We start from the raw sequence: 64887 nt of genomic DNA on the forward strand, positions 1-64887 counted from the left end.
CTTATTATCATCTCTTCTAGTTGATTGTTTATTATTGAATGTTTCACTATTGGAGAGAGCACAGTTGACCGAGTCAAATTCCTCGTGTGTACAACATACACTTGGTGAATAAAGATGATTCTGATTCTGATTCTGATTCTGATCAGCTCTTACAGTGGTGCTCAAACAAAGACATTGCAGATAATTTGATTACTTTTTTTCTCAGAGGTGGGAACAAGTCATGTCACTAAAGTTCAAGTCAAGTCTCGAGTCTAGGCCGTTCAAGTCAAAAACAAGTGAAGAGTCCTCAATTTTGATTTACAAGTTTGAACAAGTCATGAATACATAATGTTCCACAGCTAGTGCCGTTTCACAGTTTTATTAAACTGTTGGCCTAGCATCACATGTGCATGCAACACTAATTTTTACGGCTAGCCTGATATACCAATTTGTTTAAGAGATGCACAATATTGGATTTTTGATCGATATCTGATATTTTACAACTCATTTGGCCTACAACTGATGTTGATACAATTATCATTCTCTGCATGTCCTGCACATACTGTAGGATTGACAATAAAGCTGACTTTGCTACCTGTAATCACATGACCGGGTGGGTCATTAAGGCTAGGCTATTAGGCTAATGTTGGACGAATATAACAAATGCTGAGATCTGAAACTTGGTGGTCGTCCTGTCAAGTCTTTATATACAAAAGACAGAACACCAACTCCAGGTTTTGAGAAGACACTTTCTTCAAGCAATGGAACAGAAAAAGTCTGTATCTTTCAAGTAGACCCTGTTTTTCTGTGAAGGACAAACATTCATCACATGTATCAAAGTGGCTTTGCTAGTAAAGGCCTAAGAGATTAGAGCAGGGGTCACCAACACGGTGCCCACAGGCACCAGGTAGCCCACATGGACCATGTGAGGGGCCCTCAGGAGCTCTAGCCACCAATGAGCTCCATCTAAAATCTGATTTACTTTCCAGGATTCAAACTCAGAAAGATAAATACAGTACATATGACAGATGTTGATAGTACTTGGTAGAGTGAAATACTGCTGATAAAGTTTTGGTATTAAATCAACCATTTTTAAATATTTATTTTCACTGAAACATTGTGACAAATTGCGTTATATACAGCATCTTTTTTTTTTTTAAAGAAAGGTGGATTTTCTATCAAATTTAATGAAAATAAAACAATTGCATAAAAGAGGGAAAATAGTTTTTCATGTTGAAAACTCATCATTTGCTACCTTTGATATGTTAAGGTTTCAACTATTGTTTATCAGGAAAATTACCTTGATCTCCTGACATGTTACGACTGTCCTTTTCATATTGCTTTGATGTTTGCTTGAATTTCACATAATAATTCCAGAAAGTTATTTATGTTTTCTTTTTGAATATGTTTTAATTTATTCCGACAACTGTTTTTCAAGAAGTTTACTTTGATCTCCTGACATGTTTTGACTGTCAGGTGTCAGTCCTCTTCAGATGCGCCTGCAAATTGCTTTGATGTTTCCTTGACTTGCGCATAATAATTCCAGCAAATTATTTTTAGTTTTTTTAAAAAAAATATGTTAGTCTAATTTAATGAGAGAACTGATTTTCAAGAAGTTTACTTTGATCTCCTGACATGTTTCAACTGTCAACTGAAAGTCCTTATCATTATTCAAAAGGAAGACAATAAGAACTTGGTGGAATTATTTCCTACTTTTTTAAGTTACTCTAGCCTTCTTTATTCCCTTACCTTCTAATTAAAGTGAAACCATGAAAACGCGGTATATTAGTGCTTTTCTAACTGGTATTCCTTCGGACTATGCAATACCTATGAAGCTCAGTATCAGAAAGGTTGGTGACCCCTGGATTCAAGAATATCAACATTGCCTTCCTCATTGTGCACACAAAGACAACCACCTAATAAAGCCAAAACTGCAGTATTCATTTACATAATCAGGGTTGACATCTTTTTCACATTTGGGCTTGATTGAGCAATGTAATCATACACTAGTAAAAATCATCAAAAACACAACTTGCCAGTGTATGATAATGGTTTATAAGATGACAAGGAAAATAAACTATAAAGTTATTGAACCAAAAAAAGTTTTTTCAATGATAGGAATGACTGAAGTGAATTTATTTACCGAAACAGCCACTGAATAAAACTCTGACACTGAAATCAAGCAACCATTATTTTTTATTATGGTGCGATCTCTTAATAGATTACAGATATTTGCACTTTATACACTGAACTCATTTAGTTTGGCTCAAAGAGGGATGAATAGATAAAAACATTCTCACCATTTGTTAAATTTGTGGTCATCCAAATAATATCCCCAACATTAGACGGATCCAGATGGAAAGCACACACACACATTCATCCAGACACTTCAAGGACCTGTGGCTGACTCAGTCACTTCAGGAGTGGTTCTCGACAACCACAAAGCCCCTTCATAAGCTCTGACATCTCCAGTCGAGCAAATGTTTTGATATTTAAACATTTTATCCATTACAGCTGCAGAAAGGACAATGTTAAATACGGTAAACATTGTCGTATTTCTTCTAAGAGCTTCCTTTATGCTGGTTGTTACTGAAGACCCACAGTAAAAATCTTTGTTCTCCGTCACAGTTCAGTGAGTTCCCATTTGGCAAATAAAAGTAATGAGAAAACAAAAAGCAAACCTATGATGTCATTAAATTATTCCATAGCTAAAGGGTGGTACACTGATGGTTAGAAATAGAATGACACATAACCCAATACAATGTTTGCAAACCCAGAAGTTAAATACTCTATGCTACTGTTTGGCTCTCATAATAGAAAGATTATATGCGATGAAAGGGCAAACCAAAAAATATAAATACTGATCTTCAGACAGTTTGCAGAATCAAAAAACTTCAATTTTAGATGTTTGGAATAAATGATTTTAGAAAGTTGGTCCTTTCCCAACCGATGTGCTGCTCTCTCTCTCATAACAAAACTGTGATTTAACAGTTTATTACTTTTGTTTAAAGAAGTCTTCATTTTCCACCAAAATGTTGAGTGAAGATCAAACGTTTATGGCTGAGGATTCATCAAAATGTCTTATTCATTCCCAAGCCTCCAGAAACCATCTTCACAGTTCATCTTTAATGTTGTCTTTACCAAAGTTCAAACATCCTTCTTATTGGCCAATTCAGGGGTCTTTAGGCGAAGAACACGACAAAGATGATGAAGAAGACAACAAGGACAAGAAAGATTTTGATCATCAGCCAGCGGTTAGAGGAGACCGACTGGAAGTATTTCAGGATCTCTGTGTGGGCGCCCTCCACGTTCAGCTGGGTGTCCTCCACGTTCGCATCAATCCTGTGAAGCGAGCAACAAAACAGGATTCCCATTAAATCACTTAATTCTCCTTTCCTCTCAGATCTAATTATTGGACATTTTCAGATTCAGAATACTTTATTTTGCTTTCTTCAACTAATATTGAAGAAAATGTTGGACGTATTATTTCTGTGTCACTCTCACCTTTGGACGGTCTCTTCTTGCTCTTTGACCATGTGTGCCAACTGCTGGAATATAGAGCCCAGCTCCACTATGGTGCTCTCGATGTTTTGCATGGTGTCAGCCCGGCTCTGGATGTACGAGTCCTGTAGCAAGCAAGGTTTTGGATGGTGAATCAGCGGATCACTAACCTCTTAAGCCCCAACCACCTATAACAACTAACATTTTTCTAAGCTTCCACATGACATTCATGGCTAACAACTGTGCCACAACTGTGCCAAAGTTTAGTTTGTAACTGTAATATATCAGTCAAATTGATTCCAATCATTTTTATTCTTATGTTTGACAACTAGATGTTGCAATTTGACTTGAAATAAACATACATTTTTAGTCAGATCTCTGCGGTGCCATGCACAATGCTATTTGTGGTTCCACATTTTGATGCTGTTGCGCATGGCTGTTATTGAGCAATGCTTTGATCAATCTGAATTCTCACACTGCGTTGTAAAGCTCAGGGCTTGTAGAAATTGGTGACATCAAACACTATGGGATTGGCTTTAGCCCTGGCCAATCAGAGCTGGATAAAGGAGGAACTGGCCATTGAACGCACGAGCACCAATCGCTCATTGGACAGATTCCTCGGCTGAGAAGTGCTCAGATGTGTGTAGTGGCGGTATCTGTCCGACAACACAATTTGGATTTATGAAATTATGGAGTTTTATGCACTTTGGAGGAACTTTTTATAAGAAACAACAAATCAGATCCAATTTGTTGTCATTGCTGATTTTTTTTCCTTGGTGTATTTTCTAATTTTGTGGCGGTGGTTTGGTACATAACATACTCGACTTGTATATCAGTTGATTCAGCTCAGTCTGTAGTTTTAAGTAAGCTGGTGTTATAGAGCTCTGCGTTTATTTTGTGACTCACAGCAGGGGAAAAAGTTTGCGTTTTCGGAATTATCAAGTTTTCCCTCTTTGAACATAATGGCCTGGTGTGTGTGCTGTGGTCTTTAGTTCTGAATGTGGGTTGGATACAGTAATAGCTGAGTTTCTTAGGATTATGGAGAGGTATAGAATGTGTAATTTAATTCCTTCTTGACAAAATTAAGACCTGCGAGAGTCACGGAAGCTTGTGCTGCCCTGGCCGGCATGTCTGTTGGGGTTGAAGAGGTAGCAGTAAAACCACAAAGTGCTCATTGTCATTTTGAAACACGGTGAAACAGTTTACCTGTTCATCAATGAGCTGGAGCTGCAAAGGATTAGTCTGAGAGTCCATGCTGATGGCCACGTCACTTATGCTGCGGGACTCATCCTGCATGAGGACCGAGCTTCCTGTGGAGAGACAGCACACAGAACAAAACAGGAGCTCAGAGACAGAAGTCCTTCATGCAAAAAGTACAGCGGGGACATACAGGTGCTGGTTATACCTGCTGGGAGAGTCAAACGTTCCAGGGAAATACCTTTTAAATTTGTGGTTGTAAAGCCCTGGTAGTCATTGCGTGGCTCACGAGCTGCATGCGGCTCCTGGGCCCCTTTTTTTCGGCTCCCTAAAATATTTTTTGTATTTGTATTATAGACGACCAAATACAATAATAATCATTCACAAGGAATTCGAGCAGTTCCTTAAGAAATCGGTTTGTGTTTTAAAGGTACAAAGCCAGTCAATGTTTGTCCTCAGCCTGTGGCATCAATAATAACTCAAGCAGTCAAACAAAAAGCCAAATGCAGTACCTAAAAACTGGAGAACACTAGAGGATGGATGGGATTAAGTGATTAAAATGGATTATCTAATACCTTTTCACCATAAATACAAGCAGTAATAATTAAATAAAAACAAGTTATAAAATAAACTCAAAGAAAGTTTTATCCACAAGTATTTTTGAGCTGTCTAGAAATAACGGAACATGGAGTTTTCTTAATGCTCGTAAATGTTATTGAAATCCGTGAAAATTTTAAAGCACACTTTTAATTTGAAATGCCTTCGTTGATAAACAATGTAAGGTTGATTTGATCAGATTACTGCAGTGTGAGGATCGGACACATTTTTCTATCTGAGCCACATACAAAATCTGTCTTTTTCCCCTCATATTAACGCCAGATTAACATTTGTGTGAAAAGCCTGATTTTATTAATTTCTTCCATTCCTGCATCCAGAAACGATCAGCGCGCATTAGTCATCATCATCTGTCATCAATACTTCACTTATTTACTCCTGTAGTGGATCAAACTGTAGATTTACGTTATACACAGTGTTAAAATCGTTGAGCATCAGTCTGACGTCTGTCAGAGTTTCATTGTAACGAGCTGCAGCAGCCGACGCGTACACCGCGTCACACACACAGCTGAGCTGATCAGCTCAATGAAGCTGCTCTCACTGCCTCCCAAAAAAGGAGTGGACGACACGGGTAAAATATAATTAAATGTAACATTTTGTCCCGTCTCGAACTGGCAAATGTGAACTTATTAGAAATGCTGATTGTCAATCTTTTGGCGTGCTTGTGTGACTCCACCCACCACAGTGACAGTGTCGGTTTGGATAGATTCTTTCTGGGAGTCTCTTCTGCAATATTAAGAGTCCGTGTGGCTTAAATTGTAACCAAGTCCATATTTATAGTGCAATATAATGTTTCACCTAATCGGGGCGCTGCACTTATTCCAGGTTCAAAAGTGCGTAAAAGGAAAAAAACTTAAGCAGATGGGAGAATGCTCTCAAGGCCAGATTTGCATGTGAACGCCCACAATTCAGGGACACTCCAACCAGAGTGCGTAACTGGGATGGAGGTGCGCCAGCAACAAACTTAAGTACAGGGGGAGAATAACACGCAGCCAAAAACAGTGCAGCTGCGTGGCTTTTTTTTTTTTTTTTTTTTAAACTTACACACACGGAATCTCTTTATCATGAGTCCTGGGAGCACTTAGGTCCAAGTACAGTTATGGGCCACAGTGGTTTCGAACCACCAACCCTCCGGTCACAAGTCCGCTTCCGTAACCACTAGGCTAACACTTGACATTGGTAATACTGTGTTAGGGTTGTCACAATACTAGAAGTTCAAACTCGATACATAAAAAAAAACTTGATTCTCGATACCACGGTAGGGACTTTTTTTAAATAACTCTTTTCAAGCTATATCACGATGTACAAAATATATCTCGATATTTTGCCCTTACCTTGAGATGATGCTTTGACGCATACAATAGGACCAGAATGGCAATACTCCATATATATATTAATGTTTTCTCTGTGATGTAATTGGGGTTTCCCCTAACTATTATAGCGTAACGTACCTGTTAGTTTCTTTTTTCAGAGATAAGCCCTTAAAATAAGGTAAGTCAGTTAAAGCCACATGCCAAATGTCACACAGGGACATTTATTAACACATGTAGAGAACAACATCATAATTTATAAAACAAATTATGTGCATTTGTGCACATTTTTAAAACGTCAGCCAAACCAAAATGCTGTACAGTTTTTTTTTTTTTTAAACATCATAACGATCAATTATTTTTTTATTACTGACAATTGTGAATTTATCAGATACAAAATATATAAACAGTTGCCACTATTAACACGCGCACACACAGACGCATTGTAATGATCACCTTCTGAGGACTGTCCCTTTAAGGGAGCCATTTTAACCATGGCAACGTGAGGTCAGAGTTCAGTCATCCTGCCTTCTTCCTGATTTAATGTTACTTTTGGAGGGACTGTACATGTGTCTGTAGCAGTGAATAAAGTTGTGTCAATTGAAATAGGAGAGGGATAAAAAAACGAGATAAATCATAGATATTAAGAAATGAACACGGCGCTGTTAGTATGACATTCGCTACTCACCTTTTGGTATCGATACTTTATTCAGTATCGAGTTTTTTTACAACACTATACTGTATTAAAATCACTGATGATGATGTAGTAAAACTCTGTCAAAGGCTTCAAACTAGAAGCTTTGTACCTTCTGCCTTTATCTGTTCACAAACAGATCATTGTTGTTAAAGCAGAGGAGATGATTATCACCACTACTTATGCAACATAAACAAATATGCTTTGTTTTTTGTGCCAGATGCACCTGGACTTTTGAGAAAATCAGTAAATATGCACACAAGTGGTGAAGAATGGAAGAGTGTGTGCTTGCATAATAGTGACATCACTGACAGAAGTGCACTTTAATATTAACACTACTATACATTATTAAAGTGAGGCTTAAGACCGGTCCTGGAGAGCACCTTTTCTGCATGTTTTAGTTGTCTCCATGCTCATTCATAGAAAATAGTCACAATGTTTCAGTGGAAATAAACATTTAAAGATGGTTAATTTAATACAAGAAAATGTGGTAACACTTTACTTCAAGTTTTATGCATAAGGCTGACAATACGCTGTCATCATGTAAACCCATGTAAATCTGCGATGGTAAAACAGGGGACGGGACCCGGATAAGCAAACTGCTTCTCTCGTCTCCTTTTTCGGCATGTACAAAAAATGAAAAAAAAAAAAAAAAAAAAAAAGTGAATGTAACCATGTCGGAAATAAACTGAATAAATAAATAATAAAATAAATAAATAAAATTATGACATGACATCTGTCATTAGCATGAATAAGGTGTCATGAAGGCTGTTAAGTGTCTTTCATTACCCTAACTAACCCTGAACCCAAACCCCACTAGATCCCTCCACCAAACCCAAAAAATGCCAACATATCTCCAAAGGTGTCATACTTTAGCAAATGACACTTAATGACAATGACCCAAAAAGCCGTTTTTAAACTTACTAAAAGCACTGACATCTATTATCTATATTTATCTGAGTTTGAACCTAAAGTCTGACAGATTGTAAATGGAGCTCATTGCTGACTCATGGTCCTGTTACAACAGGCCTGAGGGCACCACTTCTGGTCCATGTGGGCTACCTGGTGCCAGCAGGCCACATATTGGTCACACCTGATCTAAAACATGGTGGATAGGAGCTCACCAGGACGCAACTAAGGACATCTAAAAGCGAGCTCTTATTTTGGAATACATATACATATATATACACTGTATATCTCAATATAGGCGATATTGTTATTTTCCATTTCGCTAAAATAGAAAACTTGATATATCTTGAATCTGGATATATTGTCCAGCTATGCCACACACTATGCAGACAAGGGATGAACTCCAGTGCTCCGCAACCCTGTTTAGGATAAGCAATTACATAATCCAGTGGTGAGTGTGTGTCCACGTGTGCGTGTGTATTTGTACAGGTGATTCTGATTATAAAACTATTTTTTGAGAACACTGTAGTCGTTGTTAGCAATGCAAAGTGGCTGAGGCAGGCTGTCATGAACAAACAAATAAGGTCACAGCAAAAAGTGTTCAATGTTTTTGTACATTTAGAATGTTTCCATTTCAGAGAAAGAGGGTCTCGTGTTTGCAAAAGCAAGACAAAAAAAACAGATTCATTAACATTACTGAAAATAACAATAGACCATAGCCAAGTTTAGATCAGCTCACCAAATATCATTTAAATTAGGGTTGGGCGATATATCGAATATACTCGATATATCACAGCTTGTAGTCTGTGCGGTGTTGAAAATGACCATACCGTTAAACTCGCGGACTTTTTTTTTTTTTTATTAAAATATCTTAGTGGCATTATGCACAAAAGGTGCACTTAAATTTTGTGTTTTGAAATGCCATGTGAGTTGCATCCTGCACTAATGTCTTGTTTTGAAATGTCTCTGTGACAATTTTGCACAGAACATGTTGACAATTTTATGTTTGAGCAACTCACTGTTTAATAAATACAGTTATGTCAACTTTGACTTAGTTGTGATATCCCCTTTTTTGCATGAAAGTTTAAAATTGGCATATATTAATGCAGTATGATCAAGAATGTTTTAATGTAGACATATAGAATCATCATACTGGTGTGATTTTGTGCATCAAAGTGTTAATTCAAGGGTAATGCAAAATATCGAGATATATATCGTGTATCGTGACATGGCCTAAAAATATCGCGGTATTTATAAAAGGCCATATCGCCCAGCCCTAATTTAAATCTGATCAGAACTTATTCTGCTAACAAACATCGACATTCACAGACATAGACAAACGCAGGTGAAAACATGACTTCAGTGTTAAAACCTCAAACCGTTATTAAAAACAGGGGTTCTCAACCTTGGGCTCACGGGACACTGGAGGTACCCAGATGCCTTCAATAAACTAACAATTTTCATATACAATTTGAGCTGATTTTGGTTATTTTTACCTTTTTTCTGCAACTACACCAAACTTGGCACATTTTAAAGCATTTTTGCCACATTAATCCCATTTCTACCACTTCATCAAATTTTAATTCCTTTTCTGCACATTTTTTCCACCTTTAAGACATTTTCAGCAGTTATAAAACCCTTTCTAGCACTTTTCCCACCTAATGTCACATATGTTGACCCATTATTGTCACCTTTAACCTCTTTTCACCATATTTCATGCTTTTTTTGACAATTTAACCACATTCACCATTTGTCATGCCCATTATTTGATTAAACTAATTGTTCCAATATTGACACTGAACCCCTTTTTACGTCCATTTTTTGGCCACTCTAATTAGCAAATTTTAACCAATTTCTGTGGTTTTTAAAATCCCATTTCACCCCATTTTCCACCATTTTGGTCACTTTTAACCCATTGTATTCCTGATTAAAATACAGATTTACATCTTTAAGATGACTATATACTAAGGCGCAAATAATGAACTTCCTGGATAACAGTGGATAATATTCAGATAAATAAATAAATGTTATCACAGATTCATAGAACAATGGACCATCATTTTGCTGACTTTATGGATGGGTCCCAAAAATCTGTCTTTTATTCCCTCTTATAGATGGTCCTGTCTCCACATGACTGTTCTTCAATGTTCATGTCTGTGTTCAGCCACCTTCAGTTACAGTGGGGGTCCCCGGTCTCTGGAACCTTTATTTTGGTTGGGTCACGGACTGAAAACGTTGAGAACCACTGATTTAACAGATTGACCAGGTTTCTTCTTAACTTCAACTGACCCATGTGTAACCGTACAGCCAATCACAGATTGAGCATCTGAGGCACCGAAAATTAAATACTTTGGATACTGCGTAGTACTGAAGAATTTCAGTACTATTAATGTGTAATATGAACAAACACACACACACACAAAACTGACTTACGGCAAACTGAATCTACCCACTGTTACAAATAAAGTTGACTTGAAAGTATTAAAGAGTAAAATGTTTAGTTTGTTCTTCCAGTTTAAAGGCATCTACAGTGAGCAGTTTGCTTTGGCTTCATGTTGCAACACTACAGGCTGTTAGTGAACATTGTACAAGCAATGCAGACTCTTAAATGAAGCCTCTTCTTAGGGTCTCTGTTTAGCATTGAAGCAAAAGATGAACCGAGTAAAATATGGAACATTGAGCCTCTGCCTGAAAACCAAAAGGCGTGTTCACTCTACAGCACTTTAGAGACTTTGTTACGTATGTTTTTTATTTGTACAAATGCAGAATTCAGATGTGTAGTTAGTTTACAAAGCCAATGTGAGTCCAGTTACTGCCTTTGTCATGTTTAAGTTTCCAGATGAATTCCACACAGCTGTGGTAGCTAAGACCAGATTAAGCTTGTTCACATTTGGCTTTTTGCTGACGCAGCGGTTTCTGGGTTGCATCGAGTGAACAGGCCATTACAAAACTTAGACATCTTAGATTACACCTGTTTGTTCCTTTAGTGTTACACATGATATCTGCAAACATTACATGATCAGATGGAAGGTTAAAGGTAAGTTGAAGACAGACTCACTGAAGTTGTTGGCCATGAGAGGAGAAGATGCCACAGGAGGCTGTGAGAACTGCTCCCTCCTGCTGCGCTGCTGCTTCAGGTTCTGCAAGACGGAGTTACAAACATTCACAATCGTCACATCCTTTCAAACGTTTCACTCACTCTGGGCAGGAATGCATACCTCTGTTCTGACCTCCAGGACCGACTTGAAGTCGTTAGACATTGTAGCCAGTTTGGACTGAGAATGGAAAAAAGAAACCGTGAATAAAATTGAACAGACATAATCTGAGGCAGAATTGGCGTCAATTTTAAGACTAATTGCATAATTAATTACAATTATGATGTAATTATCATCGGAATTGGAAAAATTTGTTGCTGTTGTAATCGTAATTGCACTGTAATTGAGTTCAGATAATTTATTTTGTAATTGTAAGTGGCATAACCATGTTAAAGCTATATGTTTATACATACGTAAATAATTATTAAAATATGTTTCATATCAAGTTCATCTGTTAGTTCTCTTGAGGATCATTTTTAAAATAATTTAAATCTAGGGGTATTCTGACAGAAAAAAGGCTCAGACACCCACACCAAAAATCATAATACCCATATTTCCATGAATGGGGAAGCCTAACAAGTTAACCAAGAGAGGAAAAACTAATTAAATTATGTTTTTTAGTGTATTTTACACAAGAGGAAGGTTACATTTAACGGGGTTATTTATTATTAATTGTAATTGAACAATAGTAATTGAGAATGTAATTGACTTTCAGAGAGGAAATAATATTTGTACACTTAAGTGGAAAAAATACGGGTCAATGTATTCATAATTGGGTTGTAATTGAACATGGATGATTGAAAATGTAATTGTAATTTAAAAATGTAACCCTTACAGTGCAGCAGATTAATGAAAAAATAGGTCACTTTGGTATAAAAGCATAACATTTGGCAAAGATACTCTTTAAGGGAAACTGTTTTAGAAAAAGGCGTTGGCCACTCAAAAATTCAATATGGCGGCCATAGCCATTGCTATTGCTATTCAATGAGGTGTCAGCAGAAAGGTCTGAGTCCGAATATGTGCTTCCCCACTGGGTAGAGTCAGGACTGTGCCCACTAGAGGCAAAACACTCAATCCCCTCAAAAAACTTGGTAAAAATGCAGAAATGCTGGAATCTGGTGAAACGAGGTGTCAGTTGAAAGGTACTCTGAAAATAGACTAAGTAGACTACACAATTATATAATTTCATCAAAAGATGTGTGACAAAAAGGCACTTACACTTTTCATTTATCCACAATTTTCATTTATGTATGCCCTTTTTTAAATGTATTATTTAGTTTACTTTTTTCATTGTTTTCTTTATTCTGTTTTATTTAATACAAAAATAAATACAGTGTACTTTTGATGACAGTTGTCTGTGAAAATGACATTTTTTGTTTGTTAATTAATGCAATAAAGTATATATAAAAAGGACTTGGTGTTATAATACTACATAAAAATAATTTTCTAAATGAAGTCACCCACTGCGAGGAACTAACAGCAGTTACACACAGACTTTTACCAGTAGCCTTCCAACCTTTCTGTAATAGTTTCATTAAATCTTACAGTAAACGTGTTGTTTTAAAAGCTTTTATTAATTCAATATATTTTTTCTATGTTGTATATTTTTTGTTTTTATATTGTATTTACATTTTATTGTGTGCATGTGGTTACTATTATTACAATTTACTCTTGCCAATAAGGGGTTAGTGTTTTAATATTTTTATTGATCTTTTATACATTAATACTTTGTATCTATTTTTCCCATGACTTGTGACGCTACAAGTAATTTTGTTCTGTGCTCAATTTGTTGCTTTATGTTAAACTTATCAGATAAAAATGTATGAAGTACAATTTGGGCCCCTTTATACTACTACTGTAATAAACTATCACTATAGACACACCTGTAGTGACACCACTATTGTATTGGAATGGGTCTGAATGTGTCGGCCACCAGGAGCTCCACGAGTCCTCACCAAGTCCTGCAGTTGTGCAATCTGTTTGTTTAAACTGTTGATATCCTGAAAGTCCAGGGGAGAAAACGTCAGCATTCAACCCCAACAGGAAGGTTACATTAACATAACTACGATAACTCAACTCACTTGTTTAATGATGTATGTTAGCTCCTCGATCTCCATAGCCTTGTCGTCAAATAGCGATTTTTTTTTGGCCACTAAAACATCAGAATGTAAGCATGTAGTAACAATGATTAACGGAAAAGTTTTCAATGATGCTGGAAAAACAAAGGGAAACTTACAAATGGTGAGTTTTTCCAACTTGGCAAATGTGTTGCTCAAGTCTTTTCCAATTCTCCTAAAAAAAAGGAAAACAAACAAAGTTGATAATTTGGTTTTTAGGCAGTTAGTGGCTTCATTATTAACGGAGTATAATAAAATATATTAATTTCAATTTGCCCTCATTGAATTCCTTCTTTTGTAAAAATTACCTGAAATGACATCAGGCTCAAATCTCCACTAAAACATAATGTGACTCATCTAACTCCCCTCTCAAAACGCTAATTAATAGCATTAATTAAAGGGTGCTGTACATGTACATATCGAGTTTTGATTAGATTTTTTTTAATGCACTAAAAAATAACTGCAGACATCAGATATATTGTGAAAAGTGCAACGTTATTGCTGTGATTGTCCTCAAGATTTAAAAGGAATAGAACCATTTCAAGCTTTAACCCAGGTTTAAGCAAAAGTGCAACAGCAACTTCACATTTTCTGTTTAAGAAATCAGATAACTACATATAAGATTACAAATAAAAAATAACAAACTTTTCCCCTAGCATCTCAGCATAGTGTGAATAAAAACTTAAACATGCCTGTGGCACACATATAGCCTACTCAAAGGGTAAACAAAGAGGGGGCTGGCTCACATCACGCTACAATAACCCATATGGATGGAAAGCGAAAAAGTCCGAAAAACTGTGGTGGGGAAAAAAAATTATAAAATAAATGAAAATCATTTTTATCTACAAATGTGATCAAATCAATTTGTTTTGCCCAGCCCTAACGTGTACAGTGATGGTAATAATAAATGAGAACTGCTGAAACAAAGAGGAAGTGAGGAACTTACTTGGCCATGACTGTGAAGTCACTGCGCTGCCTGAGAGCGCTAAGAGCTGGTTTTGAGGGCTGCACTCCATTCTACCACAGGACGTAAAGAGAGCGACACAAGGTTATTGAAAGATGAAATGGGATGATCTACAGGTTAGGTGGATCAACTACCCAGAAAATATGTAGTGAAATCTACAATAGCATAAATAATAAAAAAAAAAATATCCAAAACAGTAGTGAGAAGCTCTGCAAATTTAACATCTAAATACAGCCTGAAAATAAACAAGTGCCAGTCAAATATTATCCCTGATGCCCATGTATTTAAACTGTGACATTAATTTTCTGAAATAAAAGAAATAAGTGCCGTCACCTCTCAGTCAGAGGGTCTGGAGTTAAAAAGCAACAACGCACGGTGGGTTTTTTTTTGCATGTTTTCTCTGTGCAAACATGGTTTCCTGTAGTTTCCTTTCTCCATTCAAAAAGAGACATGGTAGCTCTAACTCTAGTTGTGCAGGTGTGTGGGGTTTACCCTGCATTTTCTCATACATGGGTATGTGTTCTGTGTGCTCACTCGTGGTTCTTTGATCAACTAGTTGAGTTCAGGGTAGAGCTGCATGATTATGGTCAATACCATAATCACCATTATTTTCATCAACATTGTAATCATGATTATAATCACAATTATTTATTATGTTAGGGAAAAATCTGTATTTCTTTTGTACTACTTTAAAAAAATAATATATGCACAGTTAACAGTGTAAAATGAAGCTTTAAAGGGGACATATACAAATTTTTCACCTTTTAAACCAGTTTCCTGTGGTCTAAATGACATGCGTGCTGGTGTTTGGTCTAAAAATAATATGAATTAAGCAATAGAAGAAATTTAACACCCTGTTAAAATTAGTTCTGAGAGAGTGCTCTGTTTTGATGGTGTGTTCCTGGATTTACCCGCGCTAAGTGAACACTGCAAGAAGAAAGACCCTACTTTTTCTTCACAGAAAGCACTATTGTAGATACTTATTCGTTTACATTGGTATGTTGACACTTATTTACAGAAATGTTGCACTAAAATAGTGCCACTGTTCATAGGACACTTTTTCAATGTATTGTCTTTCAGAGATATAAAAATTGTATTTTTTCACTTAATCTTTTTTTTCTTGTTATGTCATAGATTATCGTAGATTGATTGCTGACCAATATATCGATTAATCGCAGTATCGTCATATCGTGAGATAATCGTTATTGTGAGCTTTGTATCGTGAGTTACCCAGAGGTTCCCACCCCTAGTTCACATTACCATTTAAAATGTGACCTGTATCAGACTCCAGTGTGAATGGTTTGCGGCTCCAATCTGACATCATATGCGCAATGTTACGTTTGTCTCAAAGTGTTTCGTGCAGTGGAGCCAGAGAATGAGTGAGCAGGTGCAGAGGAGGACAATGATGAAGAATATGGGAGCCAAATAATGTTTTGACTTTTTGTGGTGCCGATTTGCTTTTAAACACGGACCACTTATGATATGAACCTTCAAGCTTTGACTTGAACCTGACAGAGCAAAACTGAAATCGACAGGTCTGACAGACATTAGGTATTTATATCTGCACCCGACCTGAAACCGACAGTTAAAATGTTCCTCATTCAAATGACATTTTTACGCTTCTTTTAGTGGTTAAAAAAAAAAGGATTGACAGTCTTTAAGCATCCACTTAAAGACTGTCCATGAGGCTGCTGCACTCACAGCTTTTAATAATGACGCCAACGTATCAAATGAACATTAAACCGTCTTTGACCGTTCACACTGAGGTCACATTGAAAAAGATCCGATCTGTATCTGATTGAGAACCACAAATAAAAGTGGCCTGAATCTGATCTGCAAAACTCAGATATTGGTGGCATTTGAGTAAAGAAGTGATCAGCCACCCACCCACACACACACAAATGTTCCATATAATCGATGAGTTTGTTCCATGGACTAAAACACATAATTGACCTGTTGCACTTCTGTGATGAAAGTGTTAAGTCATGTTGAGATAAACCCTTGCTGATAAAACCATGACTCAGTGCTGTTTGGTGACGTTTACAGTACATGCCTCAGGAGTAAATGAGAAACCAAAACAAGGTGCAGAGTGAAACCATGTTAAATGAAACTGTAAACAATCTAAAAGTAAGTAAGAGATCCACAAGTACACGCAGTCATCTCTAAAACCTGATCATTAAATAAATAATCACAATTGTCCCTGTTCATGGAGAGAACCCAGTGTTTTTGTGCTAATGTGACTGATCTTACTTACCGGTCTGCCCTGGAGAGATTTACAGGCCGACTGAAACTCAAGTGTCCGGTCACGGCACGTCATCCTGCCGCCAGTGAAGAACCACCACCAGGTCAAAGTAAGATGTAACCAGAAGCGGACGGACAGGGGCTGTCAGGCTTACACACAGGGATGAGAACCCACCGAGCATGTGTGAACAGCCATGACTGAGGAAACACACAGAAAGAACACTGGAATTACTCATAAAAAGTACAGACAAACATGTTGGGATATATTCACGGGTTTCCCTGTCAACTGGTGACCGATGTCCCACCTGTGTAACATATAACTTAGTAATGACAGATGCTAACAGTGTTAAACCGTGGATCTCAATAACTAGATCGGCTAAGTATTGCAAAAATAAAGCATATAAAGCGAACTAACCGGTGACTAACAGCTTGTATCCATAAGCAAGCTAAACACACGTAACGTTAAATGACAGTGGTGAGCCCGGGTGTGAGTGAGTGAAGGCCGCCCATCACGACACAGCTGATTACGGCCTCACCGGCTAACGATAGCAGCACAAAGCTAACCGGGCTAACCGGGCTAACCGTGCGGTCTCAGCTGTCAAACTCATGCTTTGAGTTTAACCTACAGCAGCTCTGTGTTAAAAAGAACATGTGATCGTTCCCAGCTCACCTGACTGAATATTACACCGTAAACACGGAGCAGACGATGTTTCTGGGGGAAAAACTCAGCACTGGAGTTAAAAGTTCCAATCCGGGTCGTTTCCGCCACTGACGTCACTGCCACGTTTACTTACAGAGGCGATAAATCCCTGTCGTTTCCAGTCTTCACCGCCAGACGGCGGTATTTCAACTGTTTGTAGCCTCCCAGGACAACTGTCTTTTTAACTTTTTTTAATGAATATTTCCAAAAATAGAAATTCTCGATAAAGATAATAAACTCAACTTCTAACTCCTTCAAAAGCAAATAACAAAATACAAAACAATACAAAAGGGGGTACAATAAAGAAAAATGAAAATCAAAATATGGCAAATCAGCTCATGAGTTAAATATTGTTGGATTAAATAAATAAATAAAAAAAAATAAAAGAATATATATATATATATATATATATATATATATATATAAAGCAATAAAGGATTTAGATTTTCCATCACTTGAGTTAGGTCATTTTAGGTTTGGTTTAAAAATAAGAACAAAAGTAAAGTTTTTCGTATAACCCTATTTTAATTTAATCTTTTTGTATTCATTAATGCAGATATTATATTATTAGAAAAGTATGCTTTGAATGAATTCTGATTTATTTAGGTTTTTATTTTATTGATTGTCATGTGTATCATGTTTTGATCAGCTTTTCAAAATAATATATAATCTATCTTTTTTTTTTTTACTATTTTATTTACATCAAATACATCTATTCACAAAACCGCATTTCTCAATCTTTAGCTTTTGTGTTAGTCTGCAGATATAGATTTAAGTGTATGGTTGGATATATGAAAATGTAATAAAATAGACTCGTTGGGTGCATCGTTTCAGTTCCTCTTATTATTTTATTAGCATTATGTATACGTTTATTTATTTATTTATTTTCAGTATATTATTCTTACTTTAGTACTTTAGGATTTAATTAAAATATGACTTCGTTGCTGTTGGTACACACGAATTAATCATGACAAACATGTAAATTGGTATTTTTAAAAAGATAAAATATTTCTTATTAATCTTTTATTTATACGGGCTCAAAACCAGTTTGCCAAGCATTTATTTCCAAGTTTAAATACTTTGCGAGTTGATCAAGTAGTCAGAAAATGAAAAAGACTGTTCAAATAATGCACAATATCTATTCAATGGGATGCTGAAGAGTCGGTAGTTACACAAATCAGTACATGAAGCATTTGTGCCCCCAGGGGGCGCTGTTACCCTAAAATAAAGCATTCATCTTAAGGTAGTTTCTCCTTTTTGACTTAAAAAAACAATTAAAAACACCACAAAAACAGTTTCATATTAACATGTGTACTATCAAAATACATAACAAACGCCATATGGTCGGTTTATATTAAAATATCACATCCCGGGAGCTCTGTCGTAAGGGTTTTAAGAGAAGGAAGTGACGTAGTCTACGTGCATGCGTTTAAAGGATCTGAAAGGATCGGGCAGTGTCACCTGTGCCTACAACTAAAATATTATGACCACCAAAATGAAAAGTTGATAGGATCCTCTTTATCCGTTTACCTACTTATGGAAAATATATATTAGTGGATAATCTGTCCTCACAGTTCTTTGTGTTACTAGTCATTACTTTGAAAATAATATTTCTCAGGTAATGTTCATCAAAGTGCGTTTTGCTGATGACAGAGTGTTTGATGTGTAATATTCCACCTTTTATACCTTACCGGGTGACAGATTATAGAGGTAATGCTGCCTTTCAGCTGGAAATCCATAGTTTTGGGTATATCTATGCCTACGTCTTTCCCACTGAAGGTTCTTGCAGAACATGCGTTTTCTTCACTTGCTCTGAGTAGACTCTCAGCTGTGGCGTGGAGACTGAGATAACATCCAGCAGGCTCCTTGATCTCCCCTCAGTCCTGCTGGTACCCTCATCCCACATCTGACAGGATCGAGCAAGCCCAAACCACAACTATGTCCCACTCAACCCATAAGGACATTTCTATACACAATCCATGTTTGCTTCACACGGCAGGTCTTGCGTTTCTTTCGAAATTCTCTTCTTTTGTTCTCTGAAACATAAAGAATATTTGAACAGCTCTAACACTGATTATATTCAAGCAAATATAAATGAATACATTTTTAAACTTTACTTACCACTCATATCTCCAGAACGAGGGCCTCCACCCCACCCCTCCTGTTGCTCCTGAGCTCATCAGCCTCACTAGTTTTACCAGTGTGAGATTACTCTCACCTGTGCCTACCTTTCTCCCCAGTATTTAACCCAGTCTCTCTTTCTCATCTGTGTCAGATTGTCATGTTTCCTCGTGGGCATACTTTAGTGTTTGCTACAGATTGCCTCCTCGTGCCTAACCATGCTGTTTTCTGGATAAGCACCCTGCCTGCTCCTCTGGAGACCTCTGACTGTGCTTGTTTGACCCCCAAATCAACTGGATATCGAGGTTGTCGAATGCTGGGAAATATGCGCTCTAATCTGTTTTCCTTTGGGTCATTGAGTTCTCTGCAGAGAAACCCAGATCTAGTCACCCTGAACTGTCTTGCATACCTGTGTATTACCCTGATATACGTGAGGTTTTCAGCAAGGATAGGGAAAAGTCTCTATACCCCCTCACAGAACATATGACTGCCCTATTGGTCTCCTCCCGGGGACGTCTCAGAGGCTACTCCTTGTCCATCCCAGAAACGCAGCGCATAAAAACCTACGTGGAGGAGTCCTTAGGAGCAGGGATCATCTGTCCATCCTCATCTCCCGCCAGAGCACAAATCTTTTTTCCCCTGCATCGATTACCGTAGACTCAATTACATTACCGTCAAAAACAGATTCCATCTTCCATTATTTGGTTTCAACAGTTGAAGGGGGCCAAAATGTTCACCAAGCTGTGCCTCCGAAACGCCTATATCACCTAGTCAGAATCAGAGAGGGGGAGGAATGGAAGATAGATTTCAACACCTCCACGTTCACTATGAATACTTGGCCAAACAGTGATAGGAGCAGAGGACATTCTTCACCACACATCTGTATATGTAGGTCAAGACTTAGCCCCCCCAGACCAGCACGCCTCACTTGCGTCAGGAAGTAGAGGCGCTGGTGAGCCCTCTTCACCAGGCTGGAGGTGTTGGTGCTCCAGGTGAGGTGTATACTCAAGTATTTGAAGGTGGAGACCATTTCCAAGTGTGACCCAAACCAAGGAAAATGTTCAATCTCAATGCAGTGTTCAGAGACAACTGACAGGCCCCAATGAGGACTTGAATTTGGGTACTTGTAGATGAACGATCTTCACCATTGAGGCATAATTTCATTCAGTCCATACAAAAAAACCTGGTATAACAAGTGTCTAGTCTTTTCAGGGTTTCTTGGTTCAGGAATTTCTAATATGCAATGATGCAGAGTTATGTAACTGGATAGATTAATCTGCTGATAAGGTTGAACTTGAATTGATTAATCACATAATTTATAGGCACAGATGTGCCCACAGTGTGGACCATTTACAGACAGCTCTGTTTGTTTTAGATGTTTCCCAGGTTTCCCAGGCCGATGTCCTTCAAAGGAGGGAGACATATGAGGTCGGTGGCCCACGTTTGCGTGAAAGATAACAGTTTTTTGATTTTCTGTGAAATGGGAAAACACCTTTGTTGAATTCACAAGTGAATTTTTTTCAGTAAACATCAACTTTCCTGTCAGTTAACATGTGATAGCAAACCCAAACTCATTTTCTTTACAATACACACAAAGGACTAAATGTGTGTGTGCGTGCGTGTGTGTGTTTCTCTTTCTAACACACACATCTGCTGATACCATCTGCAAACACACACATTCTGGGCAGATAGCACTCTGTACCAGCTTCAACACAGCTGCTGCTACAAAAGCAGGGAGGAAACCACGGCTGGACTTATTAGAAAAACAATAACTGAATGCAGTAGACAGCAAGGTGGAATAATAAAGGAAGTCCTGATACAAGTGCAAAGACTATAAAGCATAATGAGAAGCATACAACTGTTCTCTGTTTGAGCAGAGGCAGTATTCCTGCTCACATATAACACTGAAAGGGGTTTCAAAAGGCAGATTTTGGTGTAAGGCCTTTTTTTTACCACCAGAAAAGTGACTCACTCTGTCTCCCTGTCTTGTTGCTATATTTAGCACTGGCATTGCATCTTTTGACAGATAAGGTTGGCTGCAGCTCCTCTCCTCTTCTCCCTTAGGTCTGTCTCACTCTCAATACACATATTCAAGTCATTTAATTGGCTGCTCCACGACCAAAATTCTATTGACTTCTATTCTATCAAAATTCTATTCACTTGCATCACGTAAGGAATGGGTGTCACTTTATTCACTAAATAAACCAACAAAATGTATTCACTATGGCTGGAACAGATGTCACAGTTGATTGAAATTCCTAATATTAAGATACCCACTGGGGTGTCATCTGATGGATCTCATGTGACACAGGAAAGAAACAACATCTCTTTGAATGGATCCATCATTTTGAAATGCTTTCTGGTGTATAGTCTGTCCTCAGTTTGAGCAGAGGAGCAGATGGCTGTTAAACAAAGATGTTGGTCAATAGAATACTCACTACTTGAGAGACAGCATTGCTGTACAGTGCCATCCCACTAACAGCCATTACTCTGTACCTTTGAGTATAATTTCTAGGCACAATTTGAGACTTAATATCTATTTTTCTGAAGTAATTTTTCATGGGAAGAAAATTGGAGTAGCCTACAAGATTAAAATCCTACGCACACTTTGAGGATGCAAGTGGCACACCCAAAAGACTGGAGGCTAGAATCTTTCCCAGTGAGAAAGCATTGTAAAGTTTTTGTACAACTCACCAATAATTCTCAAAAAATAAACTTTTAAAGTCCCTTTTTTATATGCATCATTTAATCCTTCTGTCATGTTGCTTCCTTCTCTGCCCCTGTCCTTAGGGCATAGCAGAAGCTGTTGTGCTAACAAGGTGCTGGTGCCCTTGAATCTATAGCAATAAGGATATTGTTGGCTGGGAATATAAGCCTGTCAGACTCTTGCTAGAATCTGCAGACCCATGTTGGCTTGGAAGTCTACCCGAGCCAATGTTCTCCATGTGACCCCAAAAAAACATGGATCCCCTTGCAAGTTTCCATTCTTGGACTGGAATGTCTCCTCAGGTACCTGTTTTTCTGATGCCTGTTGACCTGATCTCTTCAAAGTCTGGATCAAAATCTGTTCTATCTTCCATTTCTGAGAAATCCTCCATCTCTGCTTCAACTTCAGCGCCCTCTTCATCTTTTTCTGAAATCAGGTCCAGAGCCTTTCTAGCAGATAACGCCTAGTCATTCGTCTATTCATTGTGCTCAGAGTAAATGAAGCGCAAGGCAAACATCAAGCTGTATAATAGGGATTTGTGCAAAGCCCCATTGTTTGGTCTGAAAGGTGTGGTTCTCGTGTGGGGATAGGCACATAAGCTTGGGAATGAGATGTGAACCCACAAAATACTTTTTTTTTCAGGGTCACGGGGGTCTGCTGGTGCCTATCTCCAGTTCTCAATGGTCGTTAGGTGGGATACACCCTGGACAGAGTACCAGTGCATCGCAGGGAACACCATAGGTGTAAAAATAAAGATGGACTAAACCACCCAAAACTCAATGAAAGCAGTAATCATCACTTTCATATGATATGTTTAGGTACAGGACACGGTGTAAAGGAAAACATAAGGTCTCCAGGCAATCAAATGTATTTTAAAATGTAAATTGGTCAGATTTGACCAAAACACGACAGGTAGGTTAAGATAGAACATTAGTGTGGTTCATTTTCAATGCCTAGCTGGTTATTTGTGATGGTGAAGGTAAAGAACCGTAGAGATAACTAAGGCTCTGCTCATGGTTAGTTAATATGCAGGGGACAGAGATTTTTCTTCAAAGTCACTTTTTTGAAAAAGAGTTCATAGAGGGTTTGAAAAGTTGCTAAACAAAGCAGCAAAGTTGTGAGGTTAGAAACACAGGAAACTAATTGCCTTCTGGCTGATTGGTCAGAAATCTCAAAGTATCAACTGTTGTATTTTTGTGTACAGAAAAACATTGTAGTGATCATATAAAACAATAAGGAAAACCAGTTTTTTTTTAAGCTCAGAAAAAGTGTAGGCACCACTTAAACTATAGAACTAAAGTACATTATCTTGTCCGATCAGGAATAAAATGAAATTAAATATACGAGGAATAAAAATCAGGGACTAATGCATTGGATGCTTCAACAATTTTCAACAATTTTCCCTCAAGAAAAGTTGACAGTGATGACAAGTGGCACAAAGTTATTGGTTCTGAAAGTAAGCAATCACTTGATCTTGCGTAATATTCCAACGCTGCACACTCAGCGTTCCCAATGTGAGGAGGAATAGAAACAATATTTTGTCTCATAACATTACGACGTCTCATCACTTATGCAACTCCGTTCTGTGTCCAACTCCCAGGGTGGCACTGTAATAAGAAATGACTGTTTACCTTTCATTACTGTCAAATGAAAGGTTAAAACAAAGGAGGGAGGCAGAATGGACAGTCACTGAGGTCAAAGCTGAGAGAAGAAGAAGACGATAAAAGATTTATATATATATATATATATGAAAAAGACATTTCCTTTAATAACATTTTTAACATCACAGCTGGATCTTGGTATCGTTTTGATTGACAATGCAGTACACACTTTAAATGTTGACATTTAGTTGATTATTTAATTGCTATACATCAATGTACTGTATATAAAGATATGATAAAAGGGCACAAATGGTGTAGCAGCAAAAAAGTCATTTTACCTCCAGACATATAATGCAGGTGTAAGCTTATAGCTAGTTACTAGCTACTAGCTGCTAGTATGAGAATACACACACACACTTCTAACGTATACACAACGTAATGGACAAAGTCAGACAGACATTAAAGATTACGAAATACTAAACAGTAACAATAGACAATACTAAGACACTGGAGGATGGAACAGGGCAACCTTGTCAGTATAATGTGCACTGTCCAGATACAAAGCACACAGATGTTCATACAGGTTAGGGAGAGCAGAATGAAAGTTTTAGAAATGACACTATGTTCATTTATTGTTAAAGTGAGTCACAAGAAACAGCTAAAGTATTAGCAGAGCACCAAAACATTTCTGAAGTGGAATGTCAAATAAACCTGCTTTAGTGGTACAAATGTGGTACAACTACCCTGAATAGCGGCTGCTGCCATCAGCTGGTCCCCGCCACAAGCTCACAGAGGCATCTGGGATCTCAGCTGTCGGCTGCTCTGAGCGGCAGATAACCACGACTTGCCATACAGACTGCAAAATGAATTGCGTCTGTTCTCTCCACCTTGGATAAGCTTTTCTTAGGTTTACATGAGATGTATCCCATCGAATCTCACCCTCCCTCTGAAACCAGTTCATGTGATAGACACAGGGATCTGCGAGGACGCAAAGTGAACCTCCGTAAGTCCGGTCCGCCCGAGTATGTTTGAGCCTTTGGACTGTTGCTTCTCCATGTTGGTCTTAATTTTTCCTCTTGCTTTGCCGTGTAACCGTTGTGCCTAACGCCTTGATGGAAACTTCTCCTGCTGGAATTTCCGCCATTGCACTTTACTAAGGAGGAGGAGAATGCGGTTCAACTTTAATCAAACAGCCAATAGTAACCCCAAAACAGCTGATGAAGCACTCTATTTGTAAAAATATCTCTGATTGGCTGAAAGGTCACGTCACACTCCTTGATTTCTAAAGCTCTTATATAGAGCCAAGAGAAGGTGCAGAGGTCTCGTTTCCTATCAGAACACTTTGAAAATATGCTCAAAGGTGATTATGGATCTTTGACCAAATTAAGCCAACATACATACTGCAGCTATAACTGTGTAGGGAAAACACAAAATCTGGCAACCCCAGTCCCGTTAGAGTCGAAGAAGTCACTGAGCACATCATCAACAGCGGTGCTTTAAGTGGGCCGGTATTCAAAGGTGCCATCACTTTTTACCCAACAGCATACCGGGACTTTTTGCTAGCATACGGTGCATACCGGAAGTTTTTATTGCCAACCTTCCCTAAACTTCCCAAACTTCATCATTATTCAGGGCCATGGCTCAGTAAAATAAACCTGCCAGACAAAAGAGGTGAAAAGGGAGCTGTGGTTTAGCACAAAAAAAGCTCATTCAGCCATCTCACAAAGACAAACACAATGGCCCAGTGCACATAGGCTGTGTGCACCGTGCCACCGTGTTTGTATCAGCTGTCTGCACTGTGCGCCAGAGTTTGACACACTCATTGTCGAACTGTTCTCTTTGTGCGAAGCAGGTTATGTTGTGTATTGCAGTGAGTGCAGTGTGAGGTGTTGGTGTGGACACCTGGGGTCTGGCCTGGCATAAACCTGTTTATGCAGGTGAACACTATATTGTGTCTTACATCTCAGGCAGGGTCTGGTGCAGATTGCAAACACCTCCGCCATCGAGCAAAGTCTGCTTTCTAATCCCTTATCGTAGCTCATGGTGTTCTTCAACTGGCCTGTGCTGAAAAATCACTACACAACTCCTGATTTTTAGGGACACGCCTACAACAGTGCACGTCGCAAAACATTACTCTGAGAAATCAGGTGTTGTGATCAAAACTTAGTGCAAAGCAGAACTTTAAGTCACCAAAATAGGGTATGTGTGTATGGCTGGTCAATACATTGAGTTTTAAAGACATTCAGATCAAGATAAGATAAGATAATAATACTAAAGTGGCATAGGTTTGTGAGTTTGGGGAAAACAGAGGCCAGGCCAATACTGAGAAGGAAATTACACAAGTAAACTATAACAGTAATACACAAGCTTATTGAGACCAATATCATTATTATTCGAAATATTATAAGAAAATATATAATGAAAATAAAATGTTAATCTTTAACTTAAAGACAAGCAATGTGAAATTAACAGTAAATATATAATGTGTTGACTTGTATATAAACTGTAAGTATATTAAATAAACACATGTGCTTCATATACACATTTATGTTTTTATTTAGGCTGTTTTATAATTTAGGAATTAGGGCTGGGTGATATATCGAGATTCAAGATGTATCGAGTTTTCTATTTTGGCGACATAGAAAACAATAATATTTCATATATCATTTGAAACAAAATACTAGTTTTAGGAGTTGCCGCTTTTACTTCTCAGGACAACATGTAAAGCTCAGTTAGATGATTAATGAGTGTCACATATTGTGCAGCTGTTTGTTAATAAATGTCCCTGTGTAGCATTTAGCATCAGCAAATTTAACCCAGAATTGTCTTTCTGATCAGACTTTATTTAATAAAATTATCTAGATTTATATCATATTTCACCATTTAGAGAAAATATATTAATATATGAGTTTTGGTCCACATGGCCCAGCTCTAGTAGGAATGTTCACAGCATTTCAATGTTAATAAAGGTCGACCTACCAGATTCTAATCACATAACTGTATCGAGTAAGTTGTTGACAAGTGGGTATTTTAGATTTCTTGTACACCTATCTTAAAATATAAGGGATACTGGAGCTTGGTTGGGCGGGTGGGACGGCTCGTAGTGGGCGCCTGAAAATTTCCCTTGTTTTCAAATCCAAAACTTGACAGGTATGCCCCAAACTTTCTGAACAACGTCACGGTCGGTCACCTATTGAACAGAATACTTCAGCCTCCATAGACTTCTCTCAGAAAAATGCATTTTCAAAAGGAAATCCTCAATCATACCCTCCAGAAAAGTAATTAATAATGATTAAAAACAAATACAAACTGTGATATGTATGTCTGTGTGTTGCTGCAGAATGAAGAACAACTAGGTGTGTGAGTGTTTTCATGTGTGCTTGCTCGTTGCCATGACGACAGTTTGTGTGACTGCTTTGTGCCGTTGCCCTGTCACTGACAGTTGCACCTATATTGGTTCTTCTTCCTATGTTTTCCAAAGGAAACACTATAACAAACCCAGCAGAAATGTCATTAATAACAACTTCAAAATAACCCATAATCACACGATCCCACAACCGGCGCTAATGCGCTACATAAACACAGCTGATGCCGCTCTGTGCTCAGGGGCGGCATGTCACCGTTAAGGATGTATAATGTGTGAAGATAGATAGAATATATGAGCAGGTAAAACATAAAGCAGTCAGGTGTGCGGTTCTGGTTGATTATGTGAACAGTATGAGGAAGAGAGAGAAGTTAAATAAATTAATGACGTGGGAGTAAATACAGAAGGGAGTGAGGAAATGTTTTTGTGTGCTGACAGAGCAGTTCTGAAAATGGATGGATGGATGGATGGATATTTGTGTGTGTGCTGCCTGCTGGAGTGCTGGGTTGTGAGTGTGTGCGCTTGCCTATTACAGTGGCGACAGTGTGTGTGAATGCTGTGCCGCCGCTGTCGTGTCACTGATGGAGTTGCTCCATTACAATTGCACTTCAATGTAATGTCCTATATTTGGTCCTGGTTTGCTTTCTCACATGATTAAAAACCACACCATGATTTGCTCGAGGCAAACCGAGACCCACATTTTACAAAGGACCAGATTTTGCTTGTTTGCTTCGCACCAGTCTTCCGCAAAAAGACCGGACAATCCGAGGAAGCGAAGCATTGTGCAGATCAAAGAGGTATGTGTGAAATCACCCTTATTCAAGGCAACCCAGTAAGTGTACAGTGTTAGTTTCATCTTTAGCTTGTCAACTAGATTGCAGATTGGGAAGCATTTTTCTGTCTGAGCCCGGCGCAAACCCGACAGAGCAATTACAGAACCCGATTTGAGTACAAATTGTAGTCCAACAGGCCCGACACAGTTATAATCTTTTTTTCTCATACTAATGACATATTTACATTTGTTTGTGTGGAAAGCCCGCTTTCATTAAAGCGACCGTGTAACTTTTGACCACTAAGAGCGCTAGACCTGTAACTTTCCAATCAAGCGCCCCTAGTGGCCACAAACGCCGCAGCACTGTCGCAAAAATCAACAAACAGTCAGTCGGGCCAGCCTCCCTTGTCTTTTGATTGTGTATGCAGACAGTAGTTGACCTGTTGGTTGACAAGAGGTCATCGACTTACTATTAAAGAAAAGTAAAGTTAGTTTTATGTAAGTAGGAATCTGTCGCTTGCGCAAAATGCCTGAAGGTGCGTTCACACCGAAAACCCCATCATTAGGCACAGGAAACAAGCGCACGTTGACACACGCGCACAATGTCCGCTCTGTATTTGTATTGTGTAAAGAAAGTCTACATGTTGTCGAGCAGCGGCTCTGTGCGTGTCTTGCCAGGTCTCGTCTGTAATGGCCGGGAGAAGTCTACCGGTGCGTGTTAGTGACTCTTTTTGGAGCAATACCTGCGCAATATCCACTAGATCCAGGCAAAAGGGATGCTGTGCAGGAATATATTCAACATATTAAAATAAACAACGAAGGGGACATTACAACTATCCATTGTAGACATTGTTTCAGTTGTGTTTTCAGCTTTGGGAACGGAAAGAACACGACTCCCCCAGCCAAACTCTTGGGGTACCTGGTATCCGACTTGCACAAGCCATGAGCACACTGCTTCACCATTGTGGCTGCTCTGAGCATGTCGGACCTTGTTTATATAGTAACGGTTGCTCGGACGTATGATTGCACAATGACTGTTAGTGGGCAGGGTTTTGTGAAAGGTCAATTGCAGAGTCCGAATGTTTGCAGCTCAATTTTGATGTTCTCATACTAATGGACTGTACTGTTCACACTTTATGTCCCTACACAATACTTCAGGGTCTTGTTTCTGCTGGAACGTTCATCATTTAACTTTTACTATCAAGGGTACCTGAATGCGTCTGACTTCAGATGAGCAGCCAACAGTAATGCCAAAAACCGCTCATGGAGCACGTGTTTGTAGAAAGAACTCTGATTGGCTTACGTCCAGATTCTAGGAGCGTCACGCTCCTGGATTTCTAAATGTCTTTTTACAGAGCCAGGAGAAGGAGATGAGATTCACTGTCCACTCAGAACACTTTGAATACAATATGCTCAAAGATGATTATGGATTTTTGACCAAATGATGCCAAAAAAAAGTTACAAATTGCAGCTTTAAAGTATCTTCCCTAAGAACAGCACAGCAAGGACTGGGATGGAACAGGATTCATTGGATGAATTACTAACACCTTCTCAACAAAATGTCGATAAAAGTGATAAATTAACCAGTTTGTTAACTTTTTGGGTCACAAATCTGATAGGTGGGGTGCTTGGGTGAAGGGTGGGATCTTTTGAAGTCAGTGTAAGATGCCACTTGGCTCTTGTACAGTCAAGCCCATTGGTCTTATCTGGCCAACATCTAAACATTACTGTTCATTACGAACGATTTCTTTTCAACAGATGCACTGTTGAGTCCTGATCTCAAGATCAACTTCTCATTTATTTCAGTTTTGTACCCTTTTTAGAGTTAAATCTAGCGGGGAAATTAATATATTTTCATTTTATTTATTTTATTACATTCTTTTTGTTTATGTTGGTAACAATCATCCATTGCTTTCAACAGAGTAACCCACAGCTCTACAAACATGGAGGCCATCCTCCCCACTATCATGAGGCAAGACCAGCTGCTTTTACAAAGGTTAATGTAATAATGTTATAACGTATGACTGAGAAACTTCATATACATAATTTATCAGATATAAAATCAGCTCCACAGTACAAAAATCTATTTAATCCCAACACTCAGTGAAGATTCAGATGGAATCTTCTGTATGTATTTTGCTTCCCTTTGGTCAGTATTTCTGCTCATGTTTAGAAAAAAAAACAATAGAGGACAGAGTAGCTCAGATTTACCTACAGCATTTGGATTGTGAGAGTCGTAGACAAAACAGTATTAGAATATTTTCAAAATTACAATCTCTTCTTTGGTAATATTTTTTCGTTTTTTTGGGGGGGGGGTTTGTTACCTCATGGCTATCGATGCTGTTGTCATATGTTGTTCACTCTGAGCTTTAACAAAGTAGGCCTACACACTCTTTAAACACAGCAAAAGACAAGGTCAAAAATCTAAAACTTCAAAAATATATTATTAAATGGCTTAAATACTTGAATACTGTTGCCTTCTGCTCAAAATATGGTGACAGCGACAAAAAAAAATTGCGGCATAGCGTATTATTATGAATAAGCCTCAACTTAGTGTTACGCGGATCTACCTTTCAAATTGAGGATTCAGAAAAAATGAGTACTTGAGTGTTTACATGGTAAATGCATTTTATGATATATTCTTACGAGGTATTGTGAAACAATTTATTCTATTATTTTATGCGTTCCAGAGTGGTTTCTTGATTTCTTTTGTGCTGCTTTGAACAACTTACTTTCATGCTTTTTGTTTTTAACAAAAATATGCTTTAGATTAAACAAATTCACACTGGGAAAAGTCCCCTGCTGCCCTTGTTAAAGATGGAGGACACGACCACTGCACTAACTTGAGTTGTATAAAATGGTAAGACTAATAAGAAGGGATTTGTTAGGATTAGGGTTGGGAGAAATGGAAAGGATATAGGCTTAGGGCTAAGGGTTACTGTCAGGGAAATAGCTACTAATTGAAATGTATCTGTTTAAAATTCCTTCCAAGCACAAAAATAAGTTGTTCCTATAGTAGCAGGAAAAATATGACCAGATCATATTGGCATGCACGGAACAATTGATTGAATTATTCACGTGAGATTGGGTTGCTCAGGACTATAACAGCTTGATATTTTCCATAGGGATATAATGTAAATACTCTACTTACTAACTTGGACAAAAGCTTTGGTAAACCATCTCCTGTTCTGCTCTGGACTTGCACTCATTCATAAATCCCGCTCATTCCTGTTCAGGGTGGCGGGGGTCTGCTGGTACCTATCTCCAGTACTCAAAGGGCGCTAGGTGGGGGGTTCACCCGAGACAGGGCAGTCCATCACAGGGCAAACATAGATGGACAGACAACTACTCACACTCCCATTCACTCCTAAGGAAAATCTGGATTGACCTAACTGTGTACTCACAGCACTAATTCCGTTCTTCCCTTCAGATTGCCCACAATGTCTGAAACAAAATGAAATAATTCTCAACACACGTCTTATTGCTGAATGTGTTGTCGTCTTAGAAAGAGGTCTGAAACACAATAGACAGTAACAATAATTCTCTAAAAACCTTTCCTTAACATGTAATAATAAAGAGGTAGTGATTGAAGCTTTGATTGACAGCAGCCTGAACAGTGAAAGCACAGAAAAAAATAATCTCATCTCACGAGAATATAAATACAGAGGTTATCACAGCAGAATAAAGTTTTGCTGCTCCACATAAATAATTCAGACTCTAGACAGTGCGCTGTCTGCACGACTATATTTCAGTATAAGCAGGACCTCTAAAATCCTGCTGGAGAGTCGCTCATGAGTCATGGAGTTTCAAAGCTGCTTCTAGTAGAGCTGAACATTCTTAGTATGATTTATCACGGCACACAGACTCTGAATAGATGTCAAAAACGGGTTTGAAATCCTCCACCTGCACACAGAGCCCAGGCTTTAGCCAGTCACACAGACAAGCTGCCTGAGACTTCATCCTGTCTGACACAGTCACAGTTCAAATCCCCCTTCCCACCCAGAAGCCAGACAGTTATGAACCTATGTGGACTTAATCCGTGGATCCGGACATAATATAAACAAACCATGTTCCTGATGAATACCCCTCCTTCCATCATGGCTCTAACATGCAACAACAGCAGACGTGTTTTCCTTTCACTGCACTGGGATGACTATTTGATTGTTTTCTGTGTGCTGCCACACTGATAGTTTAAATTACACATTATAATGAATGTAGCCTCCGCTTGTGAAGCGTCTCTGTTTAAACCCAATACATGGTGAGTATCAGTTCAACGGCCACCCAATGTGACTCTTTATGCAGGAGGTATAAAGAAAACAAAAAGAAACATTTGATAAGATTGGATATCTTTTCAAATGCTTAAACAAACTTATTGCAGAATATAAAAGATAGACATGAAATAAAACATTTAATGAGGACTGGGCAGTAAATGGAAAGTGAAAGGCCTGACATAATTTCACATTTGACCTGGCACAAACAAACACGCATTGCTACATTGCTTCAATTTTACGTAGTGTGTCTAAATATAGATGTGTGTGTGTCTGCAGTTTGGGGTGCCATCTGAGCTCCCGGTATTATAAGTGAGAATGTTTGTGTGTGAAGAGGTGGACGGCCGCCAGGCCTCATTATTGTCATTCTCCTCACTGCCTGAATGAGAGGCAAAGCGGCTCCTTTCAAGCGAGGAGCTTAGGAAAGATGAAGACAAAGGGTTGAAATTAAACAAATGCTGGAAAGCGGGTTGGAGAGCCAGCCTGTGGTCAGACGCTCTGAATGAGAGGGAAGGGCTGCAGGGATAACCCATTTGTGTCTTTCAGAGGGGAGACCACACAGGGACCCTCCACCCAGCTCAGCTATAGCTCCTGACACACTGGGGTGCCAGTTCATCCACATGTCCAATGTTCCTCTGGTGTTACTCAGGGTGTGCATGCCAACCAATAGCCGTCCGTTTTGAAATACTCTTCACAAACCCTGACCCTGATTTAACCTTGGAATTGGTCTTTATCCATGCACTGTTTCCTTGTGAACTAATAATCACATCTTTTGATCAAGTGTTTGAGATAAGCCCACTGCCTTTCTTCCAAAATCAGTGGTGTTTCCACTGCTTTTGGGGTTTAGCTTGGAACCCCAACCAGAATCAGAATTTCTCACGGCTTTTGCTGTTATCTTCCATGTACAGCATGTGTTTGCACTGGCAGAGGCAACAAGGATGATGGAAACTTGTACACATTTTGGCAGTGATGATACATTTTAGCTTGACTTAAGCTCTTCTACCATGGGTTTCCTGACTGTTTCAGCAAATATCTCCTTTAGTTAGATGTAGTGGATGGTCCTGGATGTCCGTGTCCTAATGGTCCATGGTGTAGATGCTGACAATGGAATGGAAAGGGTTGAGTGGGGAGAAGAAGGAACTGAGCGGATGTTTCAAGTCCTAGTGGGCTCACACCTGAGAACAACAAGCACAATACATATAGTTCATTAAAACAGTATTTTAGGGGTCTAAGACATAAGAGCTGAATGGTATGAATTGGTCCTGTGCACAGTTTAAATTATATGTAAACACTTTGCATATGAATGTACATTGTTGACAATTCAACTCAAAGGTGCTACAATTAGTCTGAGTTCTATGGAGGTCTTGGTTCCAAAAGCAGAATTTGAACCATAGCATGCTCTACATGCTGAATAATTATTAAACAAAATGTGGCACTATCATTTCTATTATAGATGTGTAACATCTAGTATCTAGATAGAAATGCAAAAAATGTATAATACTCATTTTTATGTTTAGGAGGATGTCACTAAAGAACATTTGTAAAAGATGGATGGGTAGATTTGACTCCAACTCAAATAAATTCAAAGATTTAGTCCCAAATTTTGAGCAGCGCAGCCCCCCCAGTTGAGTAATTATTCAAGGTGTGAATAGAAAGTGTGTTCTCCTTGGAAGAGAGGTGGGGTGTTCTTGCACAGCCCACCTCATTCAGCTGGATCAAACTTCCTATTTATTCAGAGCTGTGGTACAGTAAGATAAATGCGCCTGACTGAAGAGGCAGAAAGGAAGCGGGTTTTCCCACCAAGAGCTCATTCAACCATCTCGCAAGGACAACAACCATGGCCCTACATGCCGGTCGGTTGCACCAGGGTTGCGTGCAGCTGGTGCGAGGGCTGGCACTCATGCTGTCCTCTAAGAGCACGAGTGCTCCAACTCAGGCTGTCCTCCAACAGGACTGCACTGCAAAATCTGTACACCATGCCTGATTTCAGGACAGGCCTACAACAGTGCAGGGAGCAAAACGCTACTCTGAGAAATCAGGCGCTGTAATCAAGACACAGAGCAAAGCTGTGCTTTAGGTCATGGAAATGGGGGTCTTACAGTTTAGCTACAATTACAACTTGTAATTTTATTTTATTGGGAAATGTGCTATAAGCATGTTTCCCCATTTACTCCCCTGGCCATGTGTTTAGGATTATTCTAGTTTGCATTTTATGATTTAGCATCGTGTGGACTGACTTGCAGCGGTGAAGGTTGAGTCTCTGGCCTCTCCGGTGGCAGCTTCCAGCTCTGACAATACAGATGCAGTGACACGAAGTTGCATCCAGCTTCCACTTCCTCCCTCTGCAGGGGCGGCATGGGGGTGTTGTGGAGAACGTGGAACTGGTGGGAGGAGGTGATGGAGGAGAGGGAGGAGTGGCTGTGCCTGCAGGAGTTATGGAATGGTGGGTTCTGGGCAGGAGAGAAGAAAATAATTAGCATAGTTAGCCTTAAGTTTGAAGTTAGGTTAAAATCTATGGTCACAGTCAGCAGGACTGTTGGACTGTTGACCTTGTGTGCCCCTTTTAGCCCCATTTATACTTAGTTTTTATAGTGATGACCCAGTGGTTAAGGAAGCGGGCTTGTAATTGGAGGGTCACTGGTTCGAATCTCAGCTGGGCCATCACTGTGGGATGTTGATCAGCTCCTTGATCAGGGCGACCGTGGCTCAGGTGGTAGAGGGTTGTCTTCTGATAGAGAGGTTGGGGGTTCGATCCCAGTACCTGACTATGTGTCGAAGTGTCCTTGGGCAAGACACTGAACCCTAAGTTGCTCCCAGTGGTCGACTAGCGCCTTGCATGGCAGTCCTGTCCCACTGGTGTGTGAATGTGAGAGTGATTGGGTGAATGAGCTGATATGTAAAGCGCTTTGAGACTGTTTCAGTGTGGGGATAAAGTGCTATATAAAATCAAGTCCATTTACCATTTACCATTTAGCAAATATGTAATAAACACGTGTCTACAAACATTACATTGGTGACAAACAGTTAGAAAGCAAAAGGCTCAACTCAGTTTGTGAGGGATTGCACAATCTGAGATGAGGCTCAGCATGTTGCTGCCTCACCTCGCCTCCAGCAGAGGAAATTTTACAAATTCAGCAATTTTTATCATAAAAATTATTGAAAAGTTTTGGAATCATACAGAAAATACATTTATTTCACAGTTCAGTAGAAAAAATCTTTATATTTAATGTATTTGATCATTAATACTTTTTTCTGCCTCACCTGTCTCCCCTGACTGCACGTCTCTGACCTGAACTATGGTGACATCTAGGCTTTACACGATCAAGATTTTTGGGCCGATCACCAATCAGTGAGTTAAAAAAATGATCACCGATCCGATCAAATGAATTCAGGTTGTTTTTTAGGTACCGACCAAATTCCCTTGGTACTACCTGATACAGATTCACTGAAAATCAGACGGTACCATGTTTCGGGACCTAAACGCAGCTTTATGACTGTGAGGGAGTGGAAGAGTTGAAGAACTTCTATACAGGACCTGAACATAACATTACACGCACAGGAGCGTCATGGCTCCGCTTTTCAGAAAGCAATGCTGACCGAGCACTGGACCACACTGGAACTATGTGAAACCTTCATCAGCATTAGCAGAGCAAAGACATATTTCCTGACTGTGCATTGCAAAACCCGCTGTTGCTTATAGTTTGTATTCACAGGTGCAGAGCAGAGCTGGGGCGCATACACACATGCACGCACACACACAACCTTCTGTATCCACATCACCCTGAAACGGACAGAAGTAACCGGTCCATCGTAGCGATGGACCAGGAAATGGCTAGACAGACGTGGGCAGTATGGTCCGTCAATTTTAAAGCGGACCTACGGTGTTCGCACATGCGTGCCCTGTGTGAGAGTTTGAGGTAAGCCAGTTCGTGGCACTGCTTCAACAGTGAGATACACTCACGAGGAACGACCAGGATTTCAAACATGATTTTCTTACAACCATACGATTGCTGATCGTGAGGTGTTAATCGCTTCTCGTGACCCCATGTATACGACACGATGCATGACACACAATTTAGCAGAGACTTGGCCCGATCCCAAAAATAGACACACGAGTCAAAAATCAATTAAGCCAGACGTCATCTATCACACCACCATCCGTTTTGTCACCTGTGCTCCCTTCCGTACCCACAACTGCGATCTGTACTCTCCAGTTAACTGGGCTTCTCTTCACTCATGCAGATTGAATCACTGGTATCAATTCATTTATAAAACCATCACCGGAAAAAACGCTGTTTATCTCTGCTCTCTGCTCAGCAACCATAACAGTGGCCGCAATCTACGCTCAAGTAATCACATTAACCTTGTTCGTCCTAAAATCCCGCTCCTCCATTGGCTGTTCATCATTTCAATTTGCTGCCCCTAATGATTGGAACCAGTTAAAACAGAAACTAAAACTCAGTTCTTTCATCCCGACATCTTCCTTCACAAATTTGCAGTGAACTTGTCTGTGACCGTTGTTCCTGCTACAAGCCATTCATTTGTGTCATTATGTAATTATGGATGGGCATGTTGATGTGTCTCTACACTATTTTTGATCTGTTTCTGTGTTTTAAATGCATTTTAACTGTTTTTATGTTTCATGTGTAATCCCACTGCCTCCGGCCCAGGACGTAACTGGAAATGAGAACTGGTTCTTAACTGACCTTATCTGGTAAAATAAAGGTAAAAATAAATAAAGCTTGATTCAAACAGCACTAACCCTGCACTACATGAAATACTGTGATATCATTAGAAGTCAAAGGCTTGTATCCACTGTCGCACCATCCCTTGAACTGGTTCTATTAATCAGATTGACAAAAAGGAGTGAACAAAGGGAAGCACAGGACTTGTATGAATGTTTCTGTTTCTCTCTGAAACAATCTCACAGTTTGAGTGTGGGAGAAGTGTGACTAAAGTGGAATACTGTCTCCCCACCGGGAGACAAAATGTCTCCTTCTTGTGTCATCTGTTTGCTGTCAATTTCATGTGAAGACTTTAGTTTCTTCTCTGCTTGCCCAGAGTCTTCCCGGGAAGCCCGCTTTAATGAAGTAACCTAATGAACCAGAGAGAGGCAATCTTTGTTCATGTCCCGCTGACCACGCCTGCCATTGGCATCGATGAGGGGTGGCATTTGGGAGCAAATTACACAGATTTCACCCTTGCCAGAGTCTGAATAGGGCCTGGTCTGAGTGATGGATGGTTGCTGAGGTAGATCACACCCTAATGGTCACCTCTGGCCTCAGAGGCTTAGAAATGATTGACAGCAACATGGAGGAGAAGCCGATAAAAAACAGCAGTGAGGAAAAAAGGTGCATTGGGGATTATTCTCTATACCTCAGGCAAATAGTCAATCACAAGGCCTGATTGTTTCTCGTGATCACAACGCTGATAATATTAATGTCAGTATTTAACTACTGAATGGATCCTTTGTGATAACAGCAGGGTTTATCACTAAATTGCAGGTTTGGTGTGTGAAAGTGTTTATGACCTTGACAGCTGTGACTGTAAAACAAATTGGCCTTCAGTATTAATGAGGACAAGATAACCCAGTTACCTTCTATTCCAAGCTCTCACACTGAGCCTGGGAGTATCAGTGTGGAGACAGCTCTAAGAGTTTAAAATTTGAACGTGTGTAAACTTACATGGCTGAGGCGCCTTCTGCCATCCTGTGCCTCTGCTTTTTCCTGTCTTTTCTCACAGATTGGAGAGAGGGTCTATAAAATCAAAGACAAGCAAAGTTACACACTAAGTCACAGCATTGATTTAATCAATTTCAGTCAACTTTATATTTAACCCAGGACATTGACAGGTCAATAAGTAATGATAATACGAGCAATTCCAGTAAAGAGGGAATGTAAACATCTGTTCATTTGATTGGTCTGAACTTCTTAAATAAAACACTCTGAAGAAACTTTGTTAACACTACTTGAAGTTTTATACATAAAGGCTTACATTATTATGACATGTCATTAGCATGACTAAGGTGTCATGAAGGCTGTCATTAAGTGTTTGTTTGTTCCCTTAACCCTAACCCCACTAGATCCCTCCACCTAACCCAAAAAAATGCCAACATAGCTTCAAAAGTGTCATAATTTAGCGAATGACACTTAATGATAGCTTAATGACAGCCTTTATTCATGCTAATGATAGATAATCGCAGCTTAATGTCAGCCTTCAAGTAAACTTCAAGCAAAGTGTTACCAAAACTTTTAAGGACCTTGATTCATTTTAAACAAATGGCAATTTACAATTGTTAGATGCTAACCAAACCAGTCTTTCATGTTTCAGTTTGCATCATGCACTAATCCATCTGAATATGATAAATGTTAATAATCCAGCTCTGCAAAAAACATGAAACATCACTCTGCTCTTTATTTAGAGATATTAATTCCATTCAGTGTTTCACCCTGGAATTCAAATTTATTTTCACAATTATGTTCTATGTATGTAGGTTGATCATTGGACTAACATCAGGATCATTTAAGCCTTGTTTATAAGTGCCTTAAATCTATCTGTTGTTGTGTGCCATGTGTATAATTTAGTTCTCGTTTTGTTTCTAGTAAATTATCAAAATATACCACGAATATAACACAAAGCTGGATAAACATATGGGAAATCTCTCCGGCTTAACCTAACCAAACATTCCCAATCCCAGAGCAACTGTACTGGTTGTCAACACATGTGTGCGCTCACATAAAAGGGGTGGAGTTTTCAGCATCTGACCATTCACAAACATGGAGGAACCGTGAAGAGCAGCATACGTTACGTATTATGGAGGAATAGACAATTATAATTACTTTTTTTTTTTACCTCGTCTGCCCATGCTGTCAAAGGTCAACACTACATGTAGTGCAATCTTTTCACAACAGCGATACATGTTTTGTTATTGCAATCAAATAAATAAATTAATTTTAGTGCATAATTGTGACCATCACCAGCCCTCCCTAAGGAAGGGTAAAAAACACTTAAGGTAGGACAATGGAAGCGGTGCGGACGAGTTGACTGTTTTAAGGTGAGAGTGAGATGTGATGTTATAGTTGTGCATATTGTGCTTATTGTGTTGTGTAATCAGTTCAGCCAGTCTGGTGACAAGTGTGGAGAACTTGAAGCGGGTGACACAGCACCCAGCTTAAGTAAAATGGTAGTGGCCGTGAACAGAGGGAAGGAGTGTGTGGTAATACCTAAAACTGGTATTTGGGATCAACGTGTCTAAGGTTAAGCCCAGTACGAGCTTATCCCACAGCCCAAGGCCAGTGCATCCATGACCAATGTGTGTGCAAGAGTCACTTCTGCGACAAATATAGTTTCAAAGATGAAAAATTAAAGTCCATAATCCAGCCCTAAAGCAACACTGTTAACAATATTAATTCATCATCGGACAATAAACGGACAGCGCTCTGATCAATCACTTTCACTTTATTACAACACAGATGTATTTCTATTCACTTACGGGTCTATTCTCCAGTCTGGACTTACCGCTTTTTTACGCGCCTGCAGTTACGCCCCTCTCTCCTGCGCATATTCTCCGGTCCAGGCTCCTGACATGCCCACCAGGCGTAAATCAACCAAAACCACGTAGTCTGTGAATGAAGGCGATCTGAAGCCAGGGAGGAGGACTGGGCCATAATGTCATTTTTTTTGAGCTGACTAGAAATCATGAAGTTTTCCCAATGCTTGTAAATCGGTGAAAATTACAAAACTCACTTTTAATTTGAAATGCCTGCATTGAGACACAATGCAACAGGTTGATTTGTTCAGATTACTGATCAGATTATTGCAGGGTGAGGATTGGATCTGTCCAGTGTCTCAGAACTGTTAAAAAGTGATTATTATATTATATATTAGTAAAGTATGAATTTTTAGTATTTCTAACAGCTTTGTTATACGATTTTAACTGTTCACAGACGATTTGTTGGATAATTATTGTTTTGTTTTTCCTCCACCTTCTTTTTGCCACCCTGCATCTTCTTTTCAGCCTGTTCAGTTCCTCGTCTCTCCATGGAGGTTTACTTTTGTTATGAATCTTTTTTGTAGTGGGGCCATAGAATCCAGACAGGACTGAAGTTAACTGTTCAAATCATCCACAATAAAATCACAAGGGCAGGTAAAACAAGCAGTGGATATTTGTTTACAACCACCTTAAAGTTTGTAGCCACTTCAGATGTGATGTAACCCCTCCTCACTGTTCTCCCACTGGATGAATGTTAGAAAACACACAGTAGTTGTCAGAGACAGCCAAGTCAACCACAGAGGACACACACGTGGACAGGCTGTGGGTGATGACCAGGTCCAGAGTGTGTCCCCTGTTGTGAGTCAGCTGCATGACATGCTGGGTTAAAAAAAGTGTAAAAAGTCCCTTGTTAAAGAATCTAAAAGATTATATACATGTAAAGTACAATTACCAATTAAATCAAGATCAAATTTATATTGTAGTTGAGCAGACAGCGGTCTGTTACTGCCAGTGTTGACCGGCTGTCTGAGTGGGTGTGTCTTAGTGCGTCAGGAGTAACCCCCATAATCAAGGCATTTTTAAAATGTCCCTCCTAGTGGCAGGTCAGCAGAAAACATAGGTTTAGTTACTCTTTAAGCACATGGGGAGAATAGTGTGCAGCCAAAAACAGCGCTGCTGCACTACTTTTCTGACTTACGCGCATGGGAGAATAAAGCCCATAGCGTGGCTATATTTCTCACTCACTTCCACAGAAGTAAGCGCAAAGTTTGGCGCTGATGACTCCAGTGAACCCTGTGAATGGCAGGCTGCTTTCATACTGCTCAGTAAGCATACATCATGACAGTATCTGTAGTTTATAGTCTATATTGTCTTACAGGGCCTTCGCCACTTTGTGTATAGCAGCGCAATATGTTCTTGCTGAGGCGATCACCGTCACCAATGCGTGCATGTGTCAGCCTTCATCAGTAGACAAATGTAGGTCAGATGTTTCCATCAGATGGAAACCTATCTTTCCTATAGGATTTCATCGGGTAAATCCATCCATACATACTCTCTCTCCACAGCTGTCAGATACACGCACCAACCGGAATCTTCTCAGGATGGGCAGGTCATTTTCCAAGAGAACAGATTAGTCAGGAGGCGGTGCTTTCATGCTCATATCTTATCCAAAACAAAACCTACTCCCCTCTCTACTCCCCTTTCCCAACCAGGTTAGCCATTTAGCGTATGTTACCATAGTGATTTACACAGGTTAACCAGCATCTTAGTACCTGACACACAGAATAAATCCCAGAAGAGGAAATCCAGCTTCGTAGTACATGCCCCCAGTGTTGGCTCTACCTCAGCTGGATAATTTAGGTTATTCACTGTCTGTGGTCAGTGGCGGCTGATGAAAAATATTCTAGGGGGGGCTGTGACATATCAAGTTAAAAGTCCGTTTCAGTAACCATCCCAATTAAACTGAACAGAAACAGCAGGATATCAGTGATGTGTGAAATAATAATAATTTAATGCCAATATTAATAACGAGGAATTTTTGCACTAAACATAAACAACATTACAACCAAAATGTTGGCAATAAATCATTTTTACCTTTTTATATACAGTTGAGCACATGGAACAGTGCATTAGAGGTAAATCGGTCAACTTTATACAAAAAAAAATCTGGTCATGGGAATAAATGTGTGTATACAGACAAACAGTACTCCTCTGTTGAAGAGTACTTTGTATGATAATGAAATAGGCCTGGACAAAAATGATGGTACCCTTAAATCACCTGACTGCAGCAAATATTAAGTTAGGATTAATTTAAGGGTACCAATATATTTGTGTGTGTGTGTGTGTGTGTGTGTGTGTGTGTGTGTGTGTGTGTGTGTGTGTGTGTGTGTGTGTGTGTGTGTGTCTTATTTGTACTGAAATTGTGCCCTTCTGTTCTTCTGTATGACAAAGCGCTCAATGACCTTTGTATTGAATGTTTCTAACTAGTTTTTTCTTCATGGAGAGCATGGCCAGGGCTTTCAGGCAATCCTCAGGTGTTCCTCAGGAAAGTTTTGATTCTCTTTAAAGTAGAGAAGCATCTTTCTGATTCTGCTGTTGGCATGGGTGTGGTGATGGGAATCTTTAGAAGACGTACAGTCTGGAATAGAGTCAGTGCACCACTTGCAGGTCTTGAACTCATCGTACTCATAGATGAGGGATAGCTCTGTTCTCAGCATGGCTTTGTTTAACATGGGGTAGGCCTCCATGGTGGTTTGCAGTGTTGCATCTGGGAACTGTGCAGTGTGTTGCACAAACAATTCTCCATGTTGCAGAGTGGCACTGATGTTGTGGTTGATAAATAAGAACCAGTCTTTGGCATGGCTCAGAATGGTATTGCATACCTATGACATGATACATAAATAATAATAAAAAAGGTAAGTACACATAGTAAACCTTACCATAGTAAATAATGTCATCAGTATTCTCTTACAAGATGAGATCAGTGTCTGCCTTCCTTAGTAGCTGCACACTTATTAGAATATAGCATAATAAAAACAAATGTGTCACTCTTATTATTACACAGGAAATGAGGACGACAGACAGAGAAATATAGCATATAGTAATTTTACATATCAAAAAATTAAAAGGTAGGTAAGGTAAAAACACCTACTGGGTGTCTTGTAAACAGGACTGCTGCTGCACAGATGTGCTGTTCCTCTTTCAGAGAAGGAATGGAGTCCCTAATCAGAAACACAGGTTAGCATCCACAATCACTCTTTCAAAAACTAACATACTGGAGACATTTATTACAATAATGAGAAATAATTATTCACCTGCATGCTGTTTTTGAACATCTGGATGACTCCTGTGATGTAGACAAAGTCGATGTTCCTCTTCTGCAGCTGATTAAATAGCATGTCCACATGTGGCAGGATCTTGTGAAACAAGGCCAGCAGAAAGCAAAAATCTTCTTGGTCCAGCATTCTCACAAAGCCCCCTGTCTCTCTGGCAGTGATTGGATCAAAGCCACCAGAGTCTCTGATCGATTGGAAACAATTGATGAGGTCATCCTTGTGTTCAAACGCTGTGTTAACAACACGGCTATGAATGTTCCATCTGGTTGCTGAAGTCTGTGAGCCAAAATTTGGTCAAGCACAGTGGTTCATTTGAATGACCCTAACCCTAACCAAATCGACTAGGCCCCTAAGCAAGGGTTGTCTCAGGATTCCGTCATCATGGCAGCGCAAAGCCAGCTCAAACGCCCCGCGGAATTTAATACTATAATCAATTATCTTCGACAAAATATGACGGTTCCTGTCCACCTCTTCCTTGTGCTTTCTCACACCAAGCCTGTGACCCTCATCCCTCATGTTAGCTCTGCCTGGCATCTTTAGCTTGACCGTGTTCTCCATATGTGCCCTCGTACTCTCGTGTGGCTTTATCTTCTCAGATAAATGCTTCATATCCCTTACTCCTGAATCAGTCCATGCCATATCTGTCCAAGCCATTTTGAAGAGCAAACACGGGAAGCAATACAAATTATATACATGACTGCATCCAGCCATCCACGCCTTCCTGCTCTACCAATTACGAGAGAAACTTCTTGTATAAATTTTACCTTTCTCGCTGGTTTGTTGGCATATGTTGATATTTGGCTGATTTGGGCCTCGCTATTTTATCCATAGTTTTTCTGCCAATGTTCTCCTCTCAAATAGATTTTCAAGAAGCAACCGTATAGTTTCACTGCAGCGCTCCACGGCATCCATCTTTGTCGTTGACATCACTGTAATCACATCAACGTGGTTTCAACGTTCTTCTTCTTCTTTTTTTCTTGAAGACTAGACGCATCAAAGGCGCATTGCTGCCCCCCACAGGTCCCTTCCGTATTTCTCCACAGGCTCATTTGGCTTGGTCTGTGAGCGATATGTTCATCGCCCATTGAGCATCAGATTCAACAACAACGCTGAAATTCCTGAATTTCCTGTTATGTTGAATCTCTTGTCAGTGATTGGCTGCTCTGCCACACGGTTTGGGCGATTTCTCTATCGCCCAAGGAAGTCGTCAGCAGCCATGAGCAGGAAGTTGGAGGAAACCATTTCCCCCGAAAATTATAATTTATACTTTGCATGACTTGTCATTGCAAATTTAAACACACATGGTGCTCAAAATAATTGATTAGTGTATTTAAAAAATATTTATTTAAAAAAAGAAAAAGAAAAAATACTAGGGGTTGGGGGGTGTGTTCGAAATCACATACTAAAGTACTACTCATACTAAGTCTGACGTCAAAATGAGTATGTAGTGCATTCCAATTAGATAGTATGGAAAGTACATGGGAAATGGATGTATACCCGGATGTACACTATATTGGGACGTTTTTAAAGTTTGCACTGGGCACAATAGTCATACTTAACCACCCCATGATGCTTTGCGAGCAGAATGTAAAATCGTTCTGGGACGATTTCAGCTTCAAGCTAAAAGTCAAACATTCCCTTTTCAAAACAAAAGCATCGCTTCTTGTCCTCCATTCGTTTTTAATGCTTTTGTAAATAGGGCTCTTGTTTTGAAGTTCGTTCTTTAAAAAAATCTCCAAAATGTCGTTATGAAATGTGTTTGCAAATTTTATGGATAAAATAAGAACATGTTGATATTCTACTTTCTGAACACTTTCTCACTTAAAATGCTTCAGAACTTTCAAAGGTGGAGAATCAATAGAGATATTTAGCCTCAGTGTGCTTCATGTTGTTGTCGTTGTAGGTCCGAAATGCATTTTGGGAAACTTTGAAGTATACTTCAGTGGGAACGGTCACCATCCTAATCATCCCAACCATACTAATATTATATAGTTGACAGTATGTACTCATTGAGTTTGTAGTGTATAGTGTGACATTTGAAACACAGCCCCAGTCTTGTCACTGTGTGAGAGTTGGCTCCTGTGTTTGGTCTCTCTGGGTTTGTCAGACCATTGTGAATCCCACTCTGGATCCTGGCTGTCTGTATCTAACCCCTTAATTAGTCCACAGTTTATAAACAGGGTATGATTTTTTTCTTTTTGATGATTTTTATCAGTCATTTGTTATTACTTTGGTCGTTGGGTTTGATTTAGACTTAATTCAAACTGAACTTTGTGAAACAATGTCTTTTTTCTTGGCTTTTGCACATTGGGTCCTCTTTACTCCTCAATCCCAAGCCTTCATCATATATAGTTGGTTTTGTGGTTATTCAACTATCTTTCAATGTTAAGCTTGTTTTCTTAACACTTCTATTTTTCATCCCAAAAACCTGTTATATATGAATATGTGATTTAACAGCAACTCCAATCTGCCTCTCATTTCAATGACCATCTGCTGCACTTAATTCTTAACAATTCTGGTAATAATGTGTACCAGCTTAACCTGGACATCATTCACAGATTTTATACTTTTATACTGCTGCTACTGCTGTTGTTGTGGATTTGAGGCTTTATTTCACATGCACAGATTTTGCGCCTCCACTTAGGTCTGTGAGAGAGAGCACATGGCAGGGTAGATAATATCATCTCTATGGTGACAACAGGAAGCTGGCTGTCCCAGGGGGTCTGGGAGAAAGTCACACAGATACTAAAACACACACACACACACACACACACACACAGGAATCTTGTATTTAAGTCCTAACAGGAAACCGTGGAACATTGGAGATGCATTAGAGTGATTGCACAAATGAAGAGACACACAAACATCCAGCAGTAAATAAGAACATTGCGTGATATTGAAAGGGAAAACAGCAAAGTTACTCCATTTATATACACAAATTAACCATTATTACTGTAACTATGATGCTGTGTTGTTGTTTTTGAGGAGTAACTAACTTCTGTGTACAGTATCATGTTCTCACTGAACATGCATAGATGAACTGAAGGTCCTTAGATTCAACAATGGCCTGTGTGTGGGTGTGTGAAACTGTGTGAAAGTGTGTACTTTCTCTAGTCTTGCACAAGTTGAACCTCCTTCTACCCTAATAAAGCTGAGAAAGGCTTTTTGCCCCTAGCAACCAATAAACCATTAAGTGGGAATAAAATATAAAATGATGGTTTTAAATCATCTCTAGTTTACCAAAGAATTATTAGAATTTCAGCTTTTGGTAAAAACTGCCCATGACAGGGAGTTTGAAACAAAGTAAGGGTGAAGCGTAACTTCTTCTGGCTAACTACGTTGCTTTGATCCTGACTGAAACATGTCTCTGGCTAATGACCACACATTAGTAGCACAGTACATAATCATTGCAGAGGTCAGACAGAGGATGAGAGGCGGTGGTTTGATAGTATCAGTAGAAAAAACCTCACAAACAGTAACACAGACAGATTTGTATCACCTTGTTGTTGGTGTTGACTGGAATTGTTGTTTCAATCTGTGCATAAAAAAAATGTTCAATGAATAACAGAAACACTGACACATCTGCATCCATGCACTGTGTGTGTGTGTGTGTGTGTGTGTGTGTGTGTGTGTGTGTGTGTGTGTGTGTGTGTGTGTGTGTGTGTGTGTGTGTGTGTGTGTGTGTGTGTGTGTGTGTGTGTGTGTGTGTGTGTGTGTGTGTGTTTATTACCTGCACTCACAGCGGCTGTGTTCGATGAAGGGCAGCTCCATGAGTTCATGTTTCATGAAGGACGTTCTCATCAGCTGCACCAACACAAAAAAAAGAAAGGACACCTATTCAACATTTATCATTGCGTGTCTGTGTGTATATGTGTGCGTGTGTGTACCTCCATAGTGAGTGTGTGTGTATGGGATGGTACACACTCAAGGGCCTCGTCAGCACAACAGCCTCCACATCGTCTGACCGACACACAGGACGGGACAAAAAGATGGTGCGTTTCCCCCGGCAGCTCCCGCCAAACCTCCACCAACATGTCCCGAGGCTCACAGCCGCTCCGCGAGTAAACCTCCAACCATCGACGCACTGCTAGTGAGATGAAAATAAATCAATGGATAATATTTTTTACTTCTGTGTCTTTAGATCTGCAAAATTAGATTTTCAAAAGTAAAAGGTGGTGCTTACCCTCTCGACCTTCTCTGGATTTTGGGGGATCTGCTGGTCGCCAATGAGCGAGCTGAAAAGGAAAAAAAATCAAACTTCAGGGAAAAAAAACTTGAGGCGGCCTGTACTACGAAGCTGGGTTTACATATCAGTGATATGTCTCCGTTAGCTGGGTTGACTTACCCAGACGTTCGCAATCTCAAACCATCTACACTATGAAGCCGGTTATCAACACGTTAACTTGTTAACTTAACCCATGGTTTTTCCATCTGGATCAGTGCGCGCTCATATAAAAAGGGGTTGTGTTTGCTAGGGTGGTTCTCGAAATAAAATTTCACCAAATTTTGCCAGATTGCTTTTTGCCTTGTTCCAATTGATGTTGTAAGCATCTGTACCAAAAAAGTCAATTGCTGCACATTTAGGGGAGGCACGCTTTTTTCACAATGTAGACATTTTTTCTGTTTTCAGGAATAGTATTTGAACAGTTCTAATGTTCCTACTCATTTAGTATAAATACAGGGAGAAACTTTTCATGACCATACTTACCTTTATATCGTTCAAATTTTGGATATTTGTGAAAGTTGTGCATCCTTTGGTTAAACAATAAAAATACAGAAAAAAAAGTGTGTCACCCTTTACTGACGTTATATTGGCAAATATTTTGGTACAAAATGTCAATAGGAATAAGGAAAAATGCGATCTAGCAAAATTTTGAAAACTTTTACTTCGAGCATCATATTGTGAATCACCGCAGCATCTGACAAATCGCAATCATGGAGAAACCCTGCAGAGAAAATATGAAAGATTAAAATCCATAATTATGGCCAAAAGCAAAACTGTTGCCACAGGAAATGAAAGGAGAGAACGCTGGGCCTAAAAAATTGCTGACTGTCAATGCGTAAATTAGTGGGATTACTCAACATTAAATCTTTGGCCAACAAACGGACAGCATTCTGATCAGTCCGTTTTACTTTATTACAGATGTTTGGGGCAGAGCTTCCTCAGTGCCCTTTCTTCCACAGTCCATCTGATGTAAATCTATACCTTTCATATTGGATAAATGTTCAAATTCAAATACTTGGTCATCTCTAATCCAGAATTTAGCCTGCTCCGGAGCAGGTTAGCCATTTAGCATCAGTTTAGTTACCATGGTGATTTGCCCACGTAAGAAATGGACCAGTGTTGTAGTACAGAAAAACTAGGGTTAAGCCTGAAGTTACCTCAATAAGAGAAATTCTAGCTTCATGGTAGAGGGGGCTAATTTAATAATATGGGGCAAAACCGTTTTATTATCTGTACGACACGTTTTGCAGAGAACAAACATGATTTGGGTGTTCATAATTACCAAAGAATACATTCAGAAAAGGTGACGTTAACCATGTGTTTTGGTAAAAGCTTAGGCTTGAAACCTCTCTGAATGCTGAACGTTTGGATGAGTTGGGGTCACAGATCAGATGTCTTTGTGTGATCATGGGTCAAAGGGTAAAAAGAGGCTGGATTCAAATCACAACCAGAAAGTCAGCAGGCTAAATCACAATGTGCCTTGCACGTGAGAGACACAATCTAGGGATTTGCTTTAGGATCAGTGGGAAATACAAAACAAATAGCAATAGACAATTTTTTGGTTTGTGCAACCAATCTCTAAAAGTGGGAATGGAATGTTCAGAAACTCATATGAGGTTGTATTTGTGTTTAGATTGAGGTAGTCGTCCCACACCCAGATTTTAATGTTATGCAGAGATTCATTTATTACATTTGCTTAGCTGGAAAATATTATTGGTTTCAAAAGAATGTACGAGGTGGACAGTAGATGCTGTTGTGTTGCACTATGTCCCTACAGAATCTTGTGCCCAAAAGTATTTAATATGTGGCTAATTTTCTCAAATATTGCAATAAGATTTGTTGATTTGAATACTTTAATTACTGCAGAAAATTTAAAAATATTAGAAAACATGTTATTTATAGCATAACATTTTGCACTCAAAAGCCCTATTTTGTCTTTTTCCTACTCCTTTAGAAACTTTTACAATTTCCAACAAATATACACAGTAAATGATACATTTTAAGAAAAACATTTGATTGTAGCAACATAAGACATCATGTCTGTCATAAGGTTAACCCAGAGCAACCGACTGACTTGTAAGCATTGAACATTCTGCACGAAGACCTAAAGCAAAACACCTGAGATATTATTGTGGCCAATGGAATAGCAAGTCCAACAAAGTATAAAAGAAACTGTATAAAAGAAAACAGTCCAAAGTCAATGCTTAACAACATTGACTTTGGGATTTTCTGTATTCTTAATCACTATATTTATTAAATCTGCTAAACAGAAAAAGAAATAATTCCCATTAAACACTGTTCAAAATTATAGAGCTTTGAAGTGCTGTCCATGTGAAGAAAAGAAAAGAAACAGGCAGTACAGTACATTTCCTGCACAGGTGAGTGTTGTGATCATACTTTGCCTCCATGTGGGTGAGAACTGTTGGATTATTGAACATAATATGCAACCACTACCTTTGCCCTGAGGCCTCTTGCCTGATTATGGCATTTCAAACACTTTCAGTTGCTCAAACTTGGTTACTTTTAAAATGTTTCTTTCATACTGAAATCACAGATGGCTTTCAGGGTTTTTGTTGTCATAAAGTCTAATTCAAATGTTGTATAATTCCTTTAGGTTTACACAGGTGGTGTGTGTATGTGGGGTGTGTGTGTGTGTGTGGACAAAGTCTATGCTACTGTGTGAGAGAGGCCTTGGTCCACACACGCGTATGCACACACGTGTACACACACAGTGGCAGCGTAAAGTATTCTTCCCATCTGAACAGGCCTTGTTGGTTTACCTTCAGTCTAACCTCCCAGAGGAACACTGGTTCAGATTCACATTATCATCAGAACATACACAAACCATCAGTGTGAGGAAGCATCATCTCCACATGATCTCTCCACACTGTGCTACATCGTGGCAGGAAGCAGAGGACGATATCCAATGAAAAACAAGAGACTTCAAGTTTGTGTGCTTCCTGCTGCTGTGTTATACCATGTGGTGTCTAGAATGATGAATCAGTAGGACATACAAAGTGCAGCAGCGCTGAGGCCAGGCTGAGTCTCACACCGCTTCAGACAACCACCTGACCCTGATACATGTCTCCAGACATAAATAAAAAAAGGAGCACGCGCAGGTTTCTCCTAAAGCTACCGTCAAAGAGGAGCCCACATCATGTGACACATCTGTCATATAAATGACTTTAGCATTGTGCATCAATTACATTATGCTTCTTAAACTTAGTAATGCAACATTTTAATACTGCACTGGTAATATGCTGTGTCCCAATCCGATATTGATATCGGATATCGGTCCGATATTAGCCTGAAAACAAATATCGGATTCAAATTTCTGGATTTTTTTTTTTTTCCAATTCATTTTTTGTTTATCTTATTCAATTGTAGAATACTGTAGATATTATGTTGAAGGTTAAATTTTATGAAACCAATTGGTTAATAATAAATGGGTCCGATTTTCTCATACCTACTGTTGCTGACTATTGTTCTCTGTTTGAGTGACATCACTTAATCAAGTCTTTTCTAAAATTCCACACTAAAAAATAAGTCATTCATTTTTTTATTTTTAAAGAAAAGAGAGAGAGAGAGAGAGAGAGAGAGAGAAAGTATGTATGATTAATGCTGATCTCGGATCAATATCTGTATTGGCCAATATGCAAGGCTGCAATATCGGTATCATATCGGAAATGAAAAAGTTGTATCGGGACATCCCTACTGGTAATTGTTCTTGATGATGTAACACATGGATAAAACAAGCTTCTAGGGCTGGGCGATATATCGAGATTCAAGATATATCATGCTTTCTATGTTGGCAATTTCGAAAATCACAATATCACCTCTATCAATACATATACATTTCATAGCTCATTTTGTTTTAAAATACTTGTTTTGCGAGTAGCTGTTAAAAAGCACAGTTAGATGATTTCTGAGTGCGTCCTAAAAAAGCCAAAACTAGCACATATTGTGCAGCTGTTTGTTAATTAATGTGCCTGTATTTTGTCTTTCTGGTCAGACTTTATTTAAAACAAAATTATCAAGATTTATATCGTATATCGACATTTTGAGAAAAAATATTGAGATGATGAGTTTTGGTTCATATCGTCCAGCCCTACAGCATTTCTTTAAATGATTGTTGTGGTTTTTTTGGAGTTTTTTTTACAAAAAAACTTGTTGCCAAGCAAGAATTATACAATAATTTAATATTAGTGATTTTTCAATATATTCAGGCTTTCCTTAGGTTTTGTGTCTTTTTTATGACAAACTTTAATATGTTTGTTTCTCATTTTTGATCCTCTGCATGTTTTTTTCATTTATTAATCAATCCAAACATTAAAGGCTCTTCTTGCTCTCTCATTGGGTTTGTTTAAGAGTATGCTTGTAGTTTATCAAATCATTTGGTTGTCACGACCTTCTCACAGTTATACTTTCTGTGCTTAAGAAACACAATGTTTCCAACTTTTGGCTAAAGCATTACAAACTTCATTTTCAACTACAATGATTGAAAGTTGTCCAAGACATGTTGAAAATATTATTTATTTTTAGGAGATCCAAAACCAAAGCTGTAGCTGTGAGTAACTGAAACACTCTGTCCAAATACATGACTATGCATTGATGAGGTCACTATTAATGCCAGGTGCACACGTTTATATGTGTATACACTTATACATTACTACCTGGACACAGATAAGACATGTGTGTGGTTTATTAGGACTTTTAGTAGAATTTCTTAGACACATTTACAAATCAATCATTAAATCCATCAAGGCATTTCTGCACATATTCAGTATTTTTTTTTAAAGAGGTGAAGTTATTCATAATATTTGCTTTATCATTGTTTACTAAATTCACTAAATAATCTTGCTCTACTATGTAAAGCAGTGATAACATGTAGTTATGTTTGAAATACTGTGGTGTAAATGCCCTTAATGATAAAGCTCCACTTAATTTTCAAGACCTGTTGGTGCCCTATTCTCCCAGTTAAATCATTCACCCCCACTCTGCTGGTTTACTGGACGTTCCTAGTCTATCTAAAAGTGGAACGTTCAGCTATCAGGCTCCTCGCTTATGGAACCAGCTTCCCGTCTCAGTGTGGGAGGCTGGTATTTCTCCACCTTTAAGGCTAAACCTAAAACATCCTCATTTGAAAAAGTGTATAATTAGGATAATTATCTAATTCCTACCTCCTACTGCCTCCATCTTCTCCCAATTGTGTGGTTCTTAGGTGGGGGTTAGGATGTGAGACCATGTCTAGCCCGGTGGGTGGTGGTGTCTGATGCAGTTTTATCGTCCATTTCTTTATCCCTGCACTGACTCCCTAACCATGGCCCTAACCCTTAAAGCTGCAGTATGTACAATCCTCTCTCCGCTCCGTTTCAAAACCGAAACGTAGCCTCCCTTACGCTCTTAGCAACTTTTTTCTCAATAGAGACGAATGACAAATGTATGGACTTTATCTTGTGTTATTGGAAAGTTTTCTGATGTTATAGAGACTCTGACATAAATGCACGTATCACTCTGTAGTTACTGTCCCAAGCAGTGGCTGCTGTTGTCAGCTCGTCCCCGCCAGAGAGCTCACATAGGTGGCTGTGATCCCAGCTGCCTGCCGCTCAGGGTAGACTAACAACCATCACTCCACCTCCAGACTGTAAAATAAATTCACTTTGGATAAGCTTCTCTAAGGTTTACACACTATTTATCCCTTCTGTTATCACTCTCGCGGACCCTGCGCAATCAAAAGGATCCGCGAAGACGCAAAGCGGTTCTTTCCAAAACCTCCAAAGTATGTCTGTGCCTTTATTCTGTTGCTTCTCCACATCAGTCTGCCTTTCTCCACTTGATTGGCCGTATAAATGTTGTGCCTATCGCTGCAATGGAGACTTCTGCTGTAACGTCCGCCATTGCACTGGGTACATGATCGCGCCTGACTACAGTCAGGCAGCCAATAAAAACGCCCAAAACAGCCCCTGGAACACACATTTTTGTCACGCTCCTGTATTTCTAAAGCTCATTTACAGGCCTAGGAGAAGGAGAATAAATTCCCTGTCCCCACAGAACACTTAAGATTATAATATGCTTAAAGATGATTATGAATTTTTGACCAAATGATGGCAAAAAATATGTACACACTGCAGCATTAAGTCAGGTGTGTCAAACTAATTTTAAATTTTAAAATACAAAGTAGTTTGATTTGAAGTGGGCCACAGATTTTAGGTTTAAGTTTGCACTTTGAAGTATAAATAATGATACATTAAGGCGACAACATCCAAGCAATAAATGACAGGATCTGCTGGATTCTCGCTTAAATTTCATTGATTTTGTGACCAATTTCTTTATCTAATTTGGCAAAAGTATGTGAAATAATTTGAGGAAAATTGAGTTCTTTGAACAATTTCAGATTTAAAATGACTGCAGTCATGTGATAAAAGAATTGTTGCTGCTTTTCATTGAATTTGTGTATTTAGAAGGGCTGAGATATCTAAAACTGAATAATTTGGTAATTTACACAATAATGAATGTTTTTTTCTGTCTTTTTTTACTTTGTGCTGCGGGCCGAATTGAATGGTCTAAAGCGGTGGTTCTCAAACGGTGTACTGCGGCACACTGGTGTGCCGTGAGGCAAGTCTGGGTGTGCCGTGGGATTTTGTGACAACCGTACATTTATTGCAATATACAACTACAGAAAAACAACAGTTTTATGCACTCATTCCATAATACAGAGCAAACTCTCTACCTAATTTTTTTTTTAAATATTTCATTAATACAAATTTAATATAGTAATATAGTTGTCTTTGTCACGTTATTTGGCATTAGTCAATAATTATGCACATTTACGGATATTGTACATGATATGAGTGATAACGTGTTATAAAGGCTATTTTACACAATAGTTGTGCCCTCAAATTTTTACTTGTCCTTTGGTGTACCTTGGGCACAAAATGTTTGCGAACCACTGATCGAAAGGGCCGGATTTGGCCCCCTGGCCTGAGTTTGACACATGCCTTATGTGGATTCTCCACCATGCCTTTTTCACTGTTGACTGCCTATTCTGTATTAATCCAGCCACATTTTCAGCATCTGGCAGACAGACCAGAATAGTCTGTGCTTACGTTTTGCTCATCTCGCTTTTATTTTCAGGTATCCTGGAGGTAACGCTGATGGTTCCTGGTCTAAGGTTTGCAGTTCAACCAGCTTGTGATACTTAATGTTCTTTCTCTCTGTCCTGTTCTGTTCTTTTTTCATCCATTACCACTCCATCAGATAGATACCACCTCTGAGTCTGGTTCTGCTGGAGGTTTCTTCCTGTTAAAAATGAGTTTTTCCTCTCCATCGCTGATGCTTGTTCATGTGGAAATGTTGGTTTTGTCATTAAAAATTACAACTTCATATGTTGTGATCAGTGCCATGAGATGACTTGTTGTATATGACGGTATATCAATTATTGAATTGAATAAAAATGTCATTTGCACCTAGGGATTCATATAGAAAGTTACTAAATACCTTCATATTGTTATGAATGAATGCTATTATACTATACTTGTGAGAATGCTGCCCCGTTACTGAGGTGAGGCCCTTGTTGCTAAGGCACCATGACTCAAAACCATCTCTCTTATCTATCATGTCATCTGTGTCCTGTATTATGCTACACTGACTCATATTTTATTTTTCTTCCAATGATGATGTGGTATGAGGCTATTTCAATGCAAAAACTTTGGCTTTGCTCCAACAGTGTTACAAAATTATGATTGTCAATATTGACATCTGTTCTGGGAGTAGACCGAACAATCCCTGTAAAATTGGATATATAGTTAAAGGTTATGCAACTAACTTAAGATAGAACTTAAAATTGTCATTGCCATTTTTTTGTGATTTTGCTTGACATGACGCTATATTGACAGCAAGGCTCAGTTAATCCGTCAAAAAATCTCAAAATTGGTCATTTGTTGGTACAGTATTTATCATTTTTAGATTGTGAAAATATATCACAGTCATTGCCTACAGTGGTTGATAGAAAAGGTGTTTTTTTCCTCTTCTGTTACTCTGATCAAAAACAAATAAGCAATATTGTGCAGATGTTTAAATTCTTATGACGGTGCTTTGGAATATTGATAATGAAATTTGAAAGCCTTGAGATTTTACACTTTCACAAATGAACAGAGCCGTTGCAGCCCTCCAAACTATTTCCACCTTTTTATTCTGAAGTTCTTGTTTGTTTGTTTTTAATACTTAATCATGTCTCTTAAATTCTGATTGAATCATAAAAGAATCCTGGGAGAGGTATTAGTAGATAATGAATGGCATTGTCGTAATGAAATATTGGAAGTGTTGGTAGAAGGGCTGATGGGTGATATGGACCAAAACTCATATCTCAACATTTTTTCTCAAAATAGCGAGATACGATATAAATCTCAATAATTCTAATTTACTAGTTTTACCAGAAAGTTCTGGGTTAAATTTGCTGATGCAAAATTCCAAACAGGCTCATTTATTAACAAGCAGCTGCAAAATATGTGCCACTTTTGGCTTTTTCTCCTATAAGGGACAGCACGTGTGAGTGAGTTCTGTTGTGTGGTTTGTTTAGGGGAAGGTCTGGGTTAGGACACACTCAGTGATTATCTAACTGTGCTTTTAATGCTTTTCTGAGAAGTAGCAAAATTAGCCACTCCTAAAACAAGTATTTTAATACAAAACAAGCTATAAAAAAAAACACATACAGTATTTCGATAAAGGTAATATTGTTATTTTCTATATCTCCAAAATAGAAAACTTGATATATCTTGAATCTGGATATATCGCCCAGCTCTAGTTGGTCGCTACCTTCTCCTTTACTATGAGGACCTGGTGTCATTGACCTGGAGGTTAATGTCCACAGAGCTCACAGAAGAACAGCCCATTTCATCAAAATGAAAATAAGCCTCACAATGAGGCTGAAGTGAACCCATAAGCTCCTGGCTGACCACTTGAGGACTAGTGCAGTCTCTTAGGGTCAAAGGCTGTGTCCATACATACATACCTTGGCGTGGGATGAGGGAATTGTGGTGAGCAGCAGGAATTGAAGCATTCCTAGAATAACTTGAACCATAATCCCCATTGTGCAGGAGTCCGTGGACCAGGCTGAATGTTAGAGGATCCTGAGAGGTAAAGGGAAGCAGGTTTATGGTCCTCGATCACACAGCTTTCACTCCCCAGTCTCTGCTCTGGGAAACGTCTCCCTGCAGGGTGGCATCCTCACAGGCAGCAGCAGGTGGACTTTAGTTTCATGCATCAGAACATGAATTACAGATAAACTTTACGAAGGTTCATTTGGTTATTTCCATTAACTACAAAGAGATGGAATATATCAAAACTCCAATCTGAGGACATGAATTAATAGTTAATGTGATCCTCTTGCGGTTAAGTCCAATGGAGGCACCAAGAAAGACCAATACTCCTCTTTTTCCTCAAAATAGTTTGAAGTTTAAAGTGATGCCTTGCTTTTGGGCGCAGTCAGTCCACTGGTCCTGGTCCTGTGATGCTGGTATGATGGGACCAGTAGATCCGTCAGATTACCACAGCAAACATGGTGCGATCACATACATCTGAACGGCTGGGGGACATTTAACACCATCCAGCAGGAGGACGGATGATCCTGACACGATGTGCGGCTCAGACCTCTCTGTTATCGGCCACAGTCCGTCCTCGGTCCGCTGTGTGAAAACGTGACGCCTCCACACTGGCTCCTACCTGTCCTCTTAGAAATAAGCCGACAATAAAAAAAAAAAGCATGCAGCTGCATGTAGCCACAGTCTGTCACCTCACAGACACAGACACACGATGATGGGGCTGGCTTGATGTGTGTGTGTGTGTGTGTGTGTGTCTCCCTCCTTCCCTTTGCCCTTGAGACGCACGCTGCGTAACCAGTTCGCTCAGTGCGCTGCCAACTTTTTCCAAACGGGACGGGCTGGATCTCAGGTGACGACACGTGGTGCACTTAGAACACGGATTTGTTCAATCCTAAAAAACATTTGCATACTACGAAATCTGACGTCTGTCTTGTTTTTCCAGATTGTTGTGCTTAAACAACTGAATTCATTAGTGACAATGTATTTTCTCTTTATGGTTGGGGGCGTCAAACCCTTTGTGTATGTTCAGTGACCCCAAGACACCCAATGTGATCTCAGGTGGCCCAGACCAGACCACCAATGAAGTATGGGGGTCCTCAGTTTATCGTTCATTTGAGACAGAAATTCATGTAAAACAGCATGTTCTTTTTCAAAAATGTGTTAACATGAAAATGTTAAATCTAAATGTAAATGTTTAATCTAAATCTAAATGTTAAATCTAAATGTAGATCTAAATCTAACTGTTACATGAAAAATCTAAATGTTAAATGCATATCTAAATCTAAATGTTAAATTCAAATGTGAAATCTGAATCTAAATTTAAATGTTGAATCGGTCACCAAGTATAAATCTAAATGCTTAGAAATGATGCAACGTCGACAGGTCAGCGGTGCAGATGAAAAAGACCTTGGAGCGTTCGGTGTGTGGAGTGTGGGCGGGGCACAGGCACGGACCAGTCCACCTTGTACATTTAGCTTTCAATCAATCAATCAATCAATCTTTATTTGTATAGCGCCAAATCATAACCAATGGTATCTCAAGGCACTTTACAGTAGAGCAGTCTTAAGGACGGACTCTTCATTTTATGGATACACACATATGCATATATACGTATATACACATACATATGTATCCCACACCCAACATGAATTCATCATGGCGGCAAGGAAAACCTTCTGTTAAGCAGCAGGAACCTTGTGTGGATCCCATTCCTATGATGAACAGCCATCCACGTTATGCTGTGTTGGGTGTGTGCAGCTTTACATTTGACAACCCATTTAACATTTAGATTTACATTTAAAGGAGCATAGGGCAGGATCTAGAAATCAGACTCCACAGTGACATCACGGTGGTTAGTGTAACTGCAGTCATCAGCCAAGCCAGCTCGGGAACGCGCATCAACATTTTATTGCCAAAGCACAGCGGATTAGATACTGTAACTAGACGATGGATACCCGACCGAAGCCCGACGGGACCCAACGGCACTGGACGGGTTTAGAACTGGTAGTCGGGTTCGGTCACATATTGTCGTTTGCACGCAGCGTTCTTCCTTTCCTGCTGCAGCAGCTACAGCAGCTGTAGCTCTGTAAAATGCATCTTTAATTGAAACAGTAAGATTAGTGATTCATGGGGCAGGAGAATGGAACAGAGGAGGACAATTATAAAGGAATACACTGTTGAAACATTCCTTTTTCTGCACAATAACATGGATTATCCTTATCTTTGATACATGGATTATGTAAATAGATCCAATGGGTCTCTTGCGTGCACTGCGCCCATGTTTGTGTTTGACTTTCGCTTGTTGCCCATGCGCTGATCTGATGTTGACATTAACAGTTGTTTGTTAATAAAATCGGTGCTTACCACTAAAACAAATGTAAATATGTCATTTTTTTTTAAGAAAAACATGAGGTTTTCACTGTCGGGTCAGACTCGGACGAGAAAATGCAGCCTGATCACACACTATTTGTGACACATTTATTTATTTACTCTCCGTTCATGTGACTGTTTATTACAAGACCAGTGCACATGCCTCTGCATACATCTGTGGAACCAAACAGTAGTTTAGTCCACTGTGCTGGTCTTCTTTTAGTCTCCAAGCCGTCTTCTTCTCATTCTTGTTGATTTCCGGCAGTGGGTTGCCTCTCCAAGCCGTCGATCACGAGCACCAGCATCATTTCACATCACCATCAGCGTCATTTGACGTCACGTCTGCAGAACTGCACGGTTCCAGTCTTGGTTCCACACCAGACGAGAGATGACCGGAAATAATAAAAACTATAGAAATAAATCTATTCAGGAGCCAATAAATATTAATTCTCCTTTTTTTTTTTTACAAAATAAAATTCTTTAAAATGTGTGTTATCAGTCATTTGACCCATCATTTTGCTCAATAGTGGTTTTTTCATAGTATTCTGAGCAAAATTGTGTAGTCAAACAAAGTAGTCAAAAATAGGCAGCTACTAGTGGTGGGATATACAAAGTTATGAGATGAGACGATAAACAATGTTGGGCTCACCATAACAATACGGGATGATGTTTTTGGAAAGGAAAAAAAGCAGTTTGAAAAAACTAAATTCACAAATTCTCTGGGTATAAGTAACCTTTTAAACTAAAGTGAATATAACGTAAAAAAATAACATAAATAAGACACATTTTTCTCATTTAAAGTGCAAAAAGTGCCACTCTGGAACTAGAACACAAAAACAGAGACTGACATTCTTCAAAAAAGATATACCATAACTTTGCATTACAAGTTTTTTCAAAACATCAAATTAGAACTGTCTCCACAGTCCAGATTTGAGATGTGGACACATTCTGTTTAAAATGATTAGAATGTCTACATTTTTTGGCAGCAATTGAGACCTTTGAGCATTGACAGACTTCTGTGGGGACAGGATGGAAATGGTTCTAATTAAAATGTATTTAAATATGTCAGCAAGCTTGGCTAAACTCTGTATTGTGTCTAAAGCCACATAGTTGTAATACTGACATTCTGACCACTTTTGGTTTTGTGTATAAATACTGTATATCTAGAGAAAGTCTGACCAAAATTCATTTTTCATTTTGTTTTGTTAAAAAAAAAAAAAAAAAAACTAGAAAAAGTATGCTTATGTTTTAAAATGCATTACGAAATGCTTTCAAGTACCCCCTGAAATGTGCTATTTTACCCCTAGGGGTACACGTACCTCTGGTTAGGAAACAAGTATCGGGTTTGTGTGATAAGCAGTGTTGCCACACTTACCTTGAAAACGTATCTGACTACTCATTATCCCTTTAAAAAGTCATTTTACTGATTACTTGATTCTAAAGGGGTTGTGAGGAGTTTAAGAACCAGAGCTGAACAATGGAGCAATGGAGGAGGGTGGCCACATTAAAACAATCAGGCATATTATTACATTACAAAGATTATTGGGTGCATGACAATAATTTACATCAGTAGTTCTCAACCTTTTTTGGCTCAAGTACCCTCTTCAAGTTCCCCCTTTGTCTGACTACAACTTTTTGCTTAGAAAACTATTAAAAAAACAACTATAGAACATAATGATTGAGTGATAGCACACATTTTAAAGAATCTCATTTTGTAACTAAGTGAAAAACACTATTTAGTGCAGTGATTCTGGCAACCCCAATGACATTTTTATTTTTTTATTTTTTTTGGATGTGCGGTTAGCACATCTGCCTCACAGCAAGAAGGTCCTAGGTTCAAACCCTGGAGTGGACACTTGTGGAGTTTGCCACCCTAAAACAGGAACAACCAGGTCTGAAAATGGATGGATGATTTGAGCTCATTGAACTAGATTGACAAAGTGAAAGTATAGAAATACAGTTGTAAGAGTGTGTGTTGTTTTGTTTAAAAAAAAAAGTTAAAAAAAATAAGAATTATTCAAACCTTTCAAAAATTGATTTAATTTTTTGAGAAAAACATTGATTTAGTGGCTCCTGAATAGATTATTTTCTATAGTTTTTTTTAATCATTTCTGGTCATATTACGCCTGGGATAAGATAAGATAAGAAGTCCTTTATTCGTCCCACAAAGGGGGGAAATTTTTCAGCATTTTCAGCAGTAGACAAATAGGAATATATATATACATGGGCCTGTACACAGCACAGATAGAAGAGGGGAAGACATGTTGCAAGAAAGTAAATTGCACAATAAAACAGAATATATACGTATACGTGTATGCAAAAACTAATAAAAACAGAATGTATATATATATATATATGGCCCTCCTCACCAGTGTGTCTAGCCTCTTTTTGTCCCAGGCAGAGACTCCTCGAGTCATAAAAGTTCTTCAGGAGTTTCCCCTTTACTCTGAAGGACCTCAGCCTCTGGAGCAGGAAGAATCTGCTCTGGCCTTTCTTGTAGGGAGCGACCCAGTCCAGTTTATTGTTTATGTTGACACCCAGGTATTTGTGGGCCGAGACCCTCTCAACTTCCATCCCCTGGATGTTCAGCAGTGGAGGTGGAGAGTGATGGTGCCTAGGACCAAGACTGACATTTCATTTGTTAATTTTCCTCTCTCTCTCTCCCTCTCTCTCCCCTACAGTTCCATTGCGTACCCCTAAGGGTACACGTACCCCCATTTGAGAAAAAATGATTTACATGGCACCCAGATGCAACAAGTCACACCACTTTCCCTGTGCCTGTCACTGCTCCCTCAGAGTTCAGTTACAATAGCTGATCTATGAGATGTGCTGGGAAAACAGAATGTGTGTGTTTGAGAAAGACGCCTCAGCACAACTAAAGGGTTAAAGTGCAGCTCAAGGATGTTTTATGTTGTTTTAGTGACAAAACCCTGTTTTAGGAAGGCTGTTTAGAGTCGATTGAGGCAATTTGGTGAAAAGTTTCAGGGTCAGTTTGTTACTAAACAAGCTAATGTTTGACGTCACCACAGAACAGGCCTGTCAGTGTTTACCCAATGATTTCACTGTGTTTCCTCTACAGCTATAATTACATAGGTTAGAAATAGTACTCAAAGTAAAAGTTACTTGTTACTTTCACCCTCACGGTTATTTTTTGTTAATAAATCTGGCCACAGTTTCCTTACATACAGTAAACATCTCATGTATAAACTTAAAAAGGAAGAGACCAAATCTTGCGCAATTAAAACTTCATTTATTTTCCACAAAGGCATCTTTATAAAATAAAAGGTTTGTCAAAAGTTTTTTTTTTATTTTTTTTTTAGTTTTTTATAAAATAACATTAATGAATTCAATTCAAAATAAAAAGTAAAGTTAAATTTATGAATTCTAAAACTGAGAAAATAACTTCCATTAAATGCTGTTTTGTTACCGTGCATAATGTTTAATCTGATTGGTTATGGTTTGGCTATGATGTGATGCATTTGTTTGTTGTCTGGTCATTTCTTTATTTTCTACTCCATTGAACATTTAAAAAATATATATATATAATTGACTCAGTAACGGTTGAGTGTAGAAATGTAACAAATTACTTTATTTCTTTTAAAATGTACTCAAGTACAATAAAATAACAAATTTAGAAAAATACTCCAAAAAGTACAAGTACCTATAAAAGCAACTCAATTACAGTAACGTGAGTGCTGTAAAAAAATAATTAAAAAAAGTCATAAAATTTAGTCAGCACTAAATTCTCCCATGAGCCTCATCTCCCACCTGTGTGTGTGTGTGTGTGTGTGTGTGTGTAGACTTGTCTACACCACAACTCAGTCATGGTTGTGTGTTTGGGTTATAAAGAACCACTCACACGCCACATGAGGGTGAGGGTGTCTGAGAGCAATACAGGGACAGTACACAGTGTGTTATCAGCTACTGATGCAGGGCCTGAGCTAAAAAAAAACTGATAGTAAATTTGAACCGTTGTTAATGAATTTAAAACAAAACAGCACTAATCTTTTTTAAAGCACAAAACAACATGAAGCATTTTATGAAATAACCCAGCTGTGATTTTAAAAACAGAAATGGTTTGGAGACACAGGTGAGCGCGATGGCTGCTACAGCACAACCTCACGCTGTGATTCACTGAGGACAAATCAAGGTTTTATATGAGGTTCCTATAAATAGAAAAGAAGCACTGATTGGTCAGTCCTTTATTCCCCTGCTTCTTCTTCTAATCAGACTGATTTATTGACCAATCAAAGGTGAGCCAGGGCTGTGTGGAACCTCGTCCAATCACAATCCTTCTGATTTTATACAGTGTATTCTTCTGATATTTCACAAAGTGAAAGTATACAAATGCTTTTGTTTAAGATTGTGTGTTGTTTTCATAATAATAATTAAAAATCTATTTAAAATTTTCTGAAATTTCACGCGACCCCACCTGGGGCCCTGATCCTGAGGTTGAAAAACACTGATTTAGTGGTTCCGGAATAGATTTATTTCTATGGTTTGTATAATTTCCGGTCATCTCATGCCTATAATGTGGGACCAAGACTGACCCTTTATTTGTTCATTTTCGTTTGTGTAATTTCGTGTGTTTTTGGTGTCATTTTGTGTATTCTGTTGTTTTTTGTCTGTTCTTTTTATCATTCAGTATATTTTTCTCTTGTGTGTTTTTGCTGTCATTTTTATGTGCTGGTTTTATTTAAATGATTCTCTCAGTGTGTATTACTGGTGTCGTTTGTTTGTTTCTCTGTTAGTTTTGTGTATTTTGCAGTGATTTTACATGTTTTTAACTCTCATTTAGTGTGTATTAGTTGTGGTTTTATGTGTTGCTGGTAATAGTAAGTATTTTTCTCTCTTAATGTGTGTGTTTTTGGTGTAATTTTGTGCATTTTGTTGTTGTTTGTTTTTATTATTCGGCATATTTTTTATATTATTTTGTGTTTTTGTTGTCGTTTTGTGAGTTGCTGGTAATATTTTTTTTACGATCATCATTTCTAACTAAAAATAAACATTATAAAAAACATGGGGTTTTCATTTCACTCTCTCTCTCTCTCTCTCAAGTACCCCCTGTAGTGCCATCGCGTACCCCTAGGGGTACACGTACCCCAATTTCAGAAACACTGTGAAACACCGTATAAAAATTGTGAATATTGAGAAAAAAAATTATTAAAAAAAAGAAAAAAGTTAAGCAGCCAATCAGAGACCAGCCTCTGATTTGTTGACAAAAAAATATATTTTGAGCCTCTCCATAAATTCCCATTTCCCTAAAATAACTTGCAGTAAAATCCATCCGTCCATCTATTTAGATCAATAAACACGTGCAGACTGCTCAGGTTTGTGTTATGTAGTTAGGAGTGGATTTTTCTCTTGTTCTGATTGTTCTGTAGAGGGGGCAGCGCCCCCTACTGAGAAGCCCCAATGGTAAGTTTGAACTAAATTACAAGGATTAAAAAGACAAAAAGTGAGAAACAGTTTTAGTTCTTTTCTTTTCAAGAAACAAATAAGGCATCATAAAGACAATCACAAACACTTAAAACCTTTGAGGTCAAACGGAGAACTTTGTCTGTAGAGGTGAACATAACATTCAGTGATTTAATCCTTCTGTTTTACATTATAATGACATTGGTCAAATCTAAATAACATTCAGTTGTGATGAAATTATGTTTCAAACTCATTTTGTTATGTGCAAACCAAGCTTCTGTTTGGAACAACATTTTTACTTCCTTTTGAATTCACAGAATGACTAAAACTGCACAATGTACAGTAGGTACAGTAAATATAAGGATATCATTGACTTATCTGAACAAAGTGACCAGGAATATCATGGATAAAGGGGAAAATGTCCTGATTATCTTCATTAAAACATGATTAAAACCAGCCAAGGTTGGGGTCAATTATAATTGTAATCACGTAACTGATAATAAATTAAAAATATGGCATAATTATAATTTTTATTTAAAAAACATGTTGCTGTTGTAATTGTAATTAAATTGTTAGAGTTAGTAGGATATGTTCCATATCAATTTTACAATTTTAAAAAAATACACAAAAAAGGCTCAAACACCCACACCAAAAATATTAAAACCTATATTTTAATTGATTAGGAAGCCTGACAAGGAAACCAATAGATAGGAAATAAATGAGATGATTTTTGTTTTTAGTGTATTTTACAGCTGATTTAGGACCCGTTATCATAAGAGATGCTAACAGAATGC

General features: G+C 38.7%; 2 protein-coding genes and 1 long non-coding RNA gene across 6 annotated transcripts; all 3 read right to left on the bottom strand.

Annotated features, from left to right (window-relative positions):
- Positions 1-2157: 2157 nt before the first annotated feature.
- Positions 2158-17413, bottom strand: stx5a (syntaxin 5A). 2 transcript variants are annotated; one of them, XM_028459207.1, is made up of 12 exons: positions 17293-17413; positions 16636-16820; positions 14364-14434; positions 13537-13592; positions 13382-13452; positions 13184-13300; positions 11424-11480; positions 11264-11345; positions 4919-5005; positions 4687-4790; positions 3484-3605; positions 2158-3321 (listed from the first exon to the last, which is right to left on the bottom strand). In XM_028459207.1, the coding sequence occupies exons 2-12, from the start codon at positions 16696-16698 to the stop codon at positions 3162-3164; spliced, it is 990 nt and encodes a 329-aa protein (XP_028315008.1). In that variant the 5' UTR covers positions 16699-16820; positions 17293-17413; the 3' UTR covers positions 2158-3161. The 2 variants fall into 2 exon arrangements, with proteins under 2 accessions (XP_028315008.1, XP_028315010.1); XM_028459209.1 differs by lacking the exon at positions 4919-5005.
- Positions 17414-26809: 9396 nt separating this feature from the next.
- vegfba (vascular endothelial growth factor Ba) lies at positions 26810-57072 on the bottom strand. Of its 3 annotated transcripts, none has more exons than XM_028459211.1 (8): positions 56218-57072; positions 47166-47217; positions 46870-47066; positions 46713-46786; positions 46482-46517; positions 37840-37911; positions 34393-34605; positions 26810-33330 (listed from the first exon to the last, which is right to left on the bottom strand). In XM_028459211.1, exons 1-8 carry the CDS (start codon positions 56293-56295, stop codon positions 33309-33311), a joined length of 744 nt encoding a protein of 247 aa, XP_028315012.1. In that variant the 5' UTR covers positions 56296-57072; the 3' UTR covers positions 26810-33308. The 3 variants fall into 3 exon arrangements, with proteins under 3 accessions (XP_028315012.1, XP_028315011.1, XP_028315013.1); XM_028459210.1 differs by having other exon boundaries at positions 46870-47069; XM_028459212.1 differs by lacking the exon at positions 37840-37911 and having other exon boundaries at positions 46870-47069.
- On the bottom strand, positions 41823-46468 carry LOC114470865 (uncharacterized). The gene is made up of 3 exons (XR_003674923.1): positions 42962-46468; positions 42799-42868; positions 41823-42529 (listed from the first exon to the last, which is right to left on the bottom strand). It is a non-coding gene; the product is annotated as an uncharacterized LOC114470865 (long non-coding RNA).
- Positions 57073-64887: the final 7815 nt, after the last annotated feature.

Source organism: Gouania willdenowi, chromosome 10 (genome assembly GCF_900634775.1).
Source record: "Gouania willdenowi chromosome 10, fGouWil2.1, whole genome shotgun sequence".
In the NCBI taxonomy this organism is placed as follows: domain Eukaryota; kingdom Metazoa; phylum Chordata; class Actinopteri; order Blenniiformes; family Gobiesocidae; genus Gouania; species Gouania willdenowi.

Bases quoted from the DNA above. Each gene is read 5' to 3' on its own strand.
- stx5a (XM_028459207.1), bottom strand. From the start codon at position 16,698: ATGACGTGCCGTGACCGGACACTTGAGTTTCAGTCGGCCTGTAAATCT. The intron at 14,435-16,635 runs GTAAGTAAGATC...GTCCTGTGGTAG, and splicing joins AATCTCTCCAGGGCAGACCG to AATGGAGTGCAGCCCTCAAA. The intron at 11,346-11,423 runs GTATGCATTCCT...TCCGTCTTGCAG, and splicing joins TCCTGGAGGTCAGAACAGAG to AACCTGAAGCAGCAGCGCAG.
- vegfba (XM_028459210.1), bottom strand. From the start codon at position 56,295: ATGGGGATTATGGTTCAAGTTATTCTAGGAATGCTTCAATTCCTGCTG. The intron at 47,218-56,217 runs GTATGTATGTAT...TTTCCTTTTCAG, and splicing joins TTCCCTCATCCCACGCCAAG to CTCGCTCATTGGCGACCAGC. The intron at 46,518-46,712 runs GTAATAAACACA...TTTTATGCACAG, and splicing joins CACAGCCGCTGTGAGTGCAG to ATTGAAACAACAATTCCAGT.